This window comes from Acanthopagrus latus, chromosome 16, assembly GCF_904848185.1.
Source record: "Acanthopagrus latus isolate v.2019 chromosome 16, fAcaLat1.1, whole genome shotgun sequence".
NCBI classification, from domain to species: domain Eukaryota; kingdom Metazoa; phylum Chordata; class Actinopteri; order Spariformes; family Sparidae; genus Acanthopagrus; species Acanthopagrus latus.
Genome location: NC_051054.1, coordinates 17,875,994 through 17,948,082, shown reverse-complemented (window position 1 = coordinate 17,948,082; position 72,089 = coordinate 17,875,994). Strand labels below are relative to the sequence as shown.

Here is a 72,089-nt window from a genome sequence, read left to right as displayed (position 1 = left end):
CAGTGTGAAGTGAAATATCCCCCAAGAGGATTCAAGCTCAGATGCTGTTTCCAGATATATGTCCAAAAAATGTTTTGACCCTTTAAAATGATGTTCATTAGCTGCAGTACCATTAAAGCTTACGGTATATTTTCACAAAATTAATGACAATTTTAGTTTGTCTTTAAAATGTCAAACTGAGTCACTTTCTGGAAGTGTTAAGTATAATGTATTACAAGGGGAAATGCTGTAATTTCACAGCATGTGGAGCTTCAAATACATGTGTGCTTTACTGGATTGAGCAACCCTGTGTGATCGGCATCTGCAGATCAATAGACAATACATGTGGGGCTCTGGACTCCCTCACTTCAAACCAATCACCACAGGCGACTAGTGCCAACAGCGGTGGACAGTAAATGAGGAAATCCACTCGAATGAGATGGCAGGAGCTGACTCAAGTAAAGAAAGTTTACTGTGGTGCAAGTTTACTGTCATCACTTCCCCCTTGTCTTGAAATGCTGTTTCTTTCTTTAGAAATGTAGGAAAATCTTGAGCTCAGCAAAAACTAAATGCGGTGCTCTCATTTCCTTCAAGATTGGCTGCACTGGTGGAATGGGATTGAAATAGCGAGTGTTTGCTTTGGTGGTTTCGAAATCTGTATCTTAATAGTCCCCGGGAGGTGTGTATGTGTGTGTGTGTGTGTGTGTGTGTGTGTGTGTGTGGGTGAGTAATGTGTAATGTATGCTGGACAAAAGCCAAAGAGAATTCCCTCTTTTTTTATACCAGATTTACAATTAAGCATGTACAAGGTTTCTTGACTTTGAATTCATGGGAACATTTCTCACAGGGAGTGGTGGGAGGGTATTGTAACACTCTATGTCGCGACTTCTTGCTGCAGGTTCGTCCTCATTATGGTGTGCTGTTGAGTGTAAGATGGCACTGGTTTCAGCTGAGGCCACCATTTAACTGTCTCTGTGGTCTGACACAGTGGGAAGGGCGCTGGGAAACATGGGCTGGCTCGATCAACACAGCTCCAGGGATGACTGCTCTGCCTCCAGCTTCTGATCCAAACGGACAAACACGCAGCGCTTTGACTGGATTTCCACACAACCGGCAATCTGCATTATGAAAGCATATTTCATTGGCATAGCTTGAGCGATTCCCGTGTGGGTAAACTGAATGAAATCCATGTTTGAAAGATCACTCAACCGGCGACACGTTTTGACCCACAAAAAACAAATCCCACCATCCTCTCATCTTTTATCTTCTTCATCCTATAATTTAAATCAATCGTCCATCAAACGTCTTCCTCCTTCTCATCCTCTCAACCTGCTGTCCTGACATCTCGACCCCCCGGAGGCAGCTGCAAAACATGTTCACTAACAGAACCTAAACTGTATTAGGGCAAAAGCAAAGCACATTTCAAACATTAAGCTTGGTGGACAATTTCCTGCCATGTCTGTAGCCGACAAAACAGTTTTTTTAGGCCGAAACATGATCTTTTGCTAACCCTAACCAAGTGGTTTGTACCTTAACCTAACAAGATCATTGGACCAACACTGACACAACACACAATAGAAAAACTGAATGTAAAGAAATGTATGTAAATGTAAATGTAAGTAGTTTCAACTCATCTGTGTTCAGCAGAAACGTACATTGTGATCATTTATTCTGGTGGCTGGGTTGCACGTAAAATAAAATCACCCTTATTTCTGGAAAGTTTTGCAAATAAAAGTCATAAAAATGCCTGAGGAAATAAACACATGTTAACTGCAAACTTCAAAGCAAAAGGAAACTATTACCATGCAATTAGGGTAACTGGATGATCAGACACAACATTCCTGCTGGCTGAAACCAACAGCTGGTTAGTTTGGGTTAGCACAAAGACTGGGAACAAGGGGGAACAGTTAGCTCGACTCCATCCAAAAGTAACAAAACTTGCTCAAACACTATATCTCATTTGTTTGATCAAACCTTGAATTGCTGTTAAAACAACAATTGGATGTTTTTAAGCAGTTTCTGAGTTTAAAGCAGTTGCTGGATAACCAGCGGATACTCCTGAGAGTAACTGCTCCAACATATAACCCCTCATAAAAACATGATTCATCTAACTTAGCCAGATAGCAAATAACGCCTTTCCAAAAATGTCCATGTATTCCTTTAACTCCCTGAGAGAATGCTTATGTAGAAATCAGCCATTTTTGTGTAAATACACGCACACTGACTTCCAAACCTTGGGTTAATCGAAAGGTTATGGCCATTTAATACGAGGTGGCTTATCTAAACATTATTGTCCCAAAGTGATTTGAAAATTATTAGTTCACTGGAGGACAACTGGAGTTTATGAAGATTGAACATGCAGTTCCCTATAGGATGAGCTCAGGAGGTCTGCATGGAAACATGTGGTATGCTGTCTTTGTATTGCCGTCATTACTGTTTATTTATTACATCTTATCAATTCTCAGTCATTCATCACATCATATGTTGCACCCCTGCCAGAGCAAACTATGTGGCTGTCTTCCATTTTGGGGCTTAATCTTAATTGGAAACCGCTGTGGGGGACACTGTGGTATGGGAGAAACAGAAGAAGAGCAAAGGCGGGAGGGGAGGGACAGAAAGAGAAAAGAGGCAGTCAGACAGACAGAGCGATGACAACATAATAAATCAAAAATGAGAAACTATGTAAAAAAAAAAAAGACAGATGAGCCAATCACGCCAGTTCTCTCTGTTATTTTCCTCATGTTGCTGCTGCGTCCTGGACTGCATAACACATTTTTTTATGTTGAGGCCTGGTAGTGAACGTGTAGGGGCAAGGTCAAAGGTCATTCAGTCAGCAAAGGTCAGAGAGGAAGCTCTGTTTCATGAGGTGATGTGCTGAACGCTCGGGACAGACAATGTAAACAGAGATTAGAGAGGTGAGAGACCTCCAGTGTGTCTGCTCCAGACCAAAGGGAGGGGAGCAGACACATCTTGATAGGTATAGATGCCTGAAATGTCAGCATTTGGTTTAGTTTGCTTCACTACTATACGACATCCATATTATTTTAACTCTTTATGTCATCCCACATGGTCAGCGAAATTTGAAAAAACTTCATTCGAAACAAAGGTTAAAAACACTCAAATATGTAAACAAAATGCAGTCTCATTGACCTGCATTCATCCGTGAAATTAATTCACATTGTGCGGTCTTGGGTGGTAAATCTGTATCAAACTCCACCCAAAGCTATTTATATTCTCTTGGGAACATAACAGTAATGTAAGCTAACATTTAAAAGTTTAAGTCAGAAAAAAAATTACAGATTTTTTGACCAAAATAATTGACTGAAAGTTGCTAAAATTAGACAAGAAGCTGCATTTAACAGCCAGAAAAAGAAAGAAAAAAAACACACACACACACACACACACACACACACACACACACAAAACACAAAAAGATGCAGCAGCCGGCACACTAACATTTAAGGTAAGCTAGCGTTAACATTATCAAGGGCTGTGGATGAGGATTAGTTGTTAAGGTTACATGCACTTGCTATCGCAGTATTCCATGCACAAATGGCGGCAAAATAGCAACAAACTGCCATCATGTATGCTTTTATATGCTTGAATGGCTAAGATGGCAGCCAGCCTCTGACCTATTCAGCCATGGAGTGCCAGCGCTCTATCAGAAGTGCTTATGTCATTATTTGAAACACGCTGCCCTAAATATGCTCCCTGAGCAGGTGGCAAGGGCTCGGTGAAGGTGAACACACACACAAAACTATACACACACACACACACGAACGTACACACTCTTATCTATTACACACCAAGAGAAACAAAGCCACTGCTGTAAGAATTGGCCACCTGTCAGAGGTAGCTCCAAACAAATGGGAAGAAGCATAGCTAGTTAGCTGTGCAGCTACCAGTCAAGGCTGGGAGCTTGGAGAGGTGTTTGGTGACAGAGTTTGCTGGGGCTAGCTAGTTAGCATGCTAACTTCAGTAGACATCTCTGCAACAAAATAAATATGATAATAAAACGCTTCATATAACGCTAAACCTGTTGTTTCTTCCTATCCTGTTGATAATTCTGGTCAATTTGTTTGAAACCAAAATTCTTGATGGCCCTTCTCCACCCTGTGAAGAATGAATTAATTTAATAATGATTTGGCCTATCTCCCTTATTTGTGTGTGTGTGTGTGTGTGTGTGTGTGTGTGTGTGTGTGTGTGTGTGTAATAATGTGTGTGTTAGGGAGGGGTCGCCTCAGTCTCCTGTTTCATATTACCCTCCGACCTCCTGAGATCATGCCTCACCATCGTGACTGACAGTTTTTGCTCCGCTAAAAGAAAAACAGCGTTTAAGAGCTGTGTTTTCAAATCAAACTATTATTCTAGTATTTGGCTCAGCTTAACGAACGCTGACACTCCCTTTAATGGAAGAGAATTTGCAAGCGAGCTAATGCGGCCTCTGTCTCGCCCTGGCTGACACACAGCACAGTGGCTCCAGCAGGCGGCTTTGGCGTGCGTTAGCCGCCATCTGCTTTGAATTGTGAACAGTTGAGACAAGGCTGTGGTCAGGGGAGGCTTGGGTCTCATCTGGATCTAATAGGTGATGAGGGGAAACTTAGCCATCCTGAAACGAGCCCGAGGGCCTGAAACCAGAAGTGGCCATTGGTGACGTTTGCCCGATGTGTCACTGTATAAGATGTTAAACAACAGGGAATTCCTCTGTAACGCCACGTTGGTAATCATCTGTCTTATCTCACTTCTCTTTTAAAGGTGTCCTATGTAGTTTTTGGGGAAGGCAATTTAGTCTGAAGAGAAAGATCTTTATTGAGCCTTAACAAACTAAAAACAAAAAAAAACCTCTCTTTATTCTCATGACTGAATACATTGAAAAAATAAACTGACCTTGAAGGAAAACACAGTTTAATCCTGATTTACCTTGTTTATATTTGGCGGACCCTGCCAGCTTTCTAGCTTCAAACAGAGTTGTGGGGATCTTATTTTCCTCTGAGAACAGTTTGTTTATTCAGTTATGGGTTTGTTATTACTTTATTAATTAGGTATGCATTAAAATTCTGATTTTGACTTTCTTCTCCAAAACTACATAGTGCCCCCTTAAAGTGCAATACTGTCCTCTGCTCATCTCGTTAACAGAGAGTGTACTGAAGGAAACACAATACCACTGGCACAATAGAGAGTACATCACCAAATGAATTAGCTGTCTGCGCTAAACAATAGATTTGCAGTTTAATAGCCAGACGGACACTCTCCTCGTCCATTTAAGCACAACTTATCCATGGCTCCAACCAATTTTCCTTTTTAATGGTCGCCGCATTGAAAATGAACAAATAAGCACAGGAAACGGGGACTGTGAGCGCTGAACAGCCCCATCGGCGGGATATACTGTTCATCAGTCGAAAAGTTCATCTCCATTAGTCAGCATTACCCTGCTGCCTCAGCTGAGTCCATAGAGTAATGGGCCATAGATACAGCCCATTCACAGTCATTACCGAAGGCAGCTCACCCAGGACTGTGGTGCAATTCCTCACTCGGCAGCTGGCGGTGTGCCAGAGGCTACAGATAGGCTCCTATTGTAGCCTTCCAGGCTACCCGTCACGTCGTATCAGGGGCATCATCTCTTCTGACGTTCATTCATACTTTGTGGCATGGAGTTATGTGATTATATCTAAAATTTAGAACACTCTGGATAAAAGTGAGGCTTCCTGGATATGGGCTGTGCATGTGGATGGATGTGCAGTGCAGGATGTCACAGTGTTGTTTCACTGGCTCCACTCTATCAGCTTGTGATGGGCGCTCTCATGCTGCTGCTGCTGAGACAGAGGAGGGAAACATTCCTGACAGGTCAAAGGGCAAATGTTCCACTTCCTGCCATTCTGGATGATGGGATTGGAGGAGCGTGACGGGGAGGGGGAGTCAGTGAGGGATGTTATTTGGATATCTGGCGCAGTTGACCATATCCGTGTCTTTCGCTCTTCTCCGTCGATCCTCCCTCGAGCTGAAGGGTTTAGATTTTGCTGCCTCTTGATCTCTCACGGTTTAGGTTTTCCTCGGCTTGATTGCCGGGACTGCAGGTCCCCCTTCGTCGCCTCCCAGGTCCTGTGAGTCCTCCGTCCTGGTTGCTGTTCTCACAGGGCCTCCCGGTGCCATCCAATCCCCGGTGAGCTGCTGCGGATGGAGGTGATTTACTGGTGGCCTCTGTGTTTGTTTTCCCTTCCCCTGCTGTTGGTTCTGCTAAGCGCCCTGCTTAGCTACTTAGCTGCCAAGGGGTGCCTTTGTGTGTGCGTGTGTGTGTGCATGTGTGTGTGTGTGTGTGTGTTTGTACTGTATATGTTTCACTGGTGTCCCACCCATGAACAGGCCTGTGGGTGTATGTGACTGATTTGCAATAAACTTATACATTTGCAAAGTGGCCAAAGTGGGAGGTAATGATGTTTTATTGAAATCGCCTGTTTTAAAAGAGGATCCATGGAGTGTGACAAATTTGATTTAGCTGACAAAGCAGTACAAAACAGTAGACCTATGGTGCCTGTGCTATCAGCCATGGAGTTCCACTGCTCCATTAGGAGTGCTTATGTCTTTATTTGACACACGCTGCCCTAAAAATGCTTCCTGAGCAGGTGGCGAGGGCTGGGCCTCGGTGAAAGTGAACACACACACACACACACACACACACACACACAAAACTGCACACACAGACATGCACGTTCACACTCTTATCACACACCGAGAGAAACAAAACAACCGCTGACATTACCCAGTGTTCATCTAATTGGCCACGTTGCTGGAGGGGAGGGGCCGTGAGGTCACACTGCTCTCTCTGAGCGCCCATTACTCGCTCAGTTAAGCCCGGCGCCGCATGGCGTGGCCTGGGAAGTTGGATACACTTGTCACTGAGACAGCCTAATTAGAAGCAGCCGTCCAGCGTCTGACCCCTCTGACACCACCTGAGAGGCAAGGCTCATACCCACCTGTTCCCCAAGGATGCCTTGTGGAGAATTAACAGCTCGTACTAGATCTCTGTCTCCCTCACTCGCACTTATTGATATTCCATGTGGTCGAGATCTGATTCATGGATTCTTACCGTTGCAATACTGACATATGTGGTGCCCCGTTTTAATTAATTATGCTTTTGAAAATGCTTTGTCAGTTATACATCATGGATTTATTAATGAGCATAACTTATTTTAATTGTTTATAGATGAGTAAGAAATGATTAATAAGAACAAGTTTTGGTGCGATGTTGCATGAATTGTTCTGTTTTTTTTATACTGAGTCATTCAACTAATGAAGAAATCTAATTCTTTTGATGTCGTAAAGTTTCTAACTATAGATATTATGAAGTGGGTATAACATTAATTAAAGGTCTAGAGCTGAAACAATTAAGTAATTAGTCAAGCAACAGTGACCTTAATCTGACACTATCTTGATCCTCAGCTGTTGTAGCTATTGTTCCAAACCCTAAAGCTTTGTTTTGTTCTATTTTGTAAGGCCCAGGGAGCGGGAGTTCATATAGAATAGTGAGTGTCGTGCCATGTTAACCCATTATCAATACATTTAATGATTAAATAAAAAATCCATGAACCCTATGGACAGGGGCCCTAGAGCTGTGTCTTTGTGTCTCTATTTTACTTACTTTTTGTGACTACTTGATGTTGTATTGTCATCTATAAATAAACTCAATCATTAAATTAATTAACATAAATAATCAGGAGAGTCAACCTCTCCTCATCTCCACATTCTTTGGCAGCTCAGAACACAGTATGTCTGTTGAGGGCAACAGCCTGATCTGAGACGCTGTGGCGGAGACAGGTCTCTGTAAAGATGTGGGCAAAACTGGCCCATTTTGTCCATTTCTAAATGCTCAGAAAAAAAGGAAATGAAACATTTACACTTTCTTGAAAACTGATTCTAAGGAAGATCATGCCATACAATCAAAAGCTCTAGTCTAGGAAATCAACCTATGGCTGTCCTGGAGAGACTGTTTTGCCAGCTGATTAAAGAAAAGAACCTGGTAAGCCAAAGTCAACCAATCAAAAAGAATATTGTATCACTTACAGATAGATTAACCAGTAGTAATCTATTAGTAACCAGTAATCTAAAGTAACCACATCTTGTACATTATGCAAGTTTCAATACGGACTAAACTTTGGTGTTAAACTTTCATGATGTCATGCGGGGTCGAATGCAGAGCAGAGGAGTTTGGCTGCCTTGATATCCAGACAAATACAATGCCACTGTGAATGTGAAGCTCTACAGTCAGACACACTGGTGAGGCAGAAGACTCCCCTCTAGCTTTCATCACAGCAGTGTTTTTTTTTTTCCTAGTCTGAGCCATGTCTAGCTTTGATTCCCCGATGGCAGACACTGCATTATATGGGGCACCGACGGTCAAAGTAGCTCCTGCCCCTCGAGCCGCGCTCTGAGGACAGCCAATTACTGACGCATGAGTCAATTCTAAAGGACTACTTTGAAATAATGCCAAACATGAGAAACTTTCCGCTGCACAGTGGAGCACACTTGATTACAGAGGCACTGATGCATGCTGGGGTAAACCTGCCTCTGTTTTGGGGTTGGCTGGATGACACACATGAAGCAGGGGCTGGCTCTGTTGGCTTTTTGTTAACGCTGCAACATGCTCTTTAAAGGGATATTCCGGTGTAAGTTTAATCTATAGTCTGACACACCGTGACACTGAGTAAGACCCCCCCTTGAGAGATCAAGTTTTCCGACCGCTAGTTTATGTAGTTTTAGCAAACTCAGAAAAGACCACACGATAACAATACACTGCAGTCTATGCCTCCACCACGAAACCGCCATCAAAAAGCCACTCATAGCCACAAATAATGCTCAGAGCAGCAGCAAACTTCAGCAACAGTACAAATAGGGTTCCTAAAACTACATAAGCTAGCGGTCAGAAAACTTCTCTCTTACTCGGTGTCATGGTGTGTTAGACCATGGATTAAACTTACACCGGAGTATCACTTTAATGCCAGCAGTGAAACATATACTCCACTGTTGAGAAGAATGCAAAACATGAAAAAACACTGACATATGAGGCATTCATGTTTAAACTCAATGTACATGAACATGAAATCCTTCAAGACGAGCACATATTTTCCCCCTGTTTCTTCAGTTTCTTCATTCTGCAACTACACAGGGACATTCAAGGGCTCGCCTCCTCTACAAACTCTTGCATCATCACTTGCCTCTTTCAGACTACACGAAGAAACATGTCAGTTTGTTTGTGGTTTACACCACATGGAGGGAGTGCTTTTGAATACAACGCCGAGGTTAAAATGTCAACTGCTCCCCCCCAGAGAAAATTGCAGAGAGAATCAGGTAAACATGGAGAAAGCCAAAGAGGGGGACAACTTAATTGCACCGCCAACCTGCTCCTCACCACTTTCCACCACTGTCCTGTTGCTTTATATTCAGTCTAGGAGAAGTTATGGACATTCTGTCTGCCCCCTGTGCTGTCTCTTTCCTCTCGCATCTATCTGCTTCACAGACGCTGCTCCACTTGATGTGATGTGACATTTATTAAAGTCCAACTTTCAGGACAGATTGATGGAAGGAACGATGGTAAGATGAAGCTGGAGGGAGAAGAGGAGTTGTGGATAAATGAAGAAAGGTGGTCACAGAGTCTTTTTTTTTTTGTGCTCCCAAATGGGAAGAGGAAGGAAGCATTAGCAGAACTGGTGTCATATGAAGGGAAAGAAAAAAGAAAAAGACTGGAATAATGTGGAAGAGGAGAGAAAAAGTCATCAGCATCTAATTCTGAAATATAAAAAAAAGCTCTAAGGCTGAAGCGGGTGGTTTGTTTAAGCCTCCTTGCGTTATTGATGAACCTGTCAAGGTCACTCTTCATCAGGTTGTGGGAAGCAAGGGGGGGAGGGATCAAGGGGAGAAAAGGATGAAAGTGGGAGGGGTGAGGAGAGAGGATGGGTTCGACTCGAGGTCTGCTGAGCCTAAAAGCTCTCTCCCCAACAGCGGTGAATAATGAGCAGAGACAGAGAAGGGGAGGAAGAGAGAAAGAGTAGTGGGTGCCAGACTTAAAGATGGAGGATGGAGGGCGAGGAGGAGAGCGATTAAGATGAGAAAATAATACTTGTGTAGAGGGAGTTGAAAATGACTGAGGTAAAAAAAAAAAAAAACTGATGTGGCAGGCTACTGGTCGTATTCTTTAATGTGGCTCGGCCAATTTCATGCCCCGGGCACATCAGCTATGTAATATGTTATGGATTTTCTTCTGCACGTCACTTATTTTTATGTGCAAACTCATATATAAGTTGAAGCTGAAGACCGCCGGGCTGCATCCCTCTGATTTTCGGCTGTCTGGGGTTACGTGCGAGCCAGAATGGAGTGTGTGACTCCACTGATGCTCGCCACAGAAAACTGAGTCATCCCTTCAGCCAGTTGGCTCGTCCCGGATGACCGAGAGCGGCAGCCGTCCGGCAATCTGCCTGTCAGATTCAAACATGACCGTGATTATTTCTCCCCAGCGCAATCCAATTCTGTGGCATGGAATTGGGAAATTATGACCTACTTTTTTGTTTTGTTTTCCCCACCCACATACATCCCTCCCTCCCCCGTCTCCACCCTCTTCTTTAGCTTGATATTTAGGTCACGAGGGGGCAGCGTTTTCAAAGCAGAGGCCGAGAGCTTACTGTCCACTTGCTCCCAGTATGTAATTGAAAACATACAAATGGATTAGCTGGAGGGAGTTCAATGCCAGTGGGTCTGTCGGGTTATGGCGGCCGATGGATTCAGGCCCTCTAATACCACGGGGGGGGGGGACAGAGAGAGGAGGGCAGGATGATGGACAGATCCGGGGATTTAGGGTACTGCGAGACCAGTATTAAAATCAACAAGCACTCAGAGGAAAACATGCAAACACAAAGAGGCAGAGGGAGGAAACGATGTGCATACATTCAAACACTTTCTCACACACAAAACCCAGAACTTCCATAAGCTCGAAGAGAATGAAGGAAAAAAAAGTTGTAGTTACATGTATTATTTGTAATGCATAATTCATATAGATATTAATACAGATGCATGTCTTTGGTTGCTGATGGGTTTTAGCTCATGTTTCTTACCCAATAAGGAGTTGGACTGCCACTTCCTGTATAGTCTCTGTTCTGCTGGCTGGTTCATTAAACAAATAACTTGCTTCCTTGCTGAGAGCTCGACAAGATTGATGCCACTCTCATGTTTGCCCAATAAATACGAATGTACAGCCAGCACAAAATACAACAGCCAGGTCAGTGGCCCTGGTATGACACTGTAGTTAGCCCTCTCACATCACTTCTGGAGCTACCTCTTTGTTACTGTAGCGAGAACATTTTGGGAGGTAATCAGACACAGGACTCTTCCCCAGGCGAGCGAGGTTTGTGTCACTTGTGTCGATCTTGATTTGTTTGTAAGTTACATAAGTAGGGTAGCCTAGTCAATGTTAAACTTAGATGTAAGTGATGTGACAGTATCTATTTAGGTGTGGAGTTATTAACCCAAGTAACCCAAAGCACGACCTCTTCCTAAACCTAACCAAACCATTTTGGGGTCTGAACCTAACCAAAAGCTGACAGGACTCTGAAAGACATAATGATGTAATAATAGCATGTGACAGGTTTGTCAACTAACCACACATTTCATGCTAATTTTGTACTAGAGGAATACAAATAGCATAATATTTGGATTCCCTGGTTTTGGTTTGGTTCCAGCTTGTGGTGCTTTGCTTCTCGTCTTCCCTCACTCTTTCTGCTGTTTCCTCTCACTCTCTAGCTGTCCTGTGAAGTAAAGCTGAAAAAAAAAATCCCCATAAAACATTAATGAAGAAAAAAAGAGCATTATACTGTGAAGTGTAGTGCTTATGACCAAGCTGCTGCACAATGAGCTGGGAATGAGAACATGATAAGCCAGAAGTCAGTTAGCTTGGACTGGAAACAAGTGGGAACATCTAGCCTGGCTCTGTCCAAAGGCAACAAAATCTGACTACTAACGTCGGTAAAGCTCACTAATTAACCTGCAGTTGTTGTTTAAAGCTAGGGTTGGTAAGATGGAAAAAATGTTAATTCCAGGCTAGAATTTGAAAGTATCCAGCCAGTAAACCATACCCCCTGCACTCAGGCCTCTGCCCAAAGCCACTTCCTCAAAACCATGAAGATGTTTCAGCCCTCATCATGAGGCTTCTGCAGTTCTAACAAACTGTAGAGGAGTTGACTTGCTTTTAAACTCTGTGTGGGTGTGCTCTTACAGAGTCAGTAAGGACATGTGTGAGCTCTGAGTGTCAGAGTCTGTCGGGGCATTTGTGGGTCGTTGGTCAACTCGGCCTTTATGTGGATTTCTAAGGAAAGGTGAGCCCAGGTGTGAATGGTTGTTGAGCTGTCTGGGGAGAGAACTCAGTACAGCACTGCAGGTGGGTGATAAGTAATGTCTTAGGCCACCACCTCTGTTCAAAGACAGTTGCTCCAATTTGACAGAGATGGAGTCCTTTACTCCTCTTTCAGACATCTGTCTTCTCTGGCCAAGACCTGAGGAGTCAAGACTCTGCTGTCCACTTACATCTGAAGGAGAAAAATACTTCCTTTGAGGACAGCAATGTAAACATATTGGCCAGAGAGAGGAGTATAGAAATCCATCTATGTCAAACTGGAACGACCGTCTTTGAACAGAGGTGGTGGCCTAAGACATTACTTATCACCCACCTGCAATGCTGTACTGAGTTCTCTCCCAAGACAGCTTAACAACCAATCATTTAGACAATACAGTACAATCCAGATAAACTATCATATACAGAAAGGACATCCAGAGGATTTCTGACAGATTATGTGAACAGGTCAGTGTTGGCCAACAGGTTAGGCTGTTGATGTCGGTGCTGCTGCAATGCTCTACTGTTTTGGCAGTGACTGTCCTGTAGAAACTGAAATAATAGCACTATCACTTAACCTACAGTCAATACAGCTTTTCAGTGACCTTGAAATATCATATGACTTTACAGCTTTACTTGTCAAACTCCTGTGACTGAAAGTCATCATCTCTGCAAAAATTATAATAATTACAGATAACTGGATAAGGATGGAAAACTACATATATTTACAGAACATTATTGTTCCACTATTAGGTCAATTCTTGGCACACACCTTTAAATATGTAATTGTTTTCATTTGCATTCAAAATGAATGTGTTATCTATGGCTTCTATGTGTAATGTGATTTTCCTTCAAATGTAAAGATCTTTTTAAAAACAAACACACAAACAAACAAAAACCCAAAACACCAGAGATTTGACAATTATCAATATCTGTATCAATAAAAATGTATCTGTACTGAATTGAATTTTAAAAAGGTTGGTATTGCCAATCCCTATTTTACAGATTTGAGTCAAATTGATCTCATCATTGAAGAAAGTGAAGAAGCGTCCAAAAGTCCTACTGTTGCCTCGAGCATTTCTGTCATCAGTCATTCTGGAAAAGAAACAAATCAACATGTTCAGGGGGTTTACATGTTCTGAGATAAAGGCTTATCTTCTGCAGAACATGCTGACGACAGTCGAAACATGGTATCCATCAAAAGTCTCTTCTCATGTCTGGTGTCTAACTACGATGTTGTAATTTTTGCTGTCTCCGATATATCTCCAGTGTTTCATCCTGTCTAAAAACTACTCATTCTGTGAAAGCAGACTGGTGATGCTGGTCTCGGGCTTAGGTGATGGTGTGTGCAAAATCTTCCTCCAAATCTGGATTTCTAGTTATTTGGCTATTAATCTCAGCAGTTACATTGACAAAATACAAGGTTAGTGGATGTCGAATTGCAAAGATAAGACATAGACTCTGATTGCAACAAGCTGTAATGATCCTGTAAGGCAGGCAGATGAAGAATACAGCTTCCTTCATTTGGAGCGAATCTCCCTTCCTTGTGTGTCTTTGTGCGGTCGGTCTCGTCCTTTTTTGACACTGTGGACACACTCACAAGGTCAGCATCTGCTAATGTGTTGCTCAGTGCCGCGCAGTTGGCTTGGAGATGGTTGTAAAGGCACTGACAACATGACCTTCTCCTTGACTAATGATGGTCAAGAGGGCCATTACTATGAGCAACTGGCTGAGCTGTCTGCAGGACCTACCCTGTGATTATACATGGACGCAGATATATTTTCAGATTTCAAGGCTGATGACAGTAAGGATCTGATGTTGGGATTTTTTTTTAATTTTTTTTTTTTAAGTTGTACACCAAAAGAGGGAAATTTATGCTTATAGGAATTAAAAACATAAGGACAAGGGTGGAACTATGTTGGAATGAGAGGGCAGAAAATGAGAGAAGAGGAGGGAGTAGAGGAATACAAATGAGGGGAAAGGAAGAGGGGCTGAGGAGGGAGAGAGAGGAGACCAGGGAGAAGAAGAGACGACAAGAATGAGATGAGAGAAAGACGGGATCGGAGGAGGAGAGAGATAGCTGAGAAGACAAAGAGGAGGTTTAGAAAGAGAGAGTGGCGTACTCAGCGAAGCAGCAGTCTCAGAGACTTGCCAGCACATCCGTGACCTAGATTCTCTGCTTCTCCCTAGATCCCTCTCCCTCATGAATGTTTGATTACGCCTCCAACAATAGCAGTATTTACTCCAAACACTTTTTTAAATTACAATTCGGATGCAGTGGAGGAGAGGGGGAGAAAAAAAAAATCCGATCCATTCGAAGTGGAGGGGGGGGAGAATGGAAGACAAATAGAGAGATCGGTAGAAAAGCAAGATCTGAATCTTTGTGCTGATCGGTGCACAGTCAGAGAAAGACAGAAATTCATCTTCACTCATGCATGCATGGCCTCTCTGCTCTCTGTGGTGAATAAACCACAAGCAGAGACTCAGACTGGATGCTGGCGAATAAAAGTAGAAATGAAAAAAGAAAAAAAAAGTTTAAAAAGAACAACTTTAACCTTCAACCATTGTCTTCACAAAGGTGTGGCCGACACCAGCCGTTCTCCCCCCCTCACTCCCCCCAACTCCTCTGTATCCCAAAACCATCAAGCCACATCCCACATCAGCCGTCACTATGGCCACTGGTAAACCTCTGTCGGTGTTGCCATGGTAACCATTCTGGGATGTTAAGCCGCTCTGACTGCCATGGGAGAGAACAAGCCATAGACACCAGACAACAAAATGGCGGCAAGATTAAACAGACGATTCTGGGCTGATCCACATTTAACAAAGGGTGCTGGGAAAAGCAAGAACACACACATTATTTCTCTCCCTCTCTCTGTTACTGTCCTGCCTTTTCACCCATGCACATATGTGCAATGGATACACATTGACACCAAAGGCACGCTCACATATACACACACACACACAAAGCAGCAGCAGCAGCAGCAGCAGCAACAGTTAATCCCATTCCAGTAACCAGAAAGAACTGGTTCAGAGTTGGTAATCTCCAAAAAGCCCAGTTTTTGGAAGCAGTGTGACATCCGGCTCCAAGTAGAACGAGCCAGGCAGCCAGATCGTTGGCCATCACAGCCATGTTTTTTCAAATCGCCTGTTAAAAATGACGAAGAAGGGTAGTGTTTCAAATAAACAGCAGTGAAGACAGAAGGTAAGAGAATCCTAAATCAAAAAGAGAAGAGAGAAAATGTGTTAAAAACTTTGCAGACACATTTGCTATGTGGGCTCTTTATTTCCTCGCATACTTAGATGCAGCCCACATTTCTCACCTTGTGAAATAAAGCTTAATTCAGTACGTGTGGTGACTTATCCTTACGTCAAAACCATTCATGAATAATTCCAATATTGAGCCAAAATTCTCTTTCTGTTTTCTCTCCACTGAACCACTGGCTCACCCCTCACACCCCCACCCTCTCACCCTCTGGTGGAGGCCTCGTCCCCTTATCACCATAGTCTGGCTTGCTCTGCAGACCAAATCATTCTGTCTGCCCCCTGCACCACAGTTGCCACGGAAACCCTGTGTGAGTGTGTGTGTGTGTGTGTGTGTGTGTGTGTGTGTGTGTGTGTGTGTGTGTGTGTGTGTGTGTGTGTGTGTGTGTGTGTGCGGTGCTGCTGGGGGATTGGTTGCTGGGGGCTAGATGCTTTCCAATCAAACCTGTTACCGGGGTGTGGGAGCACCCCTCCATGAAAAACAGGGTGAGAGAGAAAAAGAGAGAGCGAAGTAGAGAGGGTGCTGTCTGGTAGGGCAGCCTGTGTTATCGTGTTATGGTGATGTTTGGACAGCGTGGTGCACGGTGTTAAGAGCACACACACACACACACACACACACACACACACACACACAGCTATAGCTCGTTACCAGACTTCACAGCAAACATGCACCTCTGTATTTCTGACATCAGAGAAAATTTCAAGTGAAGAGGGTTGTTTTGTGTTACCAAGCTACCGGCTGAATGGGGCACTGACAGATGTGGTGAGCATATCAATACAAGACAGATTTACTGCGTTGTATCCAAGGTGCATATACAAAGATATCAACAATAATGTAATGTTCATAAATAAAGTTCTGTTCCTTTTTTTTGGTTTTAATTATGGGCAAATATTTCCTATTATAGTGTATACGAGTCTTTATGAAGTTACATTTAGAATTAGCCAAGGTTGTGCTGATTCTGCGGATTCAGCTGGGATTGCAGATCATCCTCGGGGAGAGACAGGTCATCCCGCTCTCGTGGATTGACCCACAGGTGCTGCACCCCTTGTCATGAAGGGGACAGTGAAACCTAAGGGATCATAAAGGCTTGCCAGGTGGGTGTGGATTGATCCTGCATGCTGTATTTATACTTCATGGTGTCTGAGCTGCAGAGCCAATGGATAACCAAGAAAAACTTTTGTGGGTTAGCACCTCCCTAATGGAGCCACAACTCAGTGCTCTTGGACCTTTGCATCATTGGTAAGATGGCTGATCTCCTCAGGGGTATTTCTGGCCCACTGGTGTAGGGCGTCGTCCATAGAGCTGAGGCTCTGGAGGCAATTGTCCACACAGAAGGACCTCTCTATGGACATTCTAACTTCTTCCCCTCTCTGGCTGTGGCTGAACACATGTTCTGAAGTGCAAAAGTAGCACAACAAGGGTCACATGTGGTGCCAAACGGAAGAATTTGCCAGGCGTAGATGCTGGGTGTCTTCAGGGTCTTGCCACAGGAAGAGCAGCATAGGTTTGTCCTAAGGGAGCAGCCTCACCTGAGGACACATTCCCCTGATATTACTGCTAATGGCAATAGAGTGCTCTCTGAAGCACAGCAGTACACCAAGTAGGTAAAGGAACAACTGCACACAATCCCATTCTTTCCATCACAATATGGTGAGGAATGAACTAGACCTCTGCTGTGCAGTAACTGTTACCTGCCTGTCAAGGTTGTTATCTGTCACAGTTAACAACTAACAAATCAAAAACACAATGGCAAATAATAAGACACAGCGGCAAATAAAAACACAACATCAAATTTGAAATCAGATTAACAAAGATGAAAGCAAAATTGCTTTTTGCCTTTGTGTGTTTTCTTCTTTGCCATCACACTTCATGGCCACTGTATAGAGATCCTTCTGTGGGTCTGAGAGGATTGATAATAAGTCTTTCTTTGAATGTTTGCTCTGCAGCATTACATGTATAATGTCATCATGACCACAGATCACAACACACTGTCATTCCTGTCACTCCACAGTTCAACACTCGGACAGTTTTTTTTGTCTGTGCTCGAGGATGACGATGATCTCGGAGCCAAGCTGTGCTGCAGTGCGATGGGACGGGGCCACGAGACCCGTTCTCCAACTGTTACTGTATCCCAGCTGCCAGAGACACACAGAGCTATACGACAGAGTGACGGGCACGCTCAGCGGGACGCTGTGCTTCACAGGCCAGCGGGAAGAGAACCAGAGCAAGCCACTCCAAGCTGTGCAGGTTGAGAGATTGTGGTTGTCTGGTGAGCCTGCACTAGGAGATGGAGCCTGCTGTCAAACTAATGCAACTGAACAAACCCAATGAGTGCACCATGCTGATTTCAACTGTAGCCTGATAATTACGCTTAATTTCCATTTGTTTCACTTCATTATTCAGCCTGACAACACATCATCTTAATCAGTTAGCAACGAGTTGAAGTAATATGCTGATTTATGCTGACCTTTTATTAGTCCTGTAATGTTCTGTGCACTTAAGGGCTTAGAAAAAGCACATGTTTGAACTGAGCTGCAGTTGCCACCTTTTCCAGAGCGGTTACCTGTGGAGAATGTTGTGGATACACAGTCTGAAAACATCTATATGAACGTGGTTGTAACACAGGCTCCAGTGCTTTGTAACCATAGACAGTATTGTAAATCTATAAACTAGCTATCCATGATTTATTACAATGTAATCATATGACATGTATAACGTATTAAGTGTGAAACACATGACAGTATAAATGTGGGGAGGATGCAGGGCTTCAGCCAGCACAGCAGCCCGCCGCAGGCAGTCCTAGCTTAATCTGTCGTCGGCATACTAACAACAACAATCGACCTTGGACTGTAAAAATGAGGATTTAAACAGAATGAATCAAAACAAAATTAATTCCATGGAGCAGAGGCCTATTGATTTTGCCTCTTGTCTTTCCAAAGTTGGAGCAGATGATAACAGCGCAGCACAGTCAGTATGTTATAGATTATATCCTGTAATTAGATGATAACTATAATTTCACTTTATAGGAGTACCTGCAGGATCTTTTGGCATACTTTTTGGCTTAAGTTGGGCGTGAGCAGGTAAAAACTAAACTGTTATTCATGCGTCGTCGCTCGTGGACTGGTGCCCCCATGTTTGAAAAAAGGCAGCGACAGTGCCCTCTTGGATGCCCCTATGGTAGATAAAACGTGATAAAGTGCCATCAAGGGCGTCCTTCTAGTTGAGAAAATGGTGAAGTGCCCTTTCATCACTATAAATAGACCCACTTTCTGAGTCCACCACAGTGCATTGTAGTTACATGTGAGTTTAAAAAGTGCGTGGGCTGTTTACTTCCCCTACAACCTGCTTTTGACAACACGTCAACCAGCCCCAACCTGTACAGATGTGTTGGTCCCATCTGTTCTTTTTGCCATATTTTGTGAAACATTTTTTTTCATTATTCCTTTTTTCTTTTGCTTTTTTTTCCTGGCTGTGGTACAAGAGGATGACTTAGGAGAGACTATCCCTAACCCAAATCACAAAGGTGCGAGGAAAACATGAAAAGAAGGTCACCCTCGTCCAAATAACTAGTTTTGATGTTTGATGAGGGGAGTGTGGTAATCAGCTAGTCCAAGCTCTTGTGCCTCACACCTGTTCTGTTCCTGCCTGGACCTACTTTGTGTTTGTTGGCCCCTTTGTCCTGGTTGAAGCTGTGTGAGAATGCTCGCTGCATAGTTCACGGAGCTGACTAGATAACTGCATGCACAGTTATCGATGATGCTGTGCTCATACTCCTTATACTGCCCCTTAACCTCATTTTAAATGCGTCTTCCAAGCTCTGATCGGTGGGACAGCCATCAAAGAGCACAACACTAAAATAGTTGAATAACTTGAAAAACTGAAGACGTGGAATGTGTGTATAGCTCTCAAATCCAGTTAAGATTACTGATCCCCACATTAAATGTTTTATTCTAGGAACGGGCTGCGTGTCCCTGCCAACGTCTAATTTCCTTGAATAAAGCCATAACTGGATTGGGCGCTTAATTCAGAACATTTATTTTTCCCAAGCAGCCGGCATACTGCAGATGTTTGTCGCATCTGTAATATCCGCTATTATCATATGATGTCTGGTGCTTTTGATGGTCATAATCCTTACATCCTGTGTGACAATGTGGATCTGGTGGCAGGGGGCCATGTTTCTGGAATTCCCTCCAGCAGAAACTGCAGGATGTCTGATTAACAGAGAGTACTGAAGTCTGAGGGGAACCGAGAGGCTCTGGTCTAACTTTGACCCTGTGGGCCAATAACAAAGACTGTCTGTCTGAATCTATCGATGTGTGTGTCTGATCTCTCTCTTTGTGTCCCCCTTTTTGTCTTTGTCTGATCCACTTTTGCTCACCATGCCAGGAGTTCCGCAGCCATCCATCTCCGACTGTCTCCGTTTCCAACTTTTGTCTTGCTCTCTCTCTCTCTCTCTCTCTCTCTCTCTCTCTCTCTCTCTCTCTCTCTCTCACTCGCTCCCCCTCTTTTTCTCTCGAGTGCTGTCTCACTCTCAGGCCTCCTGCCTTCAGATATCTTCTGTTAATCTACTCCTGAATTACAGTAGAACCAGTGTCCCAGAGGAGCGCTTTAGATTGCTTGTGGAGGAGAATGGATTAAAGAGAGAGAAAGTGAGAGAATGGGGCTTCAGATGGAAAGAGGAGATGTCATTTGTAACAAAAGACGTCTTAATGAGATGGTTTATGTCATACAGAGGAAGAAAAAAAGGGCTTCATTGATCCTCAAGTCAGCGGAGGAAAATCCACCAAATTATTAAATGGCCCAGGAGACAGTTGCAAGTAGAAAGGGAGAGCTGGAGATTGATAAATTCAACAATGTATCTTAGTTTAACTTCTCATTCATGTGCAAGATCGGCAGCTTCTTGGAGAAAGCCACCATTGTCTGACTGATTGATGCACGACACATAACACACAGCTAACACACTTGGTTTCCCGTCCTCACGCCCGCCTGCTGGCTGAGATGACGCAGGAGTTAACTGCATTGTTTCTAGGCATGTAGCCTGCTCGCTCCGTTACAATCAGTCACCTGGCACCATCTCTCTCTCTCTCTCTCTCTCTCTCTCTCTCTCTCTCTCTCTCTCTCTCTCTCTCCCACTCTCTCTCCCTCTCTCTCTCTCTCACTCTCTCTCTCTCTCTCTCTCTCTCTCTCTCTCTCTCTCTCTCTCTCTCTCTCTCTCTCTCTCTCTCTCTCTCTCTCTCTCTCTCTCTCTCTCTCTCTCTCTCTCTCTCTCTCCTTCTCCTGACATTCAGGAAAAATGATGTTGCCAGGAGCAACTGTGGGAGGATGGCAGTGATGCTCTGATGTGTCCCTGTAGCACCTCAACTTGTTATCCCAGAATGAAACGTGTCTATATTAATAACACTCAGACACTGGCAGAGGGACTCTTCAGTCAGCTCGGGTGCATTAGAGAGTGATGACAAAACCAACAACCACTTAGTGAATCTTCACAGTGAAAAAAAAACAAAAATCGAGTGGGTTGAAAGAGTCCAAAAACAGCCTATTTACACTCATTGCTGCTAAGTGAAGTCGGAGGGTGCCAGTCGAAATGCTTTGACAGCTGGGTTTTTCTGCAGTGCCAGGACAAGGCGAGCAGTGTAGTGCCCGCAGCGGAGCAGCAGAGATGTCACTAGCATTTCCCCCGCAGCCCTGGGGTCAGGTGTCAAATGTCTGTTCACTACGTGTGAGTCACAGGGTGTTAAACAGGGGCAGGACTTGTCATAGCGCCGGATGGCACATCAGCAAGCCTCAAATCTCTAGATCGCCAGTGATTCTGCGGTATGAGAGCAGTGACAACTACAATAAGTCAGACACAAGGGAAGTGGCAGCATTGATAAGTGTCAATCAGACATGTCAGACTGTGGCAGGAGAAGTGGCCGGGAAGTTCCTCAGAGACATGCAAAGCGTCACTCCGGGTTTTTTTTCGGGCTAATATTTTTATTGCTGCTGTGCCATACACTGATCTGATCTCCTCTCTGCTTCACCTCTGGCTTGATGTTGCATCTTCGCGGGCCCACAGTGGGCCAGTCGTGCCATATGGTCCTTTGCTCTGAGCCAGGGAGTCAAGGAACAGCAAATTAATTCAACTCACTGAAGGATTAAATCGGCCCAGGCTCTATCACACTAAAGCCGGTGAAAAGTGTGTTACTTTCTTACAGTTTAACAGTCGCAGACAGCTGTTTCTGTAGTACATGCACATGGACACTTTAAAAGGAGACTTGTTTGTTCATATTTTTCTTTTGGGTTACTGCTACAATGAATTAACATGCTTTAATGCTCATCTATTCACTCACTGTATAAAAGGTTCTCATGTATCCTCCCTCAGCCAAGCGTGGGTCCTCTACCAGAGGCTTGGGAGCTTGAGGGTTCTGCGCAGTATCTTAGTATCTATCTATGGTTGTTGGACAATTAACATTGTGTAGTTTCTTACAAGTGTAAATGTTGTACCTGCATTATGTAAGTATTACTAAGCAATGCTTCATTCAGGTCAACATGCCCATCTGTTGTTGTTTGTTGGGCTTGAGTTTGCCGTGTTGTGTGTATTTTTGGAGCATGCAGTACCTTTGATGTCATTCTGGAGAACATTCTGGAAAGTATTTGTCATTGTTAGGGATTGTTGCAATAATAATAAACATACATTTGCTTAAAGCAAGCACATTTGTCCACTCGATGGAGAACAGATTTAAACAAAAGTGTGATTAATCGCCAGTTAACTGCAGACAATCGTGTTATCGCAATTAAATATTTTAATAGATTGACAGACCTATACACCGACACACACACACACACATACGCACACGTATGCAAATGCCACAACATGTATCAGTGAAACTGTGACATAGAAAAATACCTTTCTGTTCAGCTCCTGTTTTGCATAAAATACAATTAGGTCTATTACAGTTTCTGTCGTGTCGGACTGATTGATGATCACCCTTGTTTTTGATCCTGTTGAAAGAAAGTGTCCCTGAGCATTAACATGTTAAACAAACAGGGCCTGCGTGTCTGAAATCTCCTGGAGGACATATGACAAAAACCTGTTAGTGTTCCCTGGAGGTTATGAGACCTGCGTCATCTCAACAACTTCATCTTGGTGCAGGGTACACACTGGAGTCAAACCAGAGGCGTCTGATGACAGAACAGGGGGTATTGACAGGAGGGACCAACAATACTGTATTATTCTGAGAGGCCTCAGAGGAAATAGTATGATGACCCACTCAGTCATGACATAGTTGGCTCCTGTCTGTCTGATGTCAGTCATCTTCAGATGTGAATAACAGCATGTTCAATACATGTGTGTTGTATGTAATATTTACCTGTGGCACATACGTACACCAATAAAGATCTGATGATATAACTTTTATGTAAATGTGATGTTTAAAGGTGTGTCACTGTGAAGAGGTTGGAAAACAATTTCTATAGTATCTGTGCAGCAAGTACAGTATGGCTAGAGAAAGGTTATGAGTGTGGCAAAGAAATGTTAAAAAAATAGTCAGGGTTAGGCAACCACGATACTTACAGGTCTACAATGGAACACAATTGTCTCCTGCAAGAAAGCCCAAGAAATTACATTCATTTTGGACGATACTGCATTTCATGATTTCTATTATAGATGCTCAATGCTATAGGGGAGTGTGGCCTATATGTTGTGTGCAATGAAAAGTAAGTACCTTTCAGTGTTGGTGGATGGGTGTGTTTAGCCGGTCAGACTTTCTTGTAGTAGACCAGAATTGTGTCCAATCACAGACCTGATGTGTGACAGGATGTCTGGTACCACTGCCCACTTTATCCAATCAGGACAGAGAATGCCATAAAGAGGTAGTCCTGTCGGGGTGCCATTTAGCCAAGTGGGTAAAGCGGGCGTCCCATGTACAGAGGCTTTCACATGGGCCTTTTTGTGCAGTGGCCCCGGGTACAAGTCCCGGCCTGGGGTCATTTGCTGAGTGTCACTCCCCCTCTCTCTCAGCCTGGCTTCCTTCACTCTTGGTAGTGCCGTGATTCGCTGTGCATTCATCACACAGCCTGATTCAAACTCATGTTGCAACCAGGACTGTATTAGACCCACACATAATCTTACATGACAGTTGTTGTTGCACAGTCTCAAGGCACCTTAATCCAATATTCACTATTTTCCCAACCATATTCATACCATGTGCAGGTATTGCTGAGGAGAGAATATTAAAGACGTTTCTGGACATATAAAACACTTAAATATAATTCACGGCCTTGCAGTGTCATCCAGTATAAACTTACATATCTGTTCTCATGGTTAAACAAATCTGACATGCAACTCCAACTATCCACCAACTAAACCTCCACACCCTGACTTCATCTCCTTGGTGCACTGAACTGTACTGAACATTGATGCTGGATGTAAATCTTGAGTCATTAAATATATGAACAGGATATGGTGTTGCTTACGTCCATGATACGCCCGATGTTTGCAGTCTGATGAAGCCAAAACAGCTCAATATTGATTGATGGCAGTAAAAAAAAAAAAAAAAAAAGGCAGCACCTTGCAGATTACTGGGGCTTTATGAACATAACATGGCTCATGTGAGTCCTTCATTTCCCACATCTACGATGATTTGCAGCTTTTGGCCTACATCAGAGCCAGATCACAGAGGGGAGCTCTGTGGAAGGTGCAGATGGTATTTCTTCTCCTCTGGCTGACAGAGCTGGCCAGAGATTTAATAACAAATTCTCAAAATGTTGGCCTGCAGCATGCCCACCAGCCAATCAGCGTAATCCAAGCCAGTCGACAGCTATAACCAAGTGTTATTTGGTTTTCATTGCATCGTGTAATTACTCCCATCCGCTTCAAAGACAGCTGGGGCCAAGACAGCTGTGGCTAACCCTGGGAGGAGGAGAGGAGATAGATAGATAGATAGATAGATAGATAGATAGATAGATAGATAGATAGATAGATAGATAGATAGATAGATAGATAGATAGATAGATAGATAGATAGATAGATGTGGGAGTGGAGAATGAAGGTGGGGTCGATCCACTGTAATGGACTCTTCCTGTGGACTTTGGAGGGGACTCATTACTCACATATTGATAAAACCATCCAAGCCAGTCTGCATTCTCCATGGACTGTCCCAACCGCTCATCTTGGCTGCCTACATCGGGCCATCAAGCCAGGAAAGAACAAGGGTGTGGTGAGCCTTCTGAGAATACTATAACATTCGCAATATGAGACAGTTTGGCTCGATTCTCCCTGACACGTTAGCCCTTTTTAGATAGAAATGGCGGCACATTTGCTCCAAGGTAAGGGCAGCAATGTGCCACCCTGTCTTTCTAAAACAGAGGCGTAATATTCCTCCTTTTCCAAAAGCCGCCACTGGCAGGCGTAAACATGTGACGTGATGTGAAGCACGAAGTTGGGCAGTGAACAGTGAAGAATTTGTCATCAAAATAAGAGCTTTACATTGCACCCCACTGGAGTTTAGAACTGGGTTATTAGCGGGGGCTTTTGGTTTGAAAGTAGCGACCGTTCGTAGCTTGCCGCTGCAACAACAAGCGGACTGCGAAGACAACTACAGAGGAGAAGCTAGCATCTCCTGGATCTCAGCGGCTTTCCATTTGAACATTTTGATGTCTGCAGATGAAGTGATGGACTGACTGCTGTGATCAGCTGTTTCCTGGTTTTAAAACTCCCCAGCTGTGGGTCACACAATAGTGCGCGTCATCAACACCTCCGCCCATCTTACGCAGTGGCTAGCACATTCACGCCTCGGATTTAGATAGCAGTCGAGGCGGAAATAAGTATACCCTCCGAGGTGGCAAATTGGCGAACCAAAACAGACCCCCAATTTGCCGCCCTCTGTCTAAATCCACGAAAAAGGACGGCCAAATTGGCAGCTTGCTGCCCAGTATAAAAACGGCTGTTAATAGTCTTTCTGTCTCATCAAAAAAGCCCGGAGCCAAGTCACGTCAAATAAACACACTTGCGTCCGATGTGGGTGGGTGTGTGAAGTTGCACTGATCTACTGGTCAGGATAGAGACATAGGAGTCTTGAAAATGACTCAAGGACATAAGCTCAAACAAACAGAGCTAATCAGCTGCATCACTCCAGCCACCTCAGTTCAGTATTGAGATCATGGAGAAAGCCATGCTCAGACGAGGCTGTTGTGGCTGAACGTGTTCCGTGGGCAAAGGTTCAACAAGAAACATGTGGACAGCTGGCTAGTGTAACTCCAGCTGATGTGATTGCGAGGCCTTTCCTCAACCAGCTCGCGGGATTCCTTCATTTTCTGGGTTGGCGGGGGGGGGGGGGAATCCAGATATGCCCAGGGTCACTCCCCACACCACATAAAACACAATGAGGACAGCTCTTTTCATTCAGGACAGGAGATAAGAGTTTTTCTTTTCATCATCCTTTTCAGCAAACTATGTTAGGAGGGGTTGATGGAAAAGGCAAACACAGATACATTTCTCAGGTTGTAATCGTGATAGCCATGGATGAGCACATACCAGGTGGCGAGCAGGGTGAGTGAGAACAGGGGAGGACAGAAACGAGGGGGGGTGGGGGCTGTAATGCAGAACACATGCAAGTGGTGGGATGAGGTCTTTACGAGCCCATCATTTTTGGTTGGAGTGTGAAAAAATGCAGCTTTTTCCAACATCCCACAGTCAATCCTGTGGTCTCAAGTGGCCCAGACCCTAAAACTTCTTCGTTTTGGCTGGATGTAAAAACTTCCATATGTGTGTGTGAGGCATGCTAAGGAGTGGAACTTATAGGGACCGCAATTCTCTAACGCCTAGACGTCCAACAAAACATCTGTGATGATTCATTATCCAAGTCTCCATTATGCATGCAGTGCTGTGCACATGGGGATGGATAGTTTGTAAGTGAGGAGATATGAAGAGGGAGAGAGAGAGAGAGAGAGGTGCAGTCAAGGGGGAAAGTGCTGGAATGAAAATTGTATTGTCGACAAAGGTCTGAGGCTTGGCCAGGGACCAGAGTTCAGGGTGGGGAAGTTTGTTGTGATATTCTGCTGTGGAGCTGCAGCGCTCCCTCTTTGCTCTGGTCAGGGTTGTGAGGGCCGGCCGATTAAAGGCTACAAAGGTCTCACAAAAGAGTACTTTGATTCTTTAGACTGGGAGTGCTGAAGTATAAAAAGTGGAGAGCAGTGTTGCTTTGATGTTTTAAGTCAGTTTTGGTAGACATGAAGCTGCGGTGGAAAGGACGAGGGATGCAATTTGAGCTGCTGAAAAAGGTGTAGGCGGTGGTCTTGAGCGATGGGTCAGTGAATTCTGGGCCCTTACAGTCACATACAGTAAATCAGCTAAATCGGAAAAGCCATATTTTTGTCTTTGTTTTGGCCTCAGGTCCATGTTGATCCAGCTTTTTCTCAGGCGCAAAGAGAAGGGTTTTTTGGAAAAGTTCTCCTAAGAGGATAAACATCACCTCTAACCTACTTTATTATTACTCATTTTACAGTAATACAGTAAACACTAAATAAACGTATTGTCATTAACAAGTATTTTTGTTTTTGTTACAGTCATAATTTAGACAGCCGACTGTTCCCTAGTGAGAAAATACTGCACTAATGACCCACAATCAAGTTACTGCTCTATGTCCGTTCAGTTGCCTGACAACAGAAACTGAATATGTTAATGTGAATCTGAATGTGGGGATAGAACACAGGTTTCATGTTTGTGGTTTGTGCTGACAGATGAAGTGACAAAGCAGCTTTCCTTTCTGTTATTTGTTTACATACACATCCAGATATATTTGCTTTTACAACGCATACACAAGAATGTCTGCCTCATGCATCCTGTGCCAGTTTGGAGTGTTAGTTGTAAACATCCATAGAAATGATGCACATAAATGGCAGGAGCAGTATAGCGCCTGGCAGCAGGGACAACAAGCTATCATGCCCGGTCTAGTGGTATCATTCAGTAACATGCATAGTAGAAAGGCAAGTATGTTAACAACAACATTAGTGACAGAGCCGGCTGTCTTAGCGAGCGTGCGGTTAAAAAGCAACATCAACTACAGTCTTAAGCTTCTTTCCAGGAGACGCATCATGTGGTCCATATGTGTCCCGTACCGCCAAAGTGACACCATCACACCATCGTACTTTCCCCTCCCCTCCGGTGCAGATGGTTTGCCTCTGTCCACACACATCCAACATTTTCTAACGATTCCAACTCGGAAGTGTGAGGAAAATGGAGAACAAAGGAGATGCTGCTGGTAGCTAAAGGGAGGAAGTGCAGGCAGGAGAAACCTGCACTGACTACTCATGACTCTGCGTCACTTCATGTCTGAGTGACCGTTGATCGTGGAGAAAGCATAACTGGCACAAGCTTTGTGGCCCTGAAGCCAGGGTTCCTTCTCCATCTGCGTTTGACACGTTTGTCTTCTTAAAGGCTGGAAAGTGTTTTGTCATTGCTGTGGTAGATTTTTCTTAGACTCAGCAGTCATTACAGGATCTGCACCTTAGAGCACTTCTCAGTGCTCTGGCCTCAATATTGAGCCTTGTGTTTGATTGGTGTGAATAAGATAACACTTAACTTTATCATTTATTAAAATGGTCAATGAAAAGCTCATGAATCCACGAGGCAGAGTAAAAGAGGGAACGCTGCAAGAATCATCTTTGTGTTGTGATATGTGTGTGTGCTGGTTTGGTATGTGAGGTTTTTGTAGCGAGGAGAGTTCACAAGCGTCTGGCTCCTATCACTCTTCATTTTTCTCTCCATCTTTATGTGCCGTCATGAAATTTCAGCACTTTGAGGGGAACATGGAGAGAAATTCCTGCCTCATCTTCAAAATACCTCCCAAAGGTATTACAGCTCTTGTATACATTTGAAACACGGGTGCATTCGATAAAGCTGCACATGCCACTAATGCGCCAAGAGAGCAGTACTTATCGTATGGCCGTGTTGTCTATTTGGGATGTAATAGGGTTTCAATAGAGCAGTGATTCCCAACCAGGCGTGCTGATACCCCAGGAGTGTCTCTGCAGTTACCAGTGTCTGTACAGAGGAGATCTTTGCTAGGCTTACAGTCAAAATGGTGGTGAAGAAAAAAAAACATAAAAAAACAGGCATTTATTCATCTCAGATCGTGCTTCACTTGATTGTGATTCATTGGCCATGGAATTAATTTGCGGATGCTCTGGGTCAGGATGAGACCAAATGTCAGTTTCTGAACCATAACAGGCTAAATGTAGTCCTTCAGCAGGCTAGATAAGTCTTGTTTTTAGCCTAGTCAGCTGTTCAGGTAATGATTATTTGATATATAAGCAAATAATCATAGGCCACACCACTCAAACACACACACACACAAAACACTCTGTGTTGATGAAAAAGCTCTAGGTAATGAATAAATAGTTGAAATAGAAGTAGGGGAGGAATGGTTTAAATAAATAAATACAATGGCTGTTCAATTCTTAAAAACAGCTAAATGTCATATGGTATTGTATGATTAAAGCAATCTATGTAAGTAAGTAAGCCGATTGCTACCATGGAAACATGGCAAAGCAAAATGGAAGAGGACCTTCTCACTCTGTAGATGTAAGGGATCAGTCGAAGGTTACGTCACGCAACACACATCAGCTCTTAGTTTCAGTTGATTATACACTAATGAGGACATAACATTATGAATATTATATTCCATTTGTGCCAGTAAATACTCCGAAACCCCACACACTGGACCTTTAAAAAATGAATGGTGGAAATAACTAACATGATAGGATCTCCAGCTTTTAATATTCTGAGTTATGGTAGATGCGAACTTAACCAAAGCAACCTAAACATTGTATGTAATAAAATTAAAACAATATCATGACATTAGTTCAACAATATACATTAAACAATAACTAAAATTCATTCCAATAAACACAGCTTATATGACGGATGACAGGACTGTTGGGATATATCTGACAATTAATGTTAGGAATCACTTATACAGAGGACCCATCTACTACACATACGGTAAATGAATATGCAAACAAAACATGCATGCTGCAATGTTAACAGATATTCAGTGTGCCCCGGTTCCACCTTCTTCTTTTCGACCAAGTAAAATCAAATCAGACATGCAGGAGGGCTGTAAGAGGGAGGAGAAGGAGAGTGACAGGAAAATGTAAAAAGAAAGGTCGCATTTCATACCGCCATCCATCATTTTTACAGTTGGGGTTGCAGACTTCAGTCTTTGCACGTTTTAGCAGTGTGGGGTGGGTGGTAAAGGGGCGGGAGAGATGCCAAGTGTGTGTGTGTGTGTGTGTGTGTGTGCGTGCATGCGTGTGTGTGTGTATGTGTGTGTGTGTGTGCACGCACACTCAAGGAGTGTGCACTTTCAAGATAAACTGGTCTGATGAAAGCGGAGCCCTCGGCCTTGCAATGGCCCCCATCATCCATCTGGTGATGTCACCTGCAAGTGTGTGTGTTGTTGAAAGGGTGTGTGTGTGTTTGCGCATGTGTCTGTTGGTGTGTGGAGTTTTAGTCTATTAAGTGACCCTGCAGTAAGGCCTTTGGGAAGTAAGGAGGGTGGATACAGCTTGTCAGGTGGAAGGATGATGCTTCTCAGCCCTCCTCGGCCCCACAGCCATTTATACGAGTGTGTGTGCGCACTCAAACGCGCACATCGCGAGTACTGTGGAAGGCAGCACTTACCCAAGAGAGCCTACGCCCGTGTTCAGCGGGAACCTGACACCTCTTCGAACATGGAAAGAGGAGGAAAAGAAGAAAAAAGGGTGGAGAAGACATTCAGGGGCCCCAAAGTGCCATAGGTATCATTACCTTTCCATTTCACTTGATGAAACCCATTTGGCTGGATTAGTTTCACTCTCTCAATGGGACCCTGAGGTGAAGAGAGCCTCCGATCAGGATTAGGGAGTTGCAGTGGCCTGCAAACAGCCGGGTGATAAAGAGGAAGATGAACCCGTGTGTACTGGCTCCACCTTTCTCCACAACAAAGGGACGCTGCTTGTTTCTGCAGACTAACGGAGGCGGGGCATCATGCTTGGCAGGCGACAGACGTGTGTGTGTGCATGTGTGTATGTGCGTGCATGTGTGTTAAGGGGAGAAAGTGAATCTGCTCTGAGGCCAGCGATGAAGGACGATGATTGGACTTGCCAAATTGTAGGGGATATTAAATCTAGGAAGCAAAATCCACTTGATAATGAGTTTTCATGGCACTGTATGTTAGAGAGTGTGTGTGTGTGTGTGTGTGTGTGGGTGTGTGTCTTAATGCATGTGTTTATGTGGATGTATGTTTGTGTGTTTGTATTCACACCTGTGGGCTCTGTCATCTTTGCTCCTAATTATCTGCGGCATGAATCAACGGTGGGTGCGTTGCCATGGCAGCCAGCGGTAGGCCGGATGCTGTGTAATGGTAGCATGAGCGCGCCAGAGCTATCTAATTAACCTTTAAAGGACTTGGTGTTTATTTTAGTAGCAGCACTATGAATATAAATGTGTCATTTTTCAAAGGGAAATGACCAGGTAATTAAAAGTCTTAGGAGTCTGGTTAGGTCTCTCTCTCTCTCTCTCTCTCTCTCTCTCTCTCTCTCTCTCTCTCTCTCTCTCTCTCTCTCTCTCCGCCTCACTGCCATCCCTCTTTACTTCTTTGCCAGTTTTGAGCCACACTTGCTGCATGGCTCCATGGTTGGCCATGTCTGTTGGAAAGGTTGGTTGTACCACCCCTTTGGTCCAGTCTGATATGTGTCAACGACTTGTGGATGCATTGACACAAAATTTGGAGAAAATATTCATGCCCCCCTGAGGTGAAATTGAAAAAGTTTAATGATCCTCTGACTTTTCATCTAGTACCAACACTTGGAACTAGTACTGGTTTATGACTTATTAAATACAAATCTAATGACATTTCATCAGTCTTGGCTGTACTTTATCTTTAGTGCTAATTAACAAATGTTAATTAAGCAAGGATAGTAATTTGAATTGAGGTTCAGCAGACAATATATATCACATAAGATGGAAACCTTTCAGCCTTTCCAGCCACATTGCACTAAAAACAACAACCAATTCAGGACAGACAGCTAGCGGTTGAATTACATGGTGGAGCTATGTAAAGTCAAACAAATGTGCTTATTTTTACAGTCTTTTCCAGTTGTAACTATAGCTATTAAATATATATGATGAAACACATCATCTGACATTTCTTCCAAATCTACCCAAGAGGGAAATCTTATTATTGGTCAGACTAACTGCTACTTTTGGGTGAATCCAAGCTGTCACTTTCTCTATTCTGTGGCCCAAAAAGTAAGAAGACGGAAGTTACACTAAACAAAGCATTGTGATTAGTTATATAAGGATTAGGTATCTCTCAGTGATGGTTGGGTAATTTAAGCAATGTTGTTATTAAGACTGACTTAATACTTTTTTGTATTGATGCATTGAAGTGAATATATGTGTATATGTTTAATTCTTTCAGGTAGCCAAAACCATACGTTTCCATAAAATATATCATCTATGAATAGTGTAGTACAGGTCTTAAAATGAAGGTCTCAAATGGTTGACACACATGCTGCAGAACTGTGAGGCTTTGTGCTTTACAACAGTGGATAGATTGTCAAGGTTAAAGGGAAAAAAGGACTTCATCTCTGATAAGATAACTACCCACAAAACAGAATGTCTTCAGGCCCCTGCTTGCTCAGTCTTCACTGAATCCACTGAATAGCAAAGATAGGAATAAGGTCCAACAAATTCTCTCAATAATGTACCACCACCTAAACACATTAAAAAGGCTGAGAGTGAAATCTTTATGTTGAATTCCTTTAGTCTGAACATCTGCCCAGCCATGGACAGAGGAAGGTCACCAGACACTTTACACTGTACTCAAAGAGAAAGAAGGAGAAGACAGAGAAAACAGATGGAGAGGGAACATGTATAAAACACACCTGAGATTCATCACTGAATCTGTAAAATATGTATTACAGTAAAAATACTAGTAGCCCTAACAGAGTCCCTGGGCTCTCTGCAGAGCTCTCTCATGCATGTATTATATTCTCAAAGAACATCACCAGGAACAGACAAAAAGCCAGCGTTCGCAGTCGGGCCTCAGGGGCAACAAGGGTAACCGAGAAGGCTCTCTTTGTGTGCTGGGATCATGGACGCTGTGGCTGCGATTGGCTGATTTAAAAGAGCATCCTCCAGATGCCTCAGCAGTAAGTGTAGCCTCTGTAACCACGAGTAATTCAATTGTGCCACATGATTTCTTGGTGAGTAATCCACAAATGGGTACTCAGTGGAAACAGCTTGGCATCCAGGCCTAATGAGCCAAGGTACTGAGGAGAGAGGGGGGGTTGGATGTGTGGAGAGGACAGAGACAGGGCAAAAGAGGGACTGGAGGGGGCAGCACCAGCTGAATGGCAAGGAAAGAATGTGAATAACAGAAGTAAAAAAAAAAACAGATTATTCACATAAATGCAGCCTGTGGAAGGAACTGCATCAGTGGTTAGCATATAAAACTATAATAAGAAGAAAATAAAAAAAAGAGTGTGCATGTCGAAACTTCAGCATTGGTTTCATGAGTGTAATGCAACAGATTCGCACTGAAATCTAAGCAGATGAGACATCTTCACTCACCAAGCATGGGACGTTAACTGATGAAAAGCATGTATACAAACAGAGAGACACACACACACACACGGTCATGCATAGTGCTGTAAAGCACTGACTGTGAGGGGTAGGGCTTTGTGGATCTGGATTGTTTCAAGTGAAGTGAAGAAAGTCCTTTCTGAGGCAGCCAAGAGATGACACCCCCCCTCCCTTCACGGTTCCACTTCAGGCACATTCAGAGTCTGACGAGGACTCTCATTCATACAACAGGGAGAGGAAACACAAAAACGGGCTGTGGAATCCCATGGAAGTGGCGATGGTAATGACTCTTGGCCGATTGAAATGGGCCTCAATGGGTTCAAAGACATCACCAACTGATTTGTGGACTACCATTTTAAAACCTTAAGTTTCAGGGTGGAGGGTGGAGACTGAGACCCCAAGGACATGCTTCGGTAACAACTTGTCAGCTAGGTTGCCACGCCCTAAAGCGTACCCTGACATACCTGTCTAAAATTAACATCATGATGTATTGAAGAACACTTAAAACTACCGATTGGAACCATAAACTCACTAGGAAACTGCTCACCGAGGTAATAAATCAAGAAGTAGGGTAATTTTTTTCATAAGCTAATACATATCATACAACATACAATCTTCTTTTTGCAACCAGTGGATTGCCCCCTACTGGCCATTAGAAAGAATGCATGTTTCACATTTCAGATCCCCAACCAGTATTTATATTGGATATGAATGAGTCTTACTCAACAACTTTAAAAATCTCTCTCTCTAAAATTGTTTTCTGAATGATCACTTTCACCCAATGGAAGTATACAGAGGGGGGTCTGTGGTGCTTATTTGTACCCACTGTTAAACAAAAATGTGCGATTCTAAGTGGACCACAGGAGAGGAAAGAAAGGCACAGTTTCCATAGTAACCATTTTCAGACTAAATGGTAGTCTTCACTCGCTCACAGTTTTCTGTTGATTTGCTCTCTTTTTCTCCATTTCTCTCACAATTTCTTTTGTTTGTGTTATTTTTGGAGTAAATCATCCACCAGCGAGATTTGTAAAGCAGCAGCGCACTGCATTCATTAAAATTTAAAGAGAGGATACAAGAAGGACAGAGCACCAGGTGTGCTAAACTAAAGGCTTCACACAAATACGCCCAGAGGATAAAGCAATGTCGATGCACGAAAAGAAACAGAAAATTACCAACTCAAACAAATGTTTAAAAAAACCCTTCCAGAAAGAGACACACACAAGCTTGGAAAAAAGCTTTGAGTGGCCTGAACATGGTGGCGCGACATTAGAAAACTAAATCTAGACCTGCTGCAGCACAACTATTCCTGCCCTATATTTCATATTTAATCTGCTGTGCTGGAGGATTTCTTGGTCTGGTGCACTGTGTAATCTTGTCGAGGGGCAGATGGCACACGCACAGTGTCAATCAGATCCCCTGGATTGGGATGGTGGAGGAGAGTTCTTCAGGGGCAGCTAGCCACCGCACCAGGATCAGCAGTCTTGGCTGGCCAGTGGCGTGGAAGCAGACTGTCTCTTACCTTATTTTCAAGGCTAAGCCCGGACCGAGAAATAACTTTTAGCACCCAGGTTGACACTGGACACAATCAAAGGCTGGGATTAGGATTAGCCCAGGATCATATAGGCCAATCTTGTTCCCTCTCCCTTGCTTACATAAACACACGTGTACCTCACAGATTTTCCTATGAGTTTGGTTTACACTGCTGTTTTACAGTTGTTGCTTGGCTGAAGAAAAATGCTGTTTCCACACCAGACATAAGACAAGATGAAGTCCTGGTAGCCATTTATGTAGAGTATATGTTAGCAGTGTGAAAAGAGACGAATATTACATAAATGCTAATACCAGCATGCTAACATGACCCGCTAAATACTAACATGCTGATCATTAGGTACAGTGCTGACCATGTTCACCATATTTGTTAAGCATGGTATGATGCTAACGCTTGCTATTTAGCACTAAACGCAAAGTACGGCTGAGGTGAATGAGAAAGTCATTAGACATGTGGGTGTTGGACAGACTCAATTCTGAACTGATGATAGCACTAGATGCAAACTGGATCACCAGATCAACATTTTGGGACATTATTTGCGGAGCATTCTGGAAGATAGATAGCAATGTCACATCTTTATGCTACATAAGAAGCTACCTCTAGCTGCTAAAGCTAATTAGATGTTGGACATTTCAGAAGTTACACGACATACACAAGCTTTTCAGTCACCACAATATGAGCAGGCGGTCATACGTTTCCGGTGCAGAAATAATCCTTGCTTTTTAATATCCTAATCCATCCTCTCATATTCTATTCCCTCTCTCCCTTGTTTTTGCTGCAAGCACTTGAATTGCATAGATTGACATGTCATATCTAGCTTGTGTGATCTTACAATAATATGACACCCTGCCACTGATCAGTCGTGTAGTGTGCATACCACAACGACTGAAAGACTCCTGATTACAAGACAGAAAGTTGAGTTGTCTAGTGTGACCAAGGCTCAACATATACCTCAGCACAAACAAATACTGGAAAACGGGCTCTGTGTAAAGCTAAACTGTGCCTATTAGGTAACTAATTATCAGGTTCTCTCATGTTTGTTAGTTTAATTCATTCAAAAACCAAAGTGTAAAAACCACATCTCAGGGTTTTATTTGGAGGTTTCCGACGGAGTGACCAGTTATGTGGCATTCAGGAGGCACTCTAAGAAATGACTGTTCCACAACTAAAAAGTGCACAAAGTGGAGAATCCCATTAGGAAACCAATAATGGAGAAAAGCATGTGCCCAGAAAAAAAAACTGAAAAAATGTTGAAAAGTTGGCAGAAGTGGCATTTTACTGGCAGCAGTATGAGAGACTGGTCTATTTTAAACTACTAAACTTAGTGCGAGAGAAGTCCTCAGCAGACCCTTCGCATTGTCTCCAGGGAGCGTTCTGCAGTGGTTTCCCTCCTGGATGCTGCAATTTACAAGGCAGATTTATGTAACAGGCTAGCTCGAGTCTGCTTTTATTCATGGCATAATGGAGACTACAGTGAAGTTTTTACAGTCTAATTTGCATGGCTGCAGACAGTCGAACTCGCCTCCCCCTCGCCCTTCCTCTCCTCCACCGCCAAAACGATCTCACCTTCAATTACCAGACATCAGATGAGACGAGGGAGTGTGTGGTCTCCTGATTAGACCAGGGAGGGAGGGAGGGAGGGGTGAGGCAGAAAAGGGGAAGAGATGAATGGGCCTGCTGGTGTTTCACTGAAGGCTGAGAACGAATGAATGAATGAATGGGACAGTAATGAAAAGAGGAGGAGGTGGAGGAGAGAGGGACGGAAGGGAACAGGATATTCAGAGTGGTTGGTCGAGCTGTTAAAAAAATTGGAAAAGAGGATAAAATGGACACAGCTGAAGGCGGCATTGTGCCTGGTGGGCTCATCCCGGAATGGGAGATAGGGCTTGAAGTGCTTTGAAAAGTTTTAGAAGAGACTTGAGCCCTTCTCCATTGTGAAATAATGGACACATCATGCATTAGGCCCAGGAACAAACTGAAAGCTTAATTATGACCTGGCTGAATGGATGATTGGTGATAAATCTGATCAAATCTCTACAGATTAAAGACAGAAAACTGATAGCTTCATGTTTGAGGATTTGTCCTGATTATCAGTGAAAAATCCAGTTTGACTGATACAATTCTAGAGGTTCCAAATGGTCAAATACTCAATTAAAGGGTCAGTGCACCAAATGTACCCATAAAGATTAGATTTCTCCTCGTGGGCAGTACTGTTCCATCTCAAAAACTACAATTTCTTTACATCTGGGGGAATTTGTCAACTTCAAGAAAGTAAATCCAGATAAGTCACTACAGTATGACCTAATTTTGAGTTTGGGCTTGGAGATGTGTTTTAACCTATATTAATGAGGTATTAGGTTTAATTTTTAATTTTCAATAATAATGAATGATTATCAGGGATAATTATACATTTTATGATAACTCACATCAGGAGCACTACTTTTGAAGAATGGAAAATACAGCCACTTCATTAGTCCAGTCTCATTAAAGGCACTCAGCTCTCAGTTTGTAACTCTGATTCGTAATTAACTTACTAACTTCATCTAAAATTGCCATGACTGCTACCATGACAAAGTGGAAGGATATGGCCCTTAACAGAGTAGAGGCTGGCAACATTCACTCTTATAATATTAAAGAAACTGCGTATAGGTTCAAAAGTCTTTCATTTAACACAAATGATGAAAATACACTAACTAACATGTTCTGTATAAAGGTGTGTGTGGGGGTGTGTAGGGTGGAGAGAGCTGAGTTTTGACTACCTGGTCAGTCGGGGGTCCACCACCCCTGCCAAGAGTAGCTCAAAAATGGGTCTCTGAGCAGTTTTTGCACCTTAGTGAGAGGACTGGAGAATTCTGAGGAACTGAGTTTAGTTTAGAGTCCATTTGGAAATCCACAATAAATTACATCATCTGTTGATTCCAACACAACATATTTCTGACAGAAAGCCTGTGTAACAGACTGAGAGCGCAGAGCTTGGGCTGGAAGAGACAGGCTTCAGAGGCAACACTCCTCTTCCAGAGGAAGCCAGCTAACGAAGATGGCGCATTCACTTTGGGTTGAATGCTCATTGCTTTGTTAGAGCACTGGCAACAAAATAAGGTCTGATTGATTTCTGATCAATGCCACTAAATTACAATGACGAGTCTCTCATGCAGAGTCAGTGTAGATATCCTGAGCAACAAACTATATTCCTCATCATGCTGTAGACAGAGTTACCAGGTAATCATTACCGGGTGCAATATTGTGGCCATGTTGCCTTTTTAAAAGTATGAGTAACGTTATTTCTTTGAAGTAATTCAGCCACTACAGAGTGTACTGAACACAAGTTAACGTTATAACTGCCTGGTCAATTGAAATACACTTTTGCTAACCAGTAGCCATAAAGACAAAGCTAAACACTGGGGTTAGCTTACAAGCTAACAAGCCAGATTTATCAACAAGTTACGTAGCTCAACTGCAACACTGTAAGGTGATATGTGCTGTTGTATTACTGTAACCGCCGCCATCTTAGCCTTGTGATTATATCAAGCAGCGGCCGTTACTTCTCCAGCAGAAAAGTGGCCAACTCCACGAAGCTCTTTAGTCCTTCCAAATCCTGCAGCTCTCTCCACCTCTGAAATGACAAAATTTCCAATTTTTTGCGGGTATGATCCAATTCTTTGTTTTTACATTGCTTTCTTGTCAGTTCCCTTATTTCCTCTATGTGACGTGGGCAATGATGGTGCCAACTGTGGGATAGGCCTTTTTCTGCTCTGTTGTCTCTCCGCCTTTGTTCGCAGTACGAGCTTGAGTTTGAACCTATCTGACCAGGTGGGAGCAAGCACAGCAGCGCATGCACGAGCATGATTGACACGTCTCAGACACTCCCCTTGGCTCTGATTGGCTGCGTTGATCCGGGAGCATTGGATTCTTGCAAACCAAATTACATCCACTGGGTGGGGCCACAAACAGTGGATTTTTACACAGTTGATCTGTATCTTATTCTACTGTCAGATCATGATGACAATTTTAGCAAATATAACAAAAAATGCAAAAAATAGACTACAGCTTTAAAGCAAACATAACGCTCTTCTGATGGTAACCCAAAATAAAATGATGAACTCATAAATGAGTATACTATATCTCCTTTAATGGAAGTGAAAGAGTAAATCACCGGAGTACCACTTTAGACTTTTCAAACTTGAACCCTCTCTCACACTACCGACCTTACACTGTTTTAATATGACCTGTGCAAAAACTCCGCAGCCTTGGTTTATAATCATGTTTAAAACTCAAAACCACACACTTCTATAGCTTCTGTTCACACAAGCTGTGGATTGAAATATAAACACACAATATGCTACGTCAAACCTGCAGAAAAGAGCTTCTGTCCACTTTTCCATATGATGGCAAAGAAAGAGAAACAAAGAAAGACAGAGAAGGATGTAAAGAATAGCAAGGGGTTGTTTGACTAAACATTTGCTTTGGCAGGCCCAGAGTAGAGGGGCGGTGTTCTACTAGTCCCCTGACATGCATCCAGAGGAGCCCCTCTGTCTTGACCATAAATCTGAATGGAGTGGGAGTTATCATACTTTCCCCCTTTCTATCCCCTCCCTGACTAAAGCCCGCATTCCTCCCAGACACCGCTTCATACAAACAAAGTGGCCTGTTTCCCACCGCTCGACATTGGGAAAGGCGATGGTTTGTCATGGAAAAATCCGGAGGCATTTCAAGAGTCCTTTGGATGCGCCCCCACCCCCCAGCCCCCCCACCCCCAGCACCTCCACCACCACAGCCACAGCTCAGTAATGGATCAACAGTTTGCCTGGTGGCTGCATTTTCTCTCAAAACTATGTTGGACATGTAGTTCACACGTAGATGTCAAGTTCATTTAGATAGAGAGTATAAGTGTGTACAACTGTACAAAGTACAACTAATGTAGAGGCTTGGTAAAACCAAAAGAGCCGAATTCAGACAGAATATTCACAATTTGTATAAAAGCCTAAAGACACAGAGATGCACACACATGCACACACATGAAATGGGTGTGAATTCGGAGGCAAGTGGTTATAGAAAACCCTGGTAACACATTCCATAGGAGTCCGCCTCCTCCCTCAAAGGGAGTCTTTTGTGCTTATTGAAAGGCAGAGGGGTTACAGGGTTTCTCCCTTTAGGGTGCCTAGCACAATACTCAATCTCAAGACAATGACCTCATCCTGGCTCTCTATGTATTTATGCATTTCTGTGCGTGTGACATTATAAGTGAGTGTGACTACGTTTGTGACAGTATGCTGTATGTGTGGACTGGGATAAGAGAGAGAGAAAGTCAAAGAGGCAGAAAGACAAGCAGGAAGTGTTCAGTGATGGATTATGAGGGGAAAGGGGGGGGGACACTGAAAAGATCCTCGGGGGGGAAGTATTACTCTCCACTGTCCGATTGGCGTCCAACTCCTCATTCTCTGTCCACGGCAAAATGATCTGTATATGACATTGGTGGGAGCCGGTGGAAATGTAAGGCACACACACACTCACACACACACACACACACACAAACACAGGCCTGGGGAGCAGTGGGCTTCGACAGGAAATTCCTTTACAGCCTTTCTGCTGACTAAGGCCTCTGAGTGAGAACAGAGTAAGAAAGAATGTAATGTATATGGTGTCTGCGTTATTTGGGAGGTCTGTGATATTTGGGAGGTGAGGGCACTAGTTTAAGAATAAAAGACCAGCTATGTTAGCCGGTAAATAAGCAAGTAAACAAAGTAAAGACTTCTTCAGAGGATTTTTACCAACTGTAGCCACAAAATCACATCTCAAACTGTCAAAATTCGTTATTGCCTTCACTGGTCAGGGTGATGAATTTGATTCACCTGGATTGCCCTTGCCTAATGTATTCTGAAGACATTAACATACCATAACCATACTGGCAGGAGATAAAAGTTCAAGTTTCTGTATATTCAGCCTTAAATTGTGCACATTTCAAAGGGAGATTGGTGCCTCATATGCATTTTCCTCTGATACTGATACTGATACTGATACTATGCTAGTCTTGATATTCGTGTATTAGTCTAAATGTCATACATGCCCCTGTCTCTTGCATCACCAATCCCTCCTAGGACACACACACACACACACATAGAGGGAGAGAGAGAAAAAGCCAATAGCTATCTTAACAGGCGGCATCCATGTTGCAGAGGCAGCTGCACGCAGTACAGGTGTCCCTCCACAGTGACCTACATTAGCCCAGCTGATGACACCACAAAGACCCCATAAACATGTCATTGTTCGCCTGCTGCTTCTCCCAAGGCTTCCATGGAGGGCAAATACAGAGATTCTATGTAAAGAAAATAAAAATATAAAAAAGAAAATAGCAGAAATGAGATACTTAATGCAAGTGATGATGAACAATGGTTTGTGAGAGAACATGTGGCCAGTCCATGTCTGTGAGATGGATGCTGCAGCTGAAAGAAAAGGAGTGGCTGCCTCTGACTGATGGTGCCTAAATGGACCACCAGCGCCATCAGGTGACTCTTTTCTTATACTGCAGGCGTGTTTACACGGTCACTGCTTCCATATACATACATACATACTGTATATTGACGCTTATGTATAAAAGAAAAACTGTTCTGTAGCACTATGTTTTCTTGTTTGGATGTTTTATAAACACCTATACAGTATTTTTCCTCTATGACAGTAGAGAGTAAAAAACAGGATAGTAGGAAACTAGTGAGCCATTTATTGCAAACACATTGTGTAGAAAAATATTGTTCAGCCCCACAGGACTTAATCTATGTTGGAGATTCCAAGTCTCCCAAGACAGCAACTATGGCAAGATGAATTCTGGGAAAAAAATTGTATAAAAGGTTAAAGAAAATTATGTGGATATTTGCATTTAATGGTATTATCTTTGATTATCCATTTATTGTTTGCTGCTCTAAGTGGGAAATATGGAGATTTTTCCAACCTCAAAGCTAAACTTTTTTTTTTTTTGTATCGCAAAGCATTGCTATCCATTCATTACAGATGACTGCAAAGTTAGTCAGACAAACCAGACGTCTCCACTCACCATTTCCTCAAACTGTAGGCTCCTAGATTACCACAATACATCCCTTGTATTAGTTTGTTCAGCATACTCATTGTTCCTCTAAAAAGTCCCCAACCACAGACAGACATTTATATATTTTAGTATGGGAGCACATAAAGCACTGTAACTCTGCTGTAATGGAAAATAGTTAACAGATTCTTTAGAACCCCCCCTCAATTCTTTCCAAATTGACTCTAAATCAAGGAAGTGCATGTTGGAGAAAGTGTGGAGAAGAGGTTGTGAACCATACAGATGTATTATGGGCATGCCCTCGCCTTGCTTAGATAATTTTTGGATGGGAATTTTTGACCAGCTTAAAAAGATAATCGGCCAGCGCCTGCCCAAGGACCCACTGCTAGCCATCCTTGGAGTTTTCCCAGAGGTGGTGAAGAGCTTACTTGCTCCACATAGTGCTGGCACCAGCTAAACACGCAATAACATTAGTGTAGACCCTCCAACCGAAGATACCTGGATATCAGTGGTCAGGGGAATTTAAACAATGGAAAAAATAACTTTCATGCTGAAATTTAAAAAAATGCAGAGTTTGCAAATCGATGGTCACCTTGGCTGGATGTGGAAGGGGAGGCACAGGGCAGATAATACAAGCTACACAGCACTACAGTTATTACAACAAGTCTAGTCTGGTTCATCTTCTTCAGTAGTAAAACGGCCATACTGGTTTATTTCATAATGCACGACACCAAAGCCACTTGCCATGAATCCTTTAATGATCATTTGAAAAATATTGTGAAATACTTAAAAAAGGAACTTGACAGCTTTGAGAACAGATGTGTGCTGTAAAGCTTTGATTAGTTCAAAGTGTCAATCTGAAGGGAATACACAGCTGAGAATTATAGACATGCAACACATTGACAGAGCACGAAAACCTGAAGAACAGCCAATGTCTTTACCGAAAAACATACAACTCAACAGTAACGACCTGCACTATGTTTTGCATGTTATCGCACAGACATGCAATCCAAAGCACATAATACAATAATTACGCGTTTTAGTATAAATATTACATCTCTAGGATTTATTTATTTCAGTTACATTACAGATGATGGAAAAGAAAATCAGGAAAGCACGGAGTGTGCTCACATTGCTCCTTTGTCTACTTGGCACTACACCTGCTGAGCTATTAACTTCCACAGATTTGTCATACACTCCTACTTATGTAAAGAATGAGAAATGCTGTCTTTAATTTCAAGCCAAAGAATCTGGTATCATGACACCAGGACCGGTTTGAATTCTCTTTAATATCTTAATGAGTGACATTAATGAATTTCCTCTAACCAAATAATACAAAATGATAAACAACTCAAAGAAGTGAAACACTTGAAACTGACAGAAAGTGACATGAAGCTCATACACTCAAATGAATCACAACATGACAGAGGGGCAAAAGAACTGAAACTGAGACTTTCAGATGACTGACTTGTAACAAAAACATTTGAAGAGTATCATCACACCAATGTGTGTTTTACAAGGCCATATGTTTAGAGTTGGGAGTGAATCCAAAATGAAAGGTGCTCTATGGATGAAGGCCAAAGTATTTTAAGTATTTTCACATTTTGAAGATTCACTTGCATAATAGAGAGAGAGAGAGAGAGAGAGAGAGAGAGAGAGAGAGAGAGAGAGAGAGAGAGAGAGAGAGAGAGAGAGAGACAGAAAGACAGAAAGAAAGAAACATAGGTAGAATTAAATGAACCGATCATCACCATTTACATATCCCTCAAAGAGTATTTAATGAATCGATCATCACCATTTACATATCCCTCGCAGAGTATTTAATCTCAGAAAGGTGACAAGCAGCATTACAGTTTATGGCTATGTTACAGCCTGCATTTAAGTCTTTGCCCAACTTAAAACACACTTGCAACGTACATGATGTATTTAATGGCAGAAAGAAAAAAGGGAAACAGCTCCTTCTGTCACATTCTGACTCGTCACATTGTCCTTAAGATTTAAAGGTCAGAAGGATTGCAACTTCTATCTATTACAAGTGTTGCACACTCTCTAAGTCAGACGTTACGCCAAGAAATAGCCAAGACCTGAGTCATTACCCTCTCGAGTGGCCTATCTGCACTAAACTGACAAAGCAGTTGAATTCTTATTGCCTTGGTCTTACCGTTGCTCTGTTCAACAGGTTCACCACTGTGGTCCAAACCCGCCGGAAAATCCTCTACTGACAATCATGACATGGTGACAGTGTGGACAAAGAGTTAAAACACGTTAAGCATGGTTCGTCTGCAGAGAACTAGCTTTAATGGCGGCACAGAGTTCATGTTGCGGCGGCTCTCAGTCCCAGTTCTCCCAGTCTTCATCCACCTGGTGAAAAGCAACACAAAAAGGGTTTTCAAAAAAAGTTTGAACACGGTGTAAACAAAACTGAATGGGATGATTTTCTAATCCTATTCAACATATACTCATTTGAAAACAATGTATTTCATGGGTAACATTCTGAATTTGATGCCAGCAACACAGTTTAACCAAGTTGGGAAAGCAGGAACAAAAGACTAGGAAAAATTCTGGAGTGCTCCAAAAACACGTGTTTGGAGCCAGAGCATAGGTAAGCAGGTTCACTAGTAAAAGGTGATATTATCCTGATTGAGTAAGATGGGGGCATCCTTCAAAGGCTGTCGCTCATTAACAAGGAAGAGGCAAGGTTCACCACTTTTTGAAGGACATGGGATTTATTTGCAAAGGATCACATTCTGTTTTTATCCATGTTTTACACAGCATCCCAACTTATGTGGACTAGGGTTTGTAACTTCACACTTACCTCTCCAGAAGCTTCTATTTTAGAGAGAGCCATCTGTACCTCCTCCTCTGTCATGTCCAGGTCAAAGTCTTTCTCCCAGTCCTCACTCACATCAGTGCTGGACCCTGGAGTGTGAAAGACAGATTTTGTGACCTTCTTTTAAGCCAATTCAGTGGAAAACCCATAACCACATCGCTTAACTTAATCCTGCTCCAATTTATAATCCTAACTGAAACACTAAGAATCTCTCTGCCAACTGAAAAACGTCCTCAGGTCATCATACCTTTCTTTCCATTGTTAGAAGGTGTAGATTTCCCACTGTCTGAGTTCAGCTCAAACACTCTCAGGTCCTGCGGCCCCTCCTCCTTCACTGTTTCTGGTTTAGAGGTGGGGGCAGAAGCCTGCCCTGATGCCCCCTCTACAGTTGCCTCCAGCTGGGTAACAGCTTCCACTTGAGCAACAAGAGGTAAGTCACTCTTTCCAGGTCTCTGCTCTTCTTGTGTCTTGTCTTCACCATCTTCCAAGCTAGCTTCTGTCAGTTTCTCAGCCAGCTCCACAGCAACGGGCTCTGGCCTCACTTCCACCTGCGTTGGCAGGCTGACGCTGTCGCTGCTGACCGAGAGGGTGGCGTCGCGCTCCTCGTTGGGAGACAGCACGGGGCTCAGCAGAGTGAGTTCTGTTCCTGTCAAAGTCACGGGCAGCCGGGTTGAGCTGTTGTCCAATTGAGGTGTATAGTTGAGATGAGATGATGACGTGGAGCCGAGGAAGTCATCTGACAGCGACAGCAGAAATACCAGTGTTAGTGACAGGGTTGAAAGTGAATCAGTTTATGAAGCACGTAAAACAGACGACAGCATACCCTCCTCCTCCTCCTCCTCCCAGCCCAGAGTCTCTGTGTGTGTGGTCAGTTCTGCCCTCTGCTTCAATGCCACTCTCCTGGCCTCTTCCTACAAGACACGATGGCAAAGAATTTTCAATATATTCAATAATACAAAGATTGTAGTGTGTGCAAAAGGACAATTATAGTGATTTTCATAATGAGACGACAGTTACATTGTTGTTCTTGCATCATCATGCATTAATCGTCTTTCTTTTTCAAAAAGTTAAATATTGTATGGTCAGCTTATTAGCAGCATCAGCATATTAAAGTACATAAGCAGGCCTTTCAATAAACACAGTGGGAAGATGGCACCACTGGCAATAACCTCAGACCATAAGAATGTTTAAAAAAATTCCCCAACTTAAACAACTACTTATCAATTCAAGGCAGTTCTAAAATCAGCCAGTAGGTGGCACCAAAGATGAAATGAGCTGATGTGATAGACTACTGCAGTTCAGAGCACACTATACTTTATTTAATAACATGATTACCTGGTCCAACTGGAAAACTTTGTAGAAATACCTCTGCCAGAATTCTGAATGGGCTACAGCTGCTGGCACCTGTAAATGAAAAGTACAGGTGTCCTTTTAGCATTTGAAAGCTGTTATGGCAGTTACAGCTTTCCAAAGGCATGCAAAGTGTATGCAAAGTATGAGTTCAAAACAAAGGCTGTGCTGTGTATAAGTAAGCGTTGGCAAAAGCAACAACAGTTACCATTTTGGTGTAGAGCGCTCGTATAGAGGGACTGCTGACCAAAAGCTCAGAGATTTCTCCTTTCTTATCTTCCAGGTTAAAGCTGCACAGCCAGTTATCAAACTGCTCCAGGGGACCTGCACAAAAATAATTTCTCATTAAAATACACTTTGAAGATACCAGGGGGGGATCAGCAAATATTTAGAAAGCATGCAGTATCTTATCCATCTATAGAGGATAAGTACACAAATCCAGCAAACCAGTAATTCCACCCTGATAAATAGTTCTGTTGCTGATGAGCATTCAAATCCTGCTAATTATTTATGAATACTGAACAAAAGTTTTGAAGGCAGCATTTAAAGGCAGATAATAACAACAACAACAACAGTGTAATAATAGCAATTATGATCTGACCTAGAAGCCTAACCTTTACTTACAACTGTGCAACAATACCAGGTTTAAACAAAGTGATCAGACATTCAAAAATGTATGTCAACCAATATGTATTGAAACAGCGATAATCGTGGTAATACAATGGAACACTGAGTTAACAATAAACGATGATAGGCCTTGGGCATATTTTGTTTTTGAGTTCATCTGATTGCTTTTTACCAGTAATTGAATAGTTGATGGCAGTTGTTCCTTGTGTGCACTTGTTATGGTTGCAAACTCTCACTCAACCTACCTTACACCAAAAAACTGAAACAAGGCACACAGTACACAAAGTTAAAGATGGATTTGTTTGCACTATTTTTCCTTTTTTTTTTTTAAATATAGAAGTCATGATGATATCATTATTGCAAATATGTGTAGCTTACTTATTAGTGTAGAGGAAATCTTGACATCATGACAGCCCTTTTGAACTAGCTTTGAACAATACCAAAGAAAAGCCCTACCCACAGCCTAACATAATGTAACAAATACTGCTCCATCACTCTGTTTGGGGACTTGCATCACTTCACTGTGTGCTGTCTTACCATCAGGCTCATTGCAGTATGTCGCAGGGTCAGCTTGCAGACTGTAGAGACGTGCCTGCAGGAAAAACAAACTCTTAGCTGTGGTTGTTTAGTTCCCACATGCACATCATGTGCTAACTTTCATAGTCCTCTAGCCTCTTGTAAAAAATATAAGCAGATTAAATCTGCCCTGAATCAACACTTTCTTTAAACACCACGTTTCACTTTCTTCTTTCTTTTTAATATTTTCATAGGGGTCAACCAGAACCTTATGTTTCCCCCCCATGCAAAAGAATCGTGCTTAGCCGTGCAGTTTTAACATTTGAAACTCACTGTTTGTGGTACAGTAAATTTGTTTTTCAAACAGGAGACTGTTAAAGTCAACTGTTCAGCTAAAAGTATAAGACTAACATTTGCCCACCTTAGAACTGTCGTAAACCTCCGTTGTTCCTGCGGGTGTTGCCACCAATGTGATGACATCACAGTCAATGGTTTTATCAGGCGGTGGAGCAAGCGTGTCTGATATCACCCCTAAGAAACTTGAGAGGCCCTTCTTCACCTTTTCTGAGGTCTCAGAGGAACCTTCCACCTGGAAAAGACAGGTTACATTTGGCATTTAGCAGTCTTCACGCTACATGAACACAGACTGTAAGGAGATGCTGTGATTTAAAAAGAACGATCAAGGGAAATGTTGCAACTTACTGCAAGCTTGTTTCTGACAGCATTGGCTGTGGCCACAATCGAGCAGGTTGTGTCATGTTGCACCACAGTGGAGAACTCTGTCAGGTCTCGCTTTAAGAATTCTAAGGCCTCAGATGACTGCAAAGAAACATTAAATTATCAAGATCGACATCCAGATTCAAATTTATGATCTCAGTTGGGGAAGTTATTCAATAAAACAATAACAATAAAAACCTCAATAAAACAATATATACAGTCAAATACAGTTTAGGTAAATACATAAAAACTATGGAAAATAGCTATTTCAAAAGATAGGGAATATACTAACTTTTCATAATTTTGCTTCAGTAACCTCTGGCCTTTAAGTAACAGAGTTCAACAGCTTTTGGCATTGTGAGTTTGTTCTAAAATACTTAAATTACCTAGTACAAGAGCTGCTCTGACAACTGAAGCTATGTAACTTTCTTGATAGTCTGGCTCCTGCTTACAGATAGAGGTAATCTGAGCTTGCTTTCAAACTCAACAATGATGTGTACTCATCTTTTTTTAGTATTATTTATTTAAAGAGGTTCCTCAATCATGCCACCATTAAAAAGGTCGACTATAGATGTAGATACTGAGCTGGACAACTGTGTGTTCAGCCTGGAGGAGGAGTGCAACACTGTCAGGACATTGTAAATGCTGAGCTGCTAGTAAAGACACGTAAACATCTCATTTTCATGTCAGTTACCTTATCTTTGACGGCCTGGAAGCTCTGCTGAAGCCAGCCTCCCCACCAGCCTTCTCTGTAATCAGACAGGCATTTAGACATTGACGTGAGCTACTTCATGAAATGAAACCAGCGGAGGAAAAGATTTACACGAACATAACACCACAACCAACCAACATAAATGTATCAAAGGCTCAACATCGTTGGTGAATCTGACGAGACTTCATACTTCTTATACGTCAGTTGTTGACTTTCTCTAACAATCGCTAACATTAATTTGGCACACACAGCCTAGCAAGCTAAACGAGCTAGCTAGCGTGTGTTATCAGTGCAAAGCAGGCTAACTTGACGAACCAAGCCACGAATACGATCGTGAAGGCTGCATATAAACGCTAAACGTGAGAATGAAGCACACATACAGTCGTCTGAGTGTTACTGCGTGATTTAAGCTGCTCTGCACCGTTGCTAACCAGGCTGTGCTAATGCTAGCCATGCTATGTTTTGGTAAACAAATGCACTTCCTGAACTGATTCCGTGAGCTGTGAAGTGCAGCGTTCACTCAAAGTCACCGCGCCAAACCTTATAAGACACACAACGCAACGAGAGACATGACACTCAGACGACGTCAGTGTCCTCTGCTAAATGATACTTTAAAACAAAAAGTAATTTGCGAGTTCACTCTCACCCTTCAGCCATCTTCAGACGATGACATCATCAGTATTTACTGAACTCTTACCCCGGCTGCGTGGCTGTGAAAAATATAAAGACAAACAATGCAATACGACCCTCCTGCCCGCGATATACAGATTTTATCATTCACACATACAAAGAGATGTTACTGTTTGAAACACTTATCTTTAACAGTTTATAAGCAGAAAAATGTTTTACAGTTTTTTGGGATTTCTCCGGTGGCTGCGGAGGATCAAATTAGACGGCTGCGCTAAAGACCGAGCGGCAGAGACTATAATAGTCTGGGACATGAAGCTAAGTTAATGAGATAACTTCCAGTTGTTTTCTATTGATATCTTATTAGCAATGTTGGGGGGGGGTATTAAACTAGTATCTTTTACCTTTGTATAGTGAAGTAAATCTTCTAATGTTTTAATTTGTTTGTGCAGTCTACTTAACAAAACCTACACACAACTTTAAGCCATGAAAAGAATGGTGTGATATCTAAAGTGTTTTAATTTCATCATCACTTTTCTGCTGTAATTGAAACCTATTTTATAAGACATGACCCCCTTTTTCTTTGTTGACCAGTGTGAAAGCATGCCATGACAATGCATCCATCAGGCAGCTGCGACCGCTCCCCTGACCTTTGCCCAGTTTTCTGAGCAGGTTGTCTCAAGAGGAAGCTCGAAAGTGTAGAAAATTTGGTTGTAGGTTTTTAATCTAAATTGTTTATAATATTAATACTGATGTTGTTTATTCACAAATGATCAGAGAAGCTGCATGCAATTCAGAAGTTAAGTGGTAAACTGCGTACTCCTACTGCAAATACCCCCACCTGGACTCTAGTTTCAAATTGATGGACATGAATCCAAAGCTGGCATTCCTTGGGCTTTCCCAATGTATAGTGGGGTTTTGTAACACAGAGACCATAGACCAAGTCTTTGACCTCTAAATGTCAACTGGACATAAAATTTGCAAATGTTTCGAAACAGCAGGTAACTAACCCTTACACACGAGAGACACACATATTCATATTCATGTACCTATCTGTACACACAACATTTCTGATTTCTGACAAGGACTGAATATTATGGTGTAATTGTGAGAAGACGATTCTCATTAGAAATCTGGAGTCTAGTTTCATTCTCTGTAAAGCATTCTTTTTACGTGGTAGTTGTGTGAAAAGACTAGAGGACTGTATGAAAAGGACCAGAGATTATCAAAAGTGAAGTAAATGCATTTAAAGTCACACCATCGGTAGAAGGGCAACCACAAAACAAAGCATCCACGGCTGAGGATAACGATTTAAACATATGCAAGATGGTATCTTTTAATTGAAACTCATTTAACCAATAAGCTGCATATTAAACCAAAAACATGTCATCATCTTCAAACATTATGTTTGGTAATCAATGCTTAGCAATCCTGAATCCCCTCATCAATCTGCTGCTCTCAGTGCATCTGTGGATGTGCATGTGAGCGTATGTGAGCACCATATTGCATATGAGTGCTGACCCCCCCAGCAGCTGTGCTTTCCCCTCATCAGTATTCCGGGTGAAAAGGGGGCTGTAGCGCAAAATGAAAAAGAAAAGGCAACAAGCCTCTGGAAGTGTTCTCTCCCTTAATTGAAGTTCCCCTTTATCCAGACGCTGCACAATGTCTGCTTATGTCTCCACAATATGTCTCCCCTGTCCGGCCCCTCCATCCTCTTAATTGGGTCTTTCAGTCTCCTAATTAACTCTGTCAATGCAGAATGAGACGAGCCAACATGGGACAAGTGCTAGTCTATTGATCAGTATCTGAAGCAGTTAACTTATCCATCTGTCTACATGGCCACAGTGTGAAATTTTAGACACAAACAATGTGTTTAAGAATACGCTTTTTTGTTTTGTTTTTTAATCTGCCAGTAGGAATAGTTAAAGTTTCCAGTAATGTAGCATGCCCATGCTTTCTTTTAGCAAGACTCAGATGCTTGTTTTTGCACCACATAATGAGTTTTAACCTCACAACTCTAGCATCATATTACACAACACACCATAGAAATGCATGCTAATCATGTATTAACTATATAGTAACTTAGTGATGCTGCACACTCACTTAATGAGAAGAAGCTCCGCTTAAAGCACATCATAACTATTTTCACCTAAACAAAACACAATTCCAACACTAATGCAGAAGCAATCTATCTAACCATCTATACTGATGCTTATACCGCTGCAGAAATGTTTTACCTTTAATTTGGTACAGTTTTTCATGTTTCTTAGACCAGTTATTCACTGGTTAAAGACTCAATAAATGACAAAATTGTACTGAGGTTTTTGTAGATTTAACTATTCCACACTAAATGAAACTTCCACCTGGACCCACTCCAACAAAATAATGAAAATCCTGCAATATAAAAATGGGCCATTTTACAATGGCATACTTTTTAAATTTTTGTTACAAAAGTACATGCTGCTGAAAACACTAATGTATTTAAACTTTTTAATACTACCACTGCTTCTGCATTAAATGACTCTTTTCATTTTCAGAGTTACTTGTGTGTAACATTATGACTCAAAGCAGAGCTGCCACTGCTGGTTAGCGTATGCTAAAGAGCACCATAATGACAGCAGTGACTGACCATAATGGCACACAGAAGACCTGCCCATATTGCATGATTTAAGAAGCATATCCATTACACATCAACCCCCTCCACACCCACACACACTTCAGACTGCTGATGCCTCACCGTGGGTTAACACCATCTGGTGCCAATCAGAAAACACCAGCTTTGCACAAGTCAGTGTCTCTAATCATCTACCTTAGCAAAGGGAAGCAGATCCCCACTAATCTCCACAATGTGTTCCGCTTCCCATTCCCACCTGTGCCCAAATAAAGGGGGGCCTTGTGGGAGGACCCGGGGTCTCTGTGTCAAGGGACCAGAGACCAGGTGACGCTGCCGCGCCAGTCCCCACGACAGAAGCTCTGCCGCTTGGTTTGGCTGGCAGCTGCCTCCCCCCACTGAGACATCCCACAGCTGACAATCCCCTACTACTGACAGGGGCTCTTTCAGTGTCAATAGCCTCATATATTAGAGCTAACCGCCTTTGTGGCGAGAGAGGGTGTCAGGCCTTTTGGCCCAACAGCGCTTGTTACCATGATGAAATGTAGATTGAATAGAGGGGGTCTGTGTCCCAGGCACGAGAGCTTGGACTCCCCCGGCCTTTGTGTCCCACGCATGGCTATTGTTCAAACCTATTCAGGGCTCTCAGGAGGAGGAGGAGGTCTGGTAGGAGGGAGGTGGGTGAGAATGAGTTACATCTCTTCATTTCTCCCCTGATCGCCAGCTCATCTGTCAGCCGTGGGAGGATAAGCATGTATTTTACACGCTTGATTTGTTGCTAAGTGAAGGCCAGCCATTGTCGGCTTGTTTGACTAAATCATGTTCATGGCAATCAGTGTATAATAGTATAGTACAATAGCATTGTAGTACTTAAGTGGACTAATCACTATAAAGAATCAGCAAAAAAAAATCTTACTGAAAATATGTATTGGTAAGGTGGACGTAATGAAAAATATGTGAATATGATGTCCTCTGCTTTAATTCTGCCCTTTGTGTGTGTGTGCTTATATCCATGATCTGATGAGACAGAGACAGATCACTGGCCTAGAGCTGAGGACATGGCTATGTCCCTTGCCCGCGTCAGACAAAAGTGACGCGCCTTCCTGGCGCCTGTGTCGTCCTTTCATCTCCTACACCCTGTTGAGGTGAAGATGGATGGTCCCCTGGCTCAAGAACACCACATTCAGCCTCTGTGTTGGCATATTGTCTCGTCCTTCTGTCCCTCTTTAGCTCTTTAGAGGTTCTGTCCAAAGCTGGTTAGCAACCGATGAAGCCCTTGCCTAAATATCCATTTCTGCACTGCTCTCAAGCACCAATAAAAGCCCTTCTGTTACGTTAACAATGTTGCTGTATTTCTCTTTGTATTGAGCTTCTGTGTGTTCGTGAGTATGAAACCCTTCCAGCAATGTTGTATAGCTGCCTTGTTGAAAGAAATACCTTTGTTTTAGATCATTACAACAAATTGAAAATGCAAAAACACCTCCAGAAATAGTAATACTATTAAATGAAAGACTGCATTCATGGAAAGAAGAACGCAAACAAGAGCTTTTTTTTAATAACAAATCTTTAATTTAGGAAAATAGAAATCCTGCACAATCGGACACAACAGTTTCATTTCTGACAATGTTTCATCACCACTGATATCAGATAAATTAGTATTTGCGACTCTGATAAAATCCCTAGTGCATTTAGAATATTTCTGTATAAATGATGAAATGAGATAGTTGATAAAAAAAAAAAAAACACAATAGCAGCAGTTTGCATGGCAGAAGATATATATACAATATGTACAAGATTTGGCGCCAGCAGTCATTTTAGCAGTCTCTTTAACAATCTTCAGAGGTCACTTGCTGCTCACTTGCTCATGGACAGGTTGTGTAATGTAGAGGTAGTGGTTGGCAAAGGCTGGCAGAGTGAGCAAGGGCAGGGCATGCCGGGAAAGTGCATGTAGGAGCTGCTCAGGTGGAGCGGGTCCTTAAGAAGCCCCTGGACTGGAGCATGAAAACCCAAGAAGCTGGCAGATGGAGGCGAGTGTGGGGCTGGAGCTGCAGCTGTAGAAGTGGAGTGATGCTGCAGTGCTGGAGGCGTGCTGCCCACCAGAGAGTGCAGAGACTGGGCAAGGGGATGCAGAGAGAGGTGGGCTGTGGGGGCCACAGGGGTGATAGCGGGGCGGGCAGCGGTGCGGCTCGCAATGCCAGCACTTCCTCCGTAAACATCCCCAACCAGCTTCTTCATCTCCTCCAAGGAGCTGGACAGCATCAGGATGTAGTTGCGAGCCAGCAGCAGGGTGGAGATCTTGGACAGCTTGCGGACTGAAGGCCCCTGAGCGTAGGGCATGACTTCTCTCAGGCCATCCATCGCCTGGTTCAGATCATGCATCCTTTTCCTCTCCCGGCTGTTGACTTTCAGTCTCAGGTCTTGCCCCTCTTCCTTGGAGATCTCAGACCTGTTGTTGGTCTTACCGCCCAAGCTGCGGCATTCTGTCCTGGTCTGGCCGGCCTCGTTATCGGCTCCATCCTCTCGGCAGTATGTCTGGAACATCTTGTTGGAGAAGAAGCTCCCAGTGGTGTCATCCACGATCAGGTCTGGGGATGAAGCGCGGCTGCCGGTGGAGCCAGAGTCAGAATCCATCTTGGATGAAACTGAGGAAAGTTGAAAAAAATGGTCCAAAAAAGTTTTCTCCGGAAGCTTCTGAGCTCTTCTCTGCAGTGTCACCACAGTCACCAACAGTTTGTGCTTCTCAGGCTGGTGATCCACAGGAGTGTGTCTGTCTAAACTGTCACCCTCCAGACCCACTGGGGTGCATTTATATGGCTGGCCGAACAAAGGAACAATAAAGCTGCATAATGAGACACTTAGAGCCACGGCCAATTGCAGAAGGGACACACTCTCAACCCCCCCAACTCCACCCTCACCCTCCCACACCTCCTCCTTGCAGCCCCCACTTCACCTTCCCACACCCACATTTAACTCCCCCCAACCCTGATGAACCCCCTACACATTACAAAACAGCGGTATGTTCACATATTGTGTTAAGCTGCGCAAGTCAGTTTCATGACCGAATAAACTGAATTTTAAAAAACAACCCACAATTTAATACTGTTTTACTTTGTTTATGTCTGGCGGACCCTGCCACACTTTTCTAGTTTCAAACAGTGTTGCGGTGACCTCATTTGTCTCTGAGAACAGCTTGTTAATCTTGTCATGGAAAAGATCCACATTTCTGAGTTTGTATTATTACTTCATCAGTATTCTAAATATAAAAATTCTTAGTTTGAATTTCTTGAAAACTTCATAGTGTCCTTTAACTAGAAATTAGTGCATATGTGAACATCAGTGAAAATGTCCAATTAAGCAAGTTGCACATTTTAATTGGATTTGTGCAAACACGATTAATGTAATAATCCTGATATGAAATCAAAAGAAATGTTTCGGCCCCTCAAACAGCACCAGTATAGTCCTTTATTCGGCACATACAGACATTTGAAGTGAAATAAAAGTGAGAGGGTGAACCACAGGCCCCTGCTCCATGACACTAGATATATGGTGCCTTCAGGGCCTTATTTACATATGGTATCCATGAGACACGTCGGAGAAAGGTATGAAGCACCATATGAGGTGCTTAAACGTATAAAGAGCCACCGTTAATGGCACACTAGATACAATTCAACCAGGAGCTCGAGACAAAAGGGGTCAGATAAATTTGACTTGGTTCCCAGTCTGTGAAATCACATCACTATCACTGTCAGGGGGTCCTTCAGTTTCAGGAGGTAGTTAAAATGGTACTAAAAAGTGGGCACAGTGTTGTCTTCCTCTAATTTAACTGTAAAGCTGTTAGCACTTTCTCTGGTCTCTGGTCCACGTTTAGTTGTTTCTCTTGATATGAAGTGGTATGAGGCAAACTTGTCCAAGTCAGAGGAGTATGAATTCCCGCCAGGTTTAATGTCCAGCATGGATCTGTTGATCTAATCTGGTGTTTGGATCAAGCTGACTTTTCAGCATTTTTCTCTGTAAATGGATTCCTCCACTTGGCTCAGGAATTTCCTGCCTTCTTCTGCCAAGTAAAGTCCTTAAGTGAAGCAGAGCTACAGGGCTTGTAGTTTGAAAATACAGCAATACTCTGATTATTTGTTAAAGCATTCGGGGTAGCAAAGCAGATTTGCAAAATGACTCAGATGGAGCATTGATTTTCGCCTCGTGCATAATTGCACATGGATTATGCAGGGAATTATTCAGTTCAAATGGACAGAAACATTTTAGAGGTGTCATGGCTGGAATGTGCTGCATTTTCATCATCTGCCAGCTCATGGGAGAAACAATTTGCTTTTCCCTACTCGGCACGCAGTAGGTTTATATTTACCCATCAGCTGCAGCCGTGGGTGTCTCTGAGCAGCTTTATGATCTAGAAACTGGTCATCCTTGGAGTGGAATTTACCGCTACCACCAACTTTCAGTACACCAGTGTGTGCATTTGCATATTTGCGAGGTTCAAGCTGCAGCAGTCCCCCCAAAAACTGCCTTTCATTCCTGGCAATATCTGGCAGTACCATCAGTTCAACTTTGGAAATGTGTGACAAAAGATTATCTATGCTCTGAATGTTTGTGGAACTACATTTTTCAATAGAGACGCATTTACATTTTTGACTTTAAAGTATTCCAAAAGCATTCAGGTTAGGTTACATATTTCTTTAATCCAATGATTTTCTTACGTTTTATGACCTCATCTAACCCTCTATACAAAAACATTGTCAACATCCCTTCCTTAAACTATTTGCAAAATATCATCACTGTTTGACTATAAAACTATAGAGGTATGAATGACTACAAATGCACACTTTGTAGTGAAAATAAAGGCAAATTCTATATTATTCCTTTCAGCCTCATTTTCCAAATCACTTTCATCACTTAGTAATTATGAATAACCCAAATTAATTTCAAAGTTGTCGTTTGAGCTTAACAAAAATTTTAAAACAATCCAGTTCCTTATTTAGAAATCCACAATGCATGCTTTATGAGGACAACCATACTGGACCTTCTAAATCTCCATATAGTTAGGGGGGAGAGGAAGGATGGTTCATTTGCATAAACTGTGTCCATTTCCACCAAATATCTCTTTTTTGCATCTTGTGCCACTTTTATTGGTTGGTCTCTGACGTTTTATAATCTTAATGCTTTTTTTAAGAAATAATATAACATAGTCATAAGAGACTTATAGAGCATAGCAAAAAAAAAAAATTCAAACAATGAAAAAACAGATAAAAGTGAAAATAGAGAAGAATAAAATAGAAATTGAAGTGCATGATCCCATAAATACCATATATACACATGTACCATACACATAAAAACAAATGTTCATATCGTCCCCGTCCAGTGAAAAACACATATCTCCAAATTTGGTGGTTTTGAACTGAATGGAAGAAGACTGAAGGAAGGGTGATTTGAGACAATTCTCCTATTTTATAAGCAAAACAAACCATTTAAAAAGGTATGTCTGTTTTTTCTCATGAAAAGTTGACATTTTGGAGATAAGTGGTTTTGACTGGACAGCAACGATATCCTATTAGTGTCTTAATCATTTTAATCGTGATGGACCGATTCATAGTGACTAACAGTATTCTGTTTATATGTTCTCAAACTAGGAAAAGCTTCTCTAACACCGCTCCACACGAATCCACAGAAAGTTAGGACTGGGAATCAAGAGGGCCCTCAGGACCCCCCACCAAAGCTCCATCAGGGGGCCCTGCAGGGTGCTTTGGCTCTGCCAGCGCTCAGTGATATTATAATTGGGAAACCTTGAGAGCCAACACGGGCCATTTATTTGGAGCATATGGATTTTCCCATCGTTAGGCTCAGAGCCAACATGGCTGCTGGACTCGCCACTGCTAATTGGGCCAGATCCTAATTAACTATGTTGGACACGGTGATCCGGATTTCATTCTTTCTAAGTCTTTCACATCTTTAAATGGCTGGTTCTGTGCCACAGCTTTCACTGTGCTCTACACCTTCCAAAGACCAAAAAACAATCAATAATGTTTCTTTAATGGTCTTAATAAATTATCTGTAAATTGAGGGGAAACATGTCATGGCTTCTCATTAACTGTACATGATGTTAGATTAGTGGGACTGCCACTCATATTAACTGGACACATAAGCAGCTAACAGCAGTTGTGTATTAGTAGAAGCACAATCACAACGAACACATATATGGATCACTGTGAGGGACTCTGGCTGATTAAAAGAGTGTAATCACTCCCCCTCTGACTGCATTATTGTATGCATGAGCCAGATAAATCCCATTCTCCTGCTCATTCTTGTTCTTATTCATGTGTTTACACAGGCAACGGGCCACACAGAGAGACACAAGCATCCCTCAGCTTTGTGTTTTACAAATGAAAGCGTAGCCACCCTCCATGTTTCCACATAATCCTTCAATTTTTAACCCTGCATTAGATGTTTGACTTTCTTCTCTGGATGCCACCTTTCAGGACCCTTCATCCAATTCAAGCGCTCTGTCACAGTCTCTTTCTCTTGGCTTTGGAAACCCCCTTTCTGCTCATTGGATACACTCCAGTGAAAGTGCTCAGGTGACCAGAAAATCGGGGCATTATCACAGGCATATGCTTGTAGCAACACAGGATCAGGCTAGATTAGGTCCTATCATGGCTCAATAAAGCACTAAGCTGAAGAGCAAACCTGTGCTGTGTACCGTACGGCTTCCCTCTCTCTCTGCTGGTCATTGTTTAACAGGATCAGTGGCTCGAGCTTCACACACACACACACACACACACACACACACACACACACACACTGGGCTTTAATCTGGGCATGTGGTCAGGACTAGATCCCATAGAGCAGCCTTTGTTTACCACCATTTTTCTCAATGTCGCTTGGATATCAGGGCGCTGAGATCAAGATCACAGCAGGAGTAACGATCAGCGGGAGCAGATATGTGGAATCGGTGTGGTTTGCTTCATCTATGGATCTAAACATTTCCCTCTGAGCACCGATGTCTGGGGAGAGAGATATAAAATTGTTTCACAAAGTGTCTGAACGGGCCGACAAGTGTTTCAGAGAACAGGGAGTGCTGCCCTTTGTTATCTCTCACTGCCGGGACAAACTGCTCGGTGATTTATTCATTTACACTGCCTGAAACAATTGCATTATCTCGGCCACAACAAAAAAGACACAAAGGCGCTATGAATATCCCCTAGGATGTTTATGAGTCACTAAAGAGTCCAATAACTTTCCCCTTCATCTTTAAGCGGCTGCGGAGGGTCGCATGCTGTGGAGGGCTCCAGGGCGAGGGGAGTCAGGAGGGGGATCCAGGTCCAGTGAGAGATGCTGATTATAGGAAGGATGAAAGGAACTGAATGGGACTTGGTCAGCAGGCCGTCTCATACACTGGCCTGCTCCATGCTGCTAGAACTTCATAAATTACCCCACAATTACCCCGGGGGGATGCTGCGGGAGGAAAGACAGGCGAGAGGGGGAGATAGTGAAAGGGGAAAGAGCAGAACCGGTTGCCAAGCAGACCGTCATCAGGAGGCGTAGGGCCCAGGTCCAGATGTTGGCCTTGTTGAGACCCAAATGATGACTGTCTCCTTAAAGCAGTCACCATCTAATGAGAAAGATTCATATCTTCAAGTGACAATCCGCATACTTTTTTCAAAGTTTGACTTTATATGTATGACCTTGTATGACTGGAGTAAAAGTCTTAAATTATCTGTGCAATTTTTTTTTTCCAGGCAATCAACGTACTTGAGTGTCAAAAGTACAAGTTAAAAACATTTTATGTACATACTGTATGTTATATTATGGGTCAACTGATTATCAGCCTGGCCAATTATCAGATCTGATATTCAGTATTTTTCTATTTTTGGGATTAAATGGTTATTAACAACAAATAATTTCTTAATGTTAACAGGTGAGTGGTTACATCAGAAAAAGCACTCGTGGAAGCTTTTTACATTCAGTGTCCACATACCTGCTGCTTTAAAGGGTTGATTCAATCAAATTCAGCAAAAAATTTTCCATTCATGCACGAAGCTTTGGCATCATTTGTTGTCAATTCTGGAGATATCTGTCTCTAGAAAATTCTGCCAAATCCCAGATACAATGACCATAAATGAAAATTCAGTAGCACTGACACAGAGTCAGGCGTCTTTCCAGTGTCATGTGTTAGTCCAGATAATCCACCAGACATGCTGTCTGCAGTTTGATATGAACTTTCAAGAGCAACATTTCTGAAAAGATGCGTGGCTGTTTAACTTTCTTAAACACAAATAAAATTACATTCACAGGAACAATACTGGTGCAAATACAGCTAATTAAACAATAAATATCTGCATGGATGGATACCACACGAGGTAAGTAAGATGATGGTTTTTTTAAAGTTAATTTGGGTGAAATTACCCTTTTAAATAATCATATCTATTGTAGCTTGTTTAATGAATAAACAGTACAATGCTATGAATTTATTTTATTACAAGGAAAGCACTGTATAAGGAAACCTTTATCAGACTGTCATCATGATCAGGAAAAGGATTAAAACAGTAACTTGGGAAATTGTTATCAATCAAAACACCACACACACAGGCCTTCAAGCCCATACAGATGCACACACTTTTACACAACACAGCCACAAAGTGTATCTGTTCAGCATTGTGCCGGCCACACTTCTGAACAGTTGGCCGCTCACTGGTGCATGGGGGTGGCTTTGTGTCGGCGGTCTGCGGGCTTCTGCCGATCTATGCCCCCCCTCTGCCTCCTCAACCCCCTCGTCTCTCTGTCACCCGGTCTGATAAAACAGGAGACCTGCTCGCCCAATAATCTCCCTCCCCGAAGCCCAGGCACGACTTCTGCCTTTCATCAGCACCATTGTTTCAGTCTATTACCTCCGCATGTGCTCCTTCTCCACGGCAACTCACACACACACCCTCCCTCTTCCCTGTCCCATCTGTGGATAGGCCTGCCATGTGTCTATTCACAAGGGTGCCAGCGGCAACGCCACTGTATGTGGATGGTACATGATGCTGTCCTTTTGTATGGGGCTCAGGCCTCAGCTACTTACCGCTGACCCCAGGGTCACTGCGCACAATAACAGGAGCGTTGGTGGCCACTGGCTATCCTCATTGGGCCGTGATTGACGAGCTGATCAATGGTCAGTGTGAGTGCATGTGCGCCCACTTGTGTTTGCTTTCTATACAGTCTCTGCAGGCCCATTGAAGCTTTCTGTTTTTTAAGTAATGGTCCATTGAGGGCATCAGACTAGTTAGTGACACGCAATTGACTTCTTTTGCTTTTAGCTTATGTAATGAAATGAGTAACTGCAATTTAGCTCAATGGGCACATGCCTCGTCTGGACATTCGCAAAGTGTGGAAGTCACAAGAGATTCTGTAATAGCTCTAATATTCTGTTTTTATCATTTTTGCATCTTGTGTTTCCTTTTAATTTGCTGCTTGTGGGCAAGCCTTGCCCTTTTGCTATCTTATATTCCCTACCCCTTTCTTTTTTTCACGTCTCACACACACACAGATTGAAAGAGTCAAACAGACACACACACACACACACGCACACACACACACACTGACTCCACAATCCACCCAAAGGGCTCAGGTGGGCGATTATGGACGCACATTAAACCTTAATTCACATATGGCTGGATCTGAATGCTGATGAGGAGATCTGCTACTCTGGCACATTATCATCCAGTGTCCAACGTGGCTGAAACATAGACGGGCCCCCCAGCACATCTGCAACTGTGTCCCACAGGAGCGACGGAAGAAGGAAAACACACACTCATACACACGACTGAAGCACAAACTCAAAGTGGCCATGTTTTTCTTCTCAAGTTTGCTGACAACAACCGGGCCATGACCCCTTAGTTTTATAAACCTCCTGTTGTTTAACTTGTAGGGTAAGAAAGGGGACAGTGCTCTTGATATGAGATATGAGACATGCATCTAAGAGTCACTTTTAGAGAAAGAAGCCATGAGATAACGTAGACAGGATAGACATTTTAATGTTAAAGCAAAGCTGTTAACGTCAACAGTCACTCCCATTCAAGTTATATCGCTGGGTTAGTATGGGATATTTCATATGTCAAAATGTCTGCTGGGGTAAAAAAGCTTATTGTTTCATGAGACAAAAGAAATGCACCAATCCAGAGGAAACTGAATTATCCAATAAATATTTAAGTCTTAATCACTGATGATGACTGAATAAATAATGTTAACTACATCATAATTTTATAGCTCGTATTTCACTGCACGCTCCATGAGTTAATTAGAGATGAATGTCAATAACAGCAATAATTTCAAATTAGACTCTGAATGAAACTGTTGTTTAAAAGTGATCTCAAGTATTCAAGAAACTGAGATTCCAATTTGACGTTGTTTTCCTATACAAGCCATTTTATATTTCTTTCAGTTATATTTCTGTAGTTTTCCCCATAAATTTCAGTTGTAGGAGGATGCTGCAACACTGTTTTGCTGTGAAGCTCCAGAACTGTTTTGTGGAAATTTTACCTGACTTTAACTGACACTTTGCGATAAAATGAAAGACATATGACTTTGAAAGTTATCCACCATATCTGTTCTATATCTGTTGGGTACAGTAGATGGTTTGGCGAATCAGAACAAAGAACTGGACCTTAAGGTAAATGTATTTATTTAACACTGTTCAAACACATATTCAATCAAAAGTGATTTGCTTAAGATTATAAAGAGTATGAATATATGTTTTACTTTGTTTATAAGTGTCAGACGCTGCCACCTCTCTAGTTTCAAACAGTGTTATGGAGACTGTATTTTCCTCTGAGAACAGCTTGTTTGCTCAGTTATGTAAAAAATAAATATTTCTGAGTTTTTATTATCATCTAATTAATATTGTTATTATTCAAATACTGAGATTGAATTTCTTCTCCAAAGTTACACAGTGAGGGCAATGTATTAGATTATCATCTTCATTATATTCAGTACGTCACTGCATCAGGATAAGGTGGTATGCCGATTTGACAACAGACAGGGCCTCAAGTACAAGCATGCCAGGCAGAATCCAGCACTGTTTAGCAGTCTTCACTGGAAAATGATGCTATATAAACCTATTGCCAGTTCTTCAAAAAGCAGAGTCTCAAATGACCACACATTATTTGTGAAGGAGAAAGACATCTCTGACAGTTCTGTAGGATTCTCCTCTCAGAGCAAAGAACATCCATCCTGTTGGTCAGATGCCACAGATGCTGCAGTCTCATGGCTGTGTGGCCTCTCCGTGACATGAAGGCCCGGTGTAGCTTTACAGCACCTTTGTTATTGATATCATTCTTTGTCTCACTTTTCCTGTCTCGGAGAGGCACAGGCCTCTAAGTTTGGCCCGACAGGCCCTGCCCCGCTGAGTTCAGCATTAAATATCAATACATGTTTACGAGGGCCCGTAAATACTTGATATAGAGGAGAAGCTGTGAAAGAGAGAGCGCATATCTCCCATGTGGATGAAGACGGAAAGTGGGGCAATGGAGAAGAGGAGAGGAATAAATATTAACAGATAAGGAAAGAGCCCTTACAGGTGCTCTATGTAGTTTTGGTAAAGATATTTTAATCAGAACCAACCAACTAGATAAACAAACACTCTTTGTTTACTCAGTGTCATGAAAACAAACTGCCCTTAAAGGACAACACAATTTCATACTTATATGTGGCGGACCCTGCCACCTTTCTAGCATCAAACAGTGTTCTGGGGACTCATTTTCCTCTGAGAACAGTTTGTTTATTCAGTGGAAAATATAAATATCTCTGAGTTTGTATTATTACCTCATTGATATTTTAAATATAACAATTCAGAGTTTGAATTTCTTTTCCAAAACTACATGGTGCCCTTTTAAAGGTATCACAACTTTCAACACGATACATTAAGTACATGGTACATCTCAAATACATCTCAAAGTTTCATTAATTATTTATTCACCATTAAATAATGATTTTGTGAGTGTCTGTTTACCTAGATGGCACTAGCACACTTTAGGTTTTTCATTCTACGTCACTTTGCAAGTAATCCAATATTCATGATGAGTTAATTCCTCAAAGGATTTAAGGATCGGGGAGTGATGAAGCACTGTAGACCTAAAGGCAGAGTACGCAGCACTGAAACAAAAGGTCCTGTAAAAATACAGCTCTAGTGACTGTGTGGCAGTATATTTGGGGGACAGTGGGCAGGAGGGGGTGAGCCCCAGCACCGGCCTTTAAAAGATTAACCCTGAGCCCACAAAGGCACAGGGGGCTGTGGGGCCAGGCAGGGGCGTGAGTGGGCCGCTCGCTGGTTAAACATTGGCCTTCTTGGATCTCCTGTCATTGTCTGGTTAGGAGCTGTACCCGGGCCCCCGTTAGCGGCGCAGACACATATCTTGGCAGCCGGAGTGAGCCAGTACAAAAGCTGTCGGTGTCTGAAAGGCAGGGATGGAGATGTATGGGTCCAGGGTGGGGTACTCGCCACGTGGGGCCCATGGTCGTAAAGCCCAGAGCAGGACACACCGGACAGCACAGCCCCCCTCAATCCTCTTCTTTCTGTGTGTTTCTTTGCTCTGACAGTGATAAACGGGACGCGCAGCCCTCGAAAACAACAAACAGACACTGCCTCATTTCCCCAATGTGGGCGAGGGCAGGCATAAAGGAGGTGCCATCCCATTAGAGCCTGGGCTCAATGCTGCTAAAGCTGAGGCAAAGGGCAGGGACAGAGGGCCGCTCGATGAGGGACCCCCAACCAAGAGGGGGACCGCTCCGCTGTTTTGTTTTCGCCAAAAAAGTGTCATAAAAAACTCTCCTTAATTGGTGCTCCATAAAATTAGCATCTCCAAGCTGATTAGATTTCCTCTCTCCTCAGCGACTATTGTGTCTCTCAGTGACCCCATCCCCGCCATTCACTTTCAGCCCTTTCACAACTTTATTGGGCATCAGAGAAAGAGGAAACCCATGTAAGATTGTGCCCTTTGCCCTCCGCTTCTCCTCCTCCAATTCAAGTTAACCAAGTTGGTCCCATTGAAACGATCTCCTTCTGCTCCCCCTGAAAAGTCAACTCATGATAATACATTGAATGTTGTTATGTTAAACTGGCCGGAGGTGATGCCTTCACTTTCTGGCTTAGAATGTGCAGCACACTGAGTGAAAGCTATTGTGTTTTTTTTTTTATTTATGGTGTAAGACACATGCCTTTTTGTATTCCGCTCAGCCTGACTACAGCAGGACTATCACCAGCATGTAGGCCAGAGAGAGCAATTGGAAATGCGTCTGAAATAGATCAACCACACTTCCTGAGCGTGGAGCCATTGCTTACAAAAAAAAAATCTAGATTCCGAAAAAGTTTTTCACTCAGCAAATAGACATGTCAGAGCAGCATAGACTGAAATATAATCCCATTAACTCTGAATGGCAAGTCTATCAGTGTGTTGCATAATGTGTCTCACACTGCATGGATAATTGCCATCTCAGTGAAAATGGTGGTGAGATAAAGGGATTTGTGATGCCTTGACATCTTTATGGATGGAGTGATACGGCTGGTGGGACTGTACGTTCAGCTAGAAAAGAGTTTGTGCCATCGACTCTTATTGATGGGCTGAATGTTACATTTTGTTTATTATGAAAATAAAGTTGGTCTTAAAGGTTTACCAGGTAGTTTTGGGAGGGAAATATTCACACGATTTTTTTTTTTGAATAGACAAACTAAATAAGCAAACTGTCTTTGTGTTGATGACTGAATAAACAACGTGTCCTTAAAGGACAACACAATTTCATTTCATTTTACTTTGTTTATACTTGGCAGACCCTGCCACCTTGCTAGCTTCAAATAGTGTTCTGGGGTCCTCATTTTATTAAAAGATATTTCCAAGTTTGTATCATTACCTCTTTTCAATTCACAGTGCAGCTTCAAGGCGGGAAATTTGATGATCAGCAGTCAGTTCATATCTTATTGAAGGACTGCTTAAAAACACAGAATTTGGACAATGTTAAGGATGACTTATTTTGCTGTTCACTGGTGGTTTGAATTCTGACATCACAATAATCCAAAAAAAGTATTTTGATTTTAAAGAGATTAAATTATAATCAAACCAAATCAAATTGTATTTTTTTATTTTATATTAATAGTTTCTTTCCTGGATTTCATCAATAAGAGGAAATATCAGTGCCTTTATCAAGGTCAGATTTCATAGCCAAAATGAATTCTATTACAAGAGTCAGGTAGCTCGGAGTGTGAGCAGTGGGAGACACACATGAGGCTGTTAGAGAGGGAGGCGGGGCGTCATTGATATGTGCATATCACGGGGAAAGTGAGGGCTAAAGAGTGGGAACGTACCCCAACATTGTGATGCAAAGGGCACGGGAGGGTTAAACCAGGTTCTGCTCGGCCCCCTGACCCGCCATCCCTTTGATGCCACAGCCTCCAGGACATGGGCCTCCAAGGGGGCTCAGTGTGGCGCAGCCCTAGGACCGGACCAAAGCCCCGGAGTCAGCGGGATTCGGGGACCGGCCTTTGTCCCCAGAGAAAATGTACGTGGCTTTGGGTGGGGCTGGGGGAAAGGTCACACACAGGGAGCATGGGGAGAGAGGGCTGAGATGAAAACAAACAGACTGGGAGAGACGCATAAGATCACTTTGTCAGACACACCGGTTGGTTACGAGACACACGAACATTTACTTGCCTTAAGGGATTTCTTATTGATCATGTAACATGGCAGTGGCAGACTGCAGCAGCATCGTAACATCACATAGGGACACACTCTGAAGAACAGTGTCTTGTTTTACAAGAATGTGTCTGCAGAAGATAAAAAAAAAAAAAGAATGAAGGATGCTCGCTTAGGATAGGTAAACTGTTTCAAGTGTTCTGCTGCTGATCCACTCCCGCACATCTGCAGCCACAGACAGACGGAAACCACGTCGGGTAAAAACCCTAGAGACACATGATGGATCAAAACTCAAGATCAGCACTGGCAGGTGTGTTGGAGTTGGTGCTCAAGCTCACAAGCTGAGGCATCACAGCAGAGAAGGGAAGGTATATTTTTACTGAGAATAACTGGTTCAGACTAGAGACTGCACATTTGCACTTTCTCTTACCGACAACTTGCCTTTATTTGGAATTCTATTAAGTCTTAATCATTCACTTATGAGGCATACATTTCATCTGGGTCTGCCTGCAAACAAAATATCTCTTTTTTTTGGAGCTTGTTAGAAAATAACATCGGTCATCTGGAAACGTGAAATGTTGAAAGTGGGATATTTTGCAGCAGGTAACACAACAACGATGGATTGATGGATTGCACGAAAACTGCTAAACGGATTTTCACAAACCTTTACGGAGGATGGGTCTCAGCCCAGATTAGAACCCTATTAACTTTTGGTTTCTCGGGGGGACATTGGTGATCATTAACTCCTCAGGAGGTTGTGCACGTTTTCAGGAGTTATGTGCCCACTAGTGGTTACACCCAAACACATCACAGAACAGGACACTCTACCCCTGCTGCATCTGTTACGGTATCTGAGACTTTAATGTTCCAACAGTGAGACAACACAGAGTCAGATGAAGAAGCTGAAAATATGGTTCATCTCATGTTTATTTGCTATAAACCCTGTGCACTTCACGGTGCACACATCAGTCATTTTCTGTTACATAATAATAATGCAAAAGCCATTGAACTTTGAATGCCTTTATCAGCTTTTGTGAATTACATGTATTTTCCCAATTTGACCACACACACACACACACACACACACACACACACACTCCCAGCACAGACCTCTCTGCACCTCTTCCAAAGGCTCGCTCCATCTATCTTAAATGAACATCTTATCATTTAAGATAGATGGAGTGCGTTCGAGTCGCTCATTTCCACTCTCCTCATGAATAATGCAGTGATGAGGCACATTTGGTTGTCAAGTTGAGAGGCAGGCGCACAGTTACATAAGAGCGCCGTGGCGGAAGATGTCTGACAAGACAGCCTTTGAAGACAGCACCTCCACCTCCACCACCTCTGCCTCCTGCTGGGATCCATCGTCATCCTCGGAAAGGCCTGAACTCAACACCTTTGGCTGGCTCTGCTGCTGTAGAGGGTGCACAGTAATGATGAAAGAAAGCAGCAATTTAAACATCATTGAGAGGCTAAATTATCCCAGGAGGCTTATTTTGATTGAATATTAATACGGTTGAAACACGGGTCTGCGTTTGACTTGATTGTCTTTGCTTTCATCTTAAGTCACTGCAACTGTTTAAGCTGCAGTTTTTGATTCAGTGGAGGGATCAGATGGTTATTTATAGGTTGATGAAGGCAGACATTGTAAGACAAAGGCTTTTTTTTCCCCCCTGAGAACTCTCACACTTGACATTTACATCTTCATCTAAACATTACCCACTTCCTCTCATATCCATACAGTGTACAAGGGCCTATTTTTATATTTAATAGCATCGGCGTGTTTTGAATAAAAGCTCAGACCGAGGTCGACACGTGCCTCTTCAATCATTTATGAGAGTTAATGCTGGGAGCAAGGACGGGCAGCAGAAACCTGCCGCCCCAGGAGACCTTCAGGCTCAAGCAGATTAGAAGTCAGCTGCACTATAAAGCATGCAGGGAAGAGCTGTAGGCTTCTGTGGCGTTCAACCTAAGAGGCTGTTTCCTTTTTGCATTATTAAGAGAAGTGCTGATAAACCCTGAAAGGCTGAACCGTCTGTTTGTGCACTTGAACAGGAAGCTTTTCAGGTGCATTTCTGATTAAAGACGATCGAATGGCCCAGGCTTCCCTGTGGGTGTTCTTCTCTCCCCGCGGTGGGCGTTACGTAATTTCAAACTTTCGGTGGCTTTTATTTATGCAGGAAACAGATGTCACGTGTTAAAGCAGCAAGCAAACCTGTAATATTCACAAAGTCCTTTGTAAAGGACATGAAGATCATCCACTCAACTTCAGCTAATTCCTCCTCACATTTGAGTAGCACATCCCTGAAAAATCGCCCCATTCTTCCTGGTTGAGGCCCGCGGTGGATAATGGAATCCCACTCATATTTGGCAGATGAATCGTCATATTATCGCCTCCCATTTCTCTCTAAATCTAACACACTAAAGCTCCTCTACTTTGGGAGAAAGAGACAGCGATGATATCCTGAGGCAGAGAGAGCCTCTTTTTTCTCCTCTTCTCACTCCATGAAAAGTAATTTAATTCCGCTGCCAGTTTATCCGGCACGTAAAAGAGATGAAGAAGAGGAGAGGAAGAGCTTGAGGGGCGCACCGGTTGTGTTAACTTCGTCCTTCCTTTTACCGCCTTTCGTGCTGAATTACAAAAGCCGTGAGCTAACAAGGATGTCATGATCACAGCTGCTGGATAGTGGTGGTGAAACATACAAATCCCATGTAGCTCTGACGTTGTAGCTCAGGGGCATCCAGAAACATCATCCCAGGTACACATTGCCTGGGAACGGAAATATAGGGCAAAGTTTTCAGATTTACACCTGAGTGTGACAAAATAAAAAAAAAGAAGAGCATATGGTTTTGACAAGGGCAAGGATGGTAAGACAGAGGCTTTTTCACGTTCCAGTATCAGCCATCACACCCTGACCTTAGCCAGCATCTGTCTGGGGCGGCCCCAAGCACAGCCCGAGAGAAAAGCCAAGCTCCTGATTAATGATGATATTTCTCAGCGGTGGAATATTCATTTGTGTACAATCTCGTGTCACCATCAGCGCTGTCGCCCCCCCGCCTCAGCAATGTCACTGCGACTTTGTAGAAACCATCCCATACTTTATGGTGTCTATTTTACGGCGCGTTTACAGGCGGACACGGTTACGCACGGTTTCAGTGACCTCAGGGGAGACAGAGAGAGCTGGAGTGCAGAGAGAAGGGAGGTGAGGTGAGTTTATTGGGCTCCACAAGAGCAAATGCATCCTGTGTGTGTGCATTTGATTTGGTTTTGCATAACATACTGGATGTTTCGAGGAGTGAGTGCGATAAAGCGCACCACAACACAGCAGGACAGCTTTCCTGCTGCTTTCAGATCTCAATCTTGTCATACTCTCAGATGCTGACAGGGGGAGCTGTGGACCTCCCTTTCTATCCAGTTTGGCCAGAACATGTGAGAGGAGATGGAGCTGTCAGCACACCCACAACAACTAAAGACATGGCACAGTATGTGGAAGTCATTTATTAGCAAATATCAGAAGTAACAATGAAACAAGAAATGTCTTTAGAAATACTTTAAAATAGAGCACTGTTTCTCAAACATGGGGTTAGGACAATAGTCAGGAGAGGATCAATAACACGCTCATGTTTGTACATTCTGCAGTGTCAGTGTTTCCCATGCATAGGCTGTTCCTGCTGATTAATGAACAGTTTTGACCAGTCAATGAATGGAGGTCTACATTCTTCGATTAAAAGATTCCCAGGACATGGACTGCTGACCTTACCCCCTCCTTTACCTGAACATCATAAAGTGTACATGGCCAGCACCTCAGAGGCCAAAAATATAGTCAATTATGAAGCTTTGTTTGTTTATTATTGAACTCTTTTACTGTCACGCACACCATGTGTACCTGTAGATGCACCTTTGGTCGCAGTCACAGCACTGAGTCTGTGTGGATAGGTCTGAATCAGGCCTGCACATCTGGACACATCTGCAATTTTACTCCATTCTTCTTTGCAAAACAGTTCAAGCTCTGTCAGGCTGCACAGGGATCGGGCGAGATTAGCCTCTATTCCCTATTACACTGAGGTCTGGGCTTTGACTCGGTCACTCCAGAACATTCACCTCGTTGTATTTAGCATTTATTTTAGACCAAAGAACCTTCTTCTACAAACCTCTGGGTGAACTTTTTGGGTTCTACTCTCCTATAAAGCTTTGACTGGTGAAGAACCTGGGCAACAGTTGCTATATGTGTAAGAGTCTCTCCCATCTCAGCTGCTGAAGCTTTTAACTAAGTAGTGGCAGGAGTCATAGGTGTCTTTGTGGCCTCCCTCACTAGTCTCTTTCTTGCTCAGTTTGTGAGGACGGCCTGCTCCAGGCAGGTTTACACATGTGCCATATTCCTTCCATTTCTTGATTGTTGTTTTAACGGAACTCCAGGGGATCTTCAGTGACTATAATATGTTTTATATCCATTCCCTGACTTGTCCTTTTCAATAACCTCTTCACAGAGCTGCTCTGAGTGGTCTTTTGTCATTGCAGTGTAATTGTAGCCAGGAATACTAATTAACCAGTGACCTTCAGACGCAGGTGTCTTTATACTACAATCACTTGAGACACATTCACTGCACGGATAGTCTTTTGCTGTATAGGGCCAGTTGCTTTAAAGGGGGTGAATACTTATGCAGTCACTTACTTTACATTGTATGTTTTTAATTAATTGGAATAATTTTGTATAAATCTATTTCCACTTTCACATTAAATACATATTTTGTTTTTCTAAATTGTTTTTGCATATTGAACATGATTAATTTTATAAAAGCAATAAGAGAGGAAAACAATTAAGGATGAATACATTTTATAGCCACTGTACACATGTCAATTCATTTGACACAATGACCCAGAATGTCCAATCATAAATCAAGAGTCAGAAATTAAGCCGTGAATAAAATGAATGTTGTAAAGTGAAGCGAGCCATTTGGAGCTGCCAAATATCACCAAGAGACTGTCAGAAATCAATTGTCTGTTATATGTGACACTGTTCAAATGAGGGATGTCAACCCAAAAGCTTGTGAGCTTAGGGAAAGACCAGAAAAGATGCCCAGACTCCTGACAGCTGACTTACATGTATCACAGGAGGCAGAACCATGCTTTTACCCTATCTAGCCTTTTGACAAGTAAATCATCAGCGGTTACTTCATCAGTGTCCTTGATTCACACTTAATATGGAAAGAGAGGGATGTCAGAGAAAAGAGGTCAGCAGAAAGAGATATCATATGTTTGGAGTTGGGGGGCTTTGGTCATAATGTTAGAGGAGACATGTTGTTCGGGCATCTTATCAAAGTGTGGAAAAATGCCTGGCAAAAGGGACCACCACTTGAAATCTGAGTCTCATTATTAATTTACTGTAAGCAAATAGTCCCTAATGTCAGATATCACAAAGAAGCATATTATGCATGTGCAGCCCACCAGGGGAGGGGGTACACTAGCGAAGGGGGCAGGGTATTCATTAGGGGGACCATAGCCCCCCCTTGGGGGCAACAACCTTCTCTCATACACATTTTCCGGAGACATAATCTTAACAGGGCCAGCTGGCCTGATAAGTTTGTTGATCCCGTTGATGTCTCTCAGCCTGCTGACAAGAAAGCA

The 72,089-nt window shown here is 42.8% G+C and overlaps 2 protein-coding genes across 3 annotated transcripts; both read right to left on the bottom strand.

The window, feature by feature from the left end:
- Positions 1-43,074: 43,074 nt before the first annotated feature.
- Positions 43,075-49,351, bottom strand: bsdc1 (BSD domain containing 1). Of its 2 annotated transcripts, none has more exons than XM_037072235.1 (11): positions 49,203-49,351; positions 48,539-48,593; positions 47,830-47,946; positions 47,549-47,716; positions 47,149-47,203; positions 46,193-46,308; positions 45,970-46,038; positions 45,458-45,545; positions 44,882-45,370; positions 44,620-44,723; positions 43,075-44,165 (listed from the first exon to the last, which is right to left on the bottom strand). In XM_037072235.1, the coding sequence occupies exons 1-11, from the start codon at positions 49,211-49,213 to the stop codon at positions 44,136-44,138; spliced, it is 1,302 nt and encodes a 433-aa protein (XP_036928130.1). In that variant the 5' UTR covers positions 49,214-49,351; the 3' UTR covers positions 43,075-44,135. The 2 variants fall into 2 exon arrangements, with proteins under 2 accessions (XP_036928130.1, XP_036928129.1); XM_037072234.1 differs by lacking the exon at positions 49,203-49,351 and adding an exon at positions 48,937-49,025.
- Positions 49,352-53,648: 4,297 nt separating this feature from the next.
- olig4 (oligodendrocyte transcription factor 4) lies at positions 53,649-54,425 on the bottom strand. The gene has a single exon (XM_037072274.1). It carries the CDS (start codon positions 54,423-54,425, stop codon positions 53,649-53,651), a length of 777 nt encoding a protein of 258 aa, XP_036928169.1.
- Positions 54,426-72,089: the final 17,664 nt, after the last annotated feature.

Excerpts from the sequence above, each read along its gene's own strand:
- bsdc1 (XM_037072234.1), bottom strand. The coding sequence starts at position 49,010 with ATGGCTAGCATTAGCACAGCCTGGTTAGCAACGGTGCAGAGCAGCTTA. Across the intron at positions 48,594-48,936 it reads GCAGTAACACTCAGACGACT|AGAAGGCTGGTGGGGAGGCT; the intron begins GTATGTGTGCTT and ends GTCTGATTACAG. Across the intron at positions 46,309-47,148 it reads ATACTGCAATGAGCCTGATG|GTCCCCTGGAGCAGTTTGAT; the intron begins GTAAGACAGCAC and ends ATTTTTGTGCAG.
- olig4 (XM_037072274.1), bottom strand. The coding sequence starts at position 54,425 with ATGGATTCTGACTCTGGCTCCACCGGCAGCCGCGCTTCATCCCCAGAC.